The sequence below is a fragment of the Artemia sp. Qi Xiang Cuo genome, chromosome 1 (assembly GCF_049724085.1).
Source record: "Artemia sp. Qi Xiang Cuo chromosome 1, ASM4972408v1, whole genome shotgun sequence".
Lineage (NCBI taxonomy): Eukaryota > Metazoa > Arthropoda > Branchiopoda > Anostraca > Artemiidae > Artemia > Artemia sp. Qi Xiang Cuo.
The window spans coordinates 54,406,799-54,478,887 of NC_142794.1; the positions used below are offsets into that span (position 1 = coordinate 54,406,799).

The window sequence follows — 72,089 nt, forward strand, 5'->3', positions numbered from 1 at the left end:
CATATCTCAGCCTGGATGGCAGAGTACTCATTCAAAAAGCATTCTATAGGTATGGGAATCGATAATCCTCCTCTCTATTTTTTCCAAAAGGAAGAATGCGAAACTCAAATATTTAGCGTTGGTAGATATTAAATTATCTTGTTTCAATCATTTGGAATATCCTATATGGGTTATTGTGCAGTAAAAAAAAAAAAAAAAAAAAAAAAAAAAAAAAAAAAAAAAAATGTAGACTAAAATTGAAACTTGAAACCCCACAAAATTATGGACTGTAAAATTATTTTTTATTCGTTTCTACTTAAACCAAACGTTTTACTAATTAACGCAAAAAAGGTGCGATTCCGCACCCAGTGTAATACACAATACAGAAGCGTAAAATTACGTTCCTAAAATCGACGTTCTTAAATTTGGAATAATCACTGTTTGTGATAAGAGTTTTTTTCGTATTGATTACAATCCCTTTTAAACTCATAGAAGCCCCCTTCCCGTAAAACAACAAACCAATAGTTTCAATCCTGCAGTGCTACCTCTCACAGAGTCTATTAAAGAAAAATACGCCTTGATTTCTACTTCTGAAGGGAAAGCGGACTTAATTTTACAAAGATGTCTCAGATATACATTTGCGGTAAGAGGTTCACCCCTGGTTTTCCCTTATGCCAAGATTGAGCCTCTAGGTGAACAAAATCCATAAATTTCTATTCTGCAAACTACTGCTACACCCATGATACTAAATACCTTGTAAGCTTATTTGGAAAAATAACAGGAACAGCACTGGTTTTAACAAACTCCAACAAACCTAGCCCTTTGCGTGAAATTGCTAGGGCTTCTCAGATTGTCAATGGTGATTCTTTCCTATAGTCTAACTACTATTAAATTTCTTCAGACTATACCGTCTAGTCATAAAAAAAGAAAAAAACCCAGAAAGACTTGTATGATAATAAGTACTATTTCAGGAATCTAGTAAACTATTCAAAAACTCGTTTATACACGGTGCAACTCTATCTGGGTGTTCTAGATGAACCCAGTGTCCCCCATCTACTTCTAGATAATTAAAACTTTTGCAATATTTAGGGTAAAGGTCTCTAAATTCACGGTAAACTTCGTCTGGTTCATAACTTGGCGCATTTTTTGACTTAATTAGCAACAACTCACATCTTATATTCCTCAGTAGTTTCTTTTGTTCTACTATAGAAAACCTTTGGATACTTGCAGTATTTTGCCGCAAGTCTCTAGTAAAATAGTAGCCTTTTCCATTTGGCGCTTTAGCTGCGCCTCTTTTCAATAAAACTCTAGCACCCTCAGATGATAAATTACCCAAGGTTCCTTCAACGTATCGTTTAACCAAAGTTTCCATAGGTACAGCTTGAGGTTCAGAATTGAGCATTTTATGCTCGGCTAATAAATTTTCTTCAATTGCTTCTCCAATGTCTTGTGTGTGCCACGCAAGGGGCACTGTTACTGGCTTTACCATATCTAAGCTGACTAGCTTTTCAACTTTCGCAGGAAATACAGAAGCGTAAACAAGACCAAAACCACCGCCCATACTGTGTCCTATCATCGAGAATTTGTCTAAATTAAAATATTGAGCTACTCGGTGGTACTGAACTACTAAATCCCAAACGTTATACAACATTCCTGGTGGATAAGGCGTCGAAAATCCATGCCCTGCAACATCAAGAGCGATGTACCGGAATTTCTTGTTGAGAAGTGGAATTAGTCGATCGAAAGTTCCAGCATTGTCTTGCCATCCATGGTAGCACAGGATGGGATTTCCCAACGGATTGCCCCATTCTTTAGCTATAACAAAAAGATATAAGTAAATAAATATGATAACTGACATGCTGTTTTTCAAATAATCATTATTAGTATATTGTTAATAATCCGAAAACCATACGAGGCAAAACGATGAAGCTATAAAAAAGAGGAAATAAAAGCAGACTAATTCTTAAAAACAGAAAATAAACACATTTTACTATATATTGAGAACACTTGACTCTTAAACTACGATTCAGAGTAGCTCCCTTTCAAATTAAGACAGTTAACATGGTGCACCAGCTTACCGATAACCTCTAAATAAAGCTTTGTCGCCTCAAACTTCGACCATTTCTCTTAGCGTGAGGCTGAGGGCAGCACATACGCAGGCAGAAGGGTAAATTTGGACCAATACACCCTCCCATATTCCGAGATTATTAAGACTCATCCTGTAATTTCTTATATTTTCCCATATCATTTACCGATTGTTTGCATTTTCCAAATTTCTTTCTAATTCTTTCAAAAGTCATGTGCCCCCATTTTATCTAAGCATTCCCCCACTAAGTACATATTTACCTGCGATAGCTAAGAGCCCTCTTTGTTCGCATAGAAAAAAAAACAACGGAAAAAAACGTTCTAAAAAACTAGCCCCAGAAAAACTTGTTCCTGGAAAGCTTGCTCATGGAAAACGCGGCCCAGGAAAACTCATTCCCAATGAGAACTGACATATGGACAACTAACTACAAGAAAACCTACTAATAGAAAATCTGACCCCATGGAAAAATAACCCTTGGAAAACTTAAATAAAAAAAGTTCTATTTGGATATATATACTCTAATTGAAGAAGATGCCTTTTTGCCAAAGCAAAATTATTTTCCTTTACCAATCAATTATTTTTCAGGTAACTTCACTATAGGCAAATTATGACTCCCTCGAATCAATTTTCCACAGATTCCCCCCCCTCTCGCTCTCAGGGGAAACTTTTTGCACATGGCCTACGGTATAAAATTGTATGCTACTTATAAGCAGCATCACCTCTATGAACTGTTATAAGATAGCAGAAATCAAAGCCTTAATGAATTTATTAGAGTTTATACTACAAGCGTGGATTTCCCCCAAACTAAATAACTAATTCCATAATACACACAAAACGAGGTCAATCCCCTTCAGCCTTTCAGAATCAACGCATTAGCTTTGACTTAGTAAAGAGCGAAATAAATTCCATGTATTAATTGTCCTGTCAATTTGATACGGGAGACGTTGTCATAGGAGGTTGCGAGGGGCCCATTCAAAAGATTTTTAAGCACATCTGCCCACAGAGGAGGAGATTAGGCAGATTCTCTCTTATTTTTCAAGAGGCAAACTCCGGTGACAATTTTTAATGGCTAATATTCAAGGACGAGGTTTAACCGGATCAATTGAGTGTGCCTTTTCTTGGGGCAAGAATGCTCGGTGCAATTTTCTGCAAATCCTGGGAACATTATTTTTGATGGCACTTTTGCAGGACGTTATTTCTAGAGGCAAGTTTTCTTTGAAGTATTATTTTTTCTCTGGGAGCAAGCATTCCAGGGGCATGTTTTCGCGGTTTTAGTTTTCGCTGGGAAAACTTTTTCCTGGACTGATTTTCCAAGAACAAGATTTCCTCAGGGAAGAGAATTTTCCCTATGCGAGTTCTCCAGAATTAAGTTTGGTGTCGCCATTACCTCACACACTGGTAGATATATTAATCAAAGCTTTTCCCGTTTGGTGATAAACAAGACGATATTACCAAACCACAAAATTCTGCAAAACTTGTTTATATAATATCAACATTAATTTTGTAAACATAAATCAACTCATTTCTATTTTGTGGCCGTGAAGGACCATAATTTGACTATCCGATATATCGATATTTTTACTTTTGATATATAGAAATCGATATTTTAGATCAGGTTTTTGCTCAGACTAACTCTTGGTTTTGCCAATTTTCAATTATAAAAGTTGTTATTTAAGAGTTTTTTGCATATTTTTTTTAAAACTTTGAATAATATAGGTTAAAAAAATAAATGAAAATTTGATTACATAAATGAATATCAAGAAAACCCAAATTTGAGAGTACTCGGATTTAGGAAAAAGAAAAATAAACTACTGGCTAGTTTTGGCAATTCAAAAAGCAACATTTCCATGTTTTCTTTGGGGTTGGGATGCATTTTTCTGTGATTGACTGACCAATCTTGGATAAAACTCTCATAAGGGATACAAGTGGCGGGTACAGACATTAATTCCGTGGCAACCTCTTGTCGGTATTTCTGACATCCCATATCACGAGACTTGGGTGGATCAGTTTTTCTTGGAAATATAGACTCTCTATTGAAAGTCTGTAGAACCGTAATAGATTCATCTGCTGGCGAAACATGTTTGGCATTGAATACTGAAACTTCGTTATGTGAACCCCACAAACTGTCTTGATTATGTTGTGGCTGGATCCCAGTGACTGTCACGGTACTTGTATCTATTAATACAGATTGAGCAGCTAGCACGGCCATGTTCATCTCTCAAGATAGAGAAGATCGTCAGGGGATACACACATTTTTTTTTCAAACGCAGTTCATGGTATGTGGCAATCGTGACGGGTGTGATCCGACCAAGATCTACAAACCTATAGGGCTTAGCCAGCAATGATATTAGTTTGAGTTTGAAAACGTAGAAAACGTAGTTTGAGTTTGAGAGCAGGCTATCCTAACTTATAAATACAGATGTGCATGCTGTGCATCAGTATGTGTGAGTCAATGGATTAAATACGTTATTCTTCTTCTTCTCGGCCATTTTCGAAAAAAAAATTGAATACTACTGCTACTACACACAAACTACTGGCTAGTTTTGGCAATTCAAAAAGCAAAATTTCCATGTTTTCTCTTGAGTTTGGATCCATTTTTCTGTGATTGACTGACCAATCTTGGATAAAACTCTCATAAGGGATACAGGTGGCGGGTACAGACATTAATTCCGTGGCAACCTCACCAGCCTGCAGCACCAAGCCGCGTGAGGCCAACATTTCTAGGCACGCTCCTCCTCCATCTCAATATGTTCAAAGCCTCTCACTTTACACCCTCCCAAGAAGTACCCATTTTCACAAATCTTTCCCTACGGAATCCTTCATCACATTCAGGGACAACTTTTTTCGACACTGGTATAAGGGCCATAAGGACAGGGACGACTTTTACCTTGGCAATCTCCAAGCCTTCATCCACAGGACGTGTCCTAGCCATCTCAACCTTTCCCTTATTATAGCCCTAGAGAGCGGGATCGAACCACATTTTCCATACAGCTTACTGTTTGAAATAGGGTCAGACTATCGGGTGCACAAAGCAATCAGTTAGCAATTTCTCTGGGAAACATCGAGAAAATCCTTCGTCTTTTGGAGTGCCCACACTTCAGAAACATACTAGACCACCGTCGTCAATGTAGCTTCTAATATTCTGATCCTGGTTTACATACTTCTATTTTGTTCTTCAATTTTTTTTTTTTAACTGTGAAGAAATACCCTGGGCTTTGGCTATTCTACTTTTAACATCTTCACTGCCCCCATCGTCTTCACTAATAATTAATTTGAAAAACGTTTCCACAAAATGAGTTTTTCAAAGAAAAGTAAAGGGCTCAACTAAACCAAAAATGAGCAGAAATAAAGTTGAATAATCTTCCAAGCATAAAACCACCACAAATCACCATTAATAAATGAATGGAAGCCAAAACAAACAGAAATTACAATAAATAAGCGAGTCAAACTCAAAACGAGCAAAAATTAACATGATTAGGGTTGACAACCCCCATACGTTATCAAGACCAGAATATAATTTGAATTTTAATGAAAACAAAATACCAAAAAAAATGTTTTTAAATTTTGGCTTTAACGAATAAAAAAAATATTAGGACTTTAAGGAATAAATATCAGTATATGTATATACAACTGACAATTCAGTCATTTGTTTTTCTTTCTGTAATAAAACCTTTTATTAAAGAGCCAAAGGATTTTAGCCCTTTTATTAAAGAGTTTTATTCAGTTATTAACTGAAAATGTAGAACCCTTTTATTAAAGAGTTTTATTCAATTATGAATCAGATATCAGCTGAGTAACATCTTTTGGCTAGTGCTGTTTACCTAAGTTGATGTGAAATAAAATGAATTGAAAAAGCAAAGTGGGCGGAGTTTTGTTATTTGAATGCGAAAAAGTTCTTATCAGACGATATCTCGAAAAATCTTGAAATCGTAACGGAGTTGCAAAATACGCTGAAATCAATCGATACAAGATTGGCTAATCTGGAGAATCGAGTGATTTCTATAGAAAATGCTCAAGCTATATTACAGTATTACAGTCTAATGTTGCTCAAGTTGAAAAAAGTTGCAATGCAGTAAATGCAGAAGTAATTTCACTAAAAACGCAAATGCATATATAGTACCCAGTGAGGCAAAACTTCACTGTGAAATGCCTTCGTCGTTGTCGGCAAGAATGATGTCGGTGGAATATTTATCTACAGATAATAACATTATTGTTTGGAATACGGTTTGTGATGATGTAGGCCATGCTAAAAGTTTATTTCAAGAAATACTTGTCAATGGTTTAGAGTTAAAAAAGGTTAAGAAAAATACAGTTGTTATGATTTACAGTTGTTAAGGATAAAAAAGAGCAAAAGTTTTTGAATGTGAATGTTAAATCAAGTAAAGCGAAAATTATGATCTTATGCAAAAAGAAAAAACAAACTTAAGAATAAGACTTAGATAATTTCTAAAACCACATTGACCTGCCATAATATAATGACGAAACGATAAAAATTTTCTTCATCTTTTTATTTTTTTTTATTTTTTTTTTATATTGACTCTCTGCGTTTACTTTTGGTTTTTTCTTCGTCTTTTTTTGGCATTTTCCTTAAATATAATTTTTTTTTGCGCGCTGAAGAAAAGCTGCGGTTGTCTTCTCGAAATATTCGCTTTATGTGTTTTTTTCAGTATTTTCGTATGGCCTTAAAAAAAGCCCATTTTTGATCATTTCTTCTTTACAGAATAAGGCTTTCGGTTCAAATAGAGGTGTGAAAAATGTTTACGTCAGTGATGATGCTCCATTCTCAGTTCGTGAAGCGAGGAAGAGACTTTACGGATGAAATCTAAGTTAAGTAGTATGACTGTCCTGGTTGGGTGTCTAATACTGTTCCTCCATTCATTCAGATAGAGAGAGAGGGTGTTATAAAAGTGGAGTATAAGTAGGCCTACAATGAACCAATACCGGAACTAGTTGACTGTCGATTCTAGTGTTTTACTTGTTTTTTTTTTTGTTTTTTTTTTAAATTAAGAGGCATTTTTCTGCTACTATCAAATGAATTTTGTTATTGTGGTAAGCGACACAAGTAGGCTACAAGTATGAACCTAATGGAGAAAAGTAATTATATTTTTCTTCGATTGCATTGTTTGTTCTTTTTTATTTTTATGTGATTTCCCCCCTTTTCTATTCTATTTTTTTGTCATTTTTATCTTTTTATTGTTAGTTTTGCTTATGGGAAATTTTATTTTTAACTTATTTTCTCTTTTTTTCAGTTTTTTCTCTTCTGTTATTGATTACGACCTGCAGCTGAAGACCACTTCTAATTGTTGTAAGTAGTTTCTGTGGTTGTTGATATGTGATATATTGTAAGTATTTTCTATTTCTTCGGGCGTCCTTACTTCTGAATGAAAGTCACAGAGCGTCAGTAAACTAAAACAAAAATAAATAGAAAGAAAAATTGTAATCTTTATAATCAGTTTTGAATTATTACTTCAGAATATCTTTAAACGACCAATAATTATGGCGTGAATTCAATTCATCCATCCTGTTTATTCTGCACAGAATCATAACTGTTATAGGATTTGTATTCTCCTGGGAGGTTATCAACAGTCTTAGCGTTAATTTTACTTACTTTCCATCGTAGTTTTGATTTGCAAGGCAATTTACAAATACTTCTTCAATTAAATTACCATTGGAAATATACGTCAGGCAGTTCGATTTCATTGAAGTCATGTTTTGGAAGATTTTCATTGACGCTCTACAAGTTTAATTCTAAACGACTGACTGAAAAAAATCATTTGAACTTTCGCCTAAGTTATATTGATTTATGCAAATTTATTTTTAATGGCAATTTCACGTGATGTCAAGAATGAACTCTTTCCCGATCTTACAGGACCGTACGTTCACTAGCGTTGAATAATGCAAAAGCGCACGAGTTAAAGTTTCGGATTCGTTTGCACAATTTACTAGCAGGCAGATGACTTCGTAAAAAAAGGGCAAACCAATTCATTGGTAAACTGTGCAGGTGGCAATACATTTCGATCATCCAAGCAGCGACCGTCCAAATACAGGGCTCCACAGTGACCACAAATAATGCTGAAGGGTCCCAATGATCTATAATTGAGACTTGAATAATTTACGGCATCTTTGTAGGTTAGAACTAGATTCTGTGCCATAGCTCGTGTCCGTCAAATATTTGAATGGTGTTGTTCCTCTAATCGCAAATTTCGATGTGCATCATTTTTGGCTGCGGTTCGTTTTGATGCTCGTTTTCACATGTCAAAAGAGCTAGTGCCTTTTTCAATAATTGAGAGTGATTTGATGGCAACTAGCGCCCATTTCACGTCAACTAATTTCCAAAACACATACAATAAACATTTTTTGATATTTAGATCTCTCAATGTAGTTGAAACTTCTAGACATCGGGTAAACTGGAATGGTAACCTCATCGAAGACCTCAGTAAAATGGTTTTAAGTTATGCCTTTGGGTCATAGAAAGTTTATTTAGAAAATTGTTGTATAAATCATTGGCAGCAAGATCGCACTGCCTAAGTAAAGAACGGGGACACTCGAGAACGAGACAAGAAACGGGGACTAAGTAAAGAGGAGGACACTCCCTCACAACCCTCAGGGCAAGGGTTTTAAGTTATATCCCTGGGAGCATATAAGAACGATGTTGGCACAATGTATTATTTATATATTATTTCCTTTGGAGCAGGGCACTTTGTATCGAAAAAGTTGTCGTTGTAACTTCGAAAAGTAGTTAATCAATTGGGAATTTAAGTGGCTTCTGCTTTTGACAATAGTCGAAAGTGATTGGACGGCAACTAATACCCCATTCACACCCACCAATTTCCAAAACGCATTCAATCAAAGTTTTGAGATAGCCATTTTGTTCAGCGTAATTGATTTCCAAATAGAAATTATGTTTTTGAGGACAGTCTGCCCTTAGGGAAAGGGTTGTAAGTTCTGCCCTGGATGCATACAAGGTTTTTTTTATAGAAGGCGTTGTCGCAGAAACTTTAAAAAAAGCTCCTTCGATTGGAAATTCAAAGGGCTAGTGCCCTTTTTAATAGTCGAAAGTGATTAGAGGGCAACTATCCCGCCTCTCACGCCCACCTTTTCCCCAAACACATCTAATCAAAACTTTGAGATAGCCATTTTATTCAAGGTATTTTTAAGTTCTGTGAATTAGGTCTTTGAGGATGACAGCCCCCCCCCCCCCACAGCCCTCAGGGCAAGGGTTGTAATTCATGCCCTGGGGGCATATAAGGTTTTTATAGAACGCGTTGTCATAGAAACTTCAAAAAGGGCTTATTCGATTGGAAATTGAAATGGCTACTGCCCTTTTTGATAGTCGAAAGTGATTAGAAAGTAACTAACACCCCTTCCAAGCCCACCATTCCCCCAAACACATCCAATAAAGATTTTAATATAGCCATTTTGTTCCACTTCAAAAAGGGCTCATTCGATTGGAAATTGAAATGGCTAGTGCCCTTTTTGATAGTCGAAAGTAATTGGAAAGTAACTAACACCCCTTCCAAGCCCATCTTTTCTCCAAACACATCCAATCAAGATTTTAGATAGTTATTTTATTCAACGTATTTAAAATTTAATCGTATTGTAAAATTTGCACTTTAATGAAAAAATACAAATGAATGTGCATTGTCAGTTTAATATACATATACTGATATTTAGTAATCAAAATGTTAATATTATTTGATTTATGGTATTCACGTGATGGTAAGACAGTAAACCTTATCGATTTTGCTACTATAAACCGAAAACTGGCATGATTAACACAAGATATTTGGTTATGTAGAGTGGTCTTTATTGATGATAAGAATAAGGATCACTATCTGACTGTGTCAAGGGTTAATCTAAAGCTAAAACTCCTGAAGGGTAACTGACTCCTCAAACATTATGATATTGGTAGACTCCAGGATAATAATTTGAGAGAAAGTTTCCAGGAACAGTTGAATACTAAACTTAAGAGTTTAAAAGTTGATAATGTGGAAGATGGTTGGAACAATTTTATAAAAATAATTTGTGAAGTTGCTGAAGGTGTATTAGAGAAGAAAGCTAGAACTGCAGCTAAGAATATTAGTGAAAAAGCTTTATGTTTAATAGAAAAGAGAAAGGACTTGTACAAGAGTTATCTGAATGATAGATCGTATGAAAACAAAAGAAATGTAAAGAAAGTAGAAAAAGCATTAAAATACGAAATAAAGAGGTGTGAAGTAGAGCCCATGGATACAATTATCAAAGATCTAGAAGATGCAGCTAGACAGCATAAAAGTAAAATGCTGTACTGGCATGTTAATAAATTGAGAGGGAATAGTCAATCCGGACTTGGCCCAGTTAAAGATAGGAATGGGGTCGCAATTAGAGACAAGGAAAAAACTAAAGCGAGATGGGCCGAACATTTTGAGAACTTGCTTAATCGAGATAGAGTTGCAGGAAAAAATATAGAGGAAAATGAAAAAGTTTGTGATACTTTGGATGTGAAGGAAGATTTGTTTTGAGAGGAGGAATTAGCAACGGTATTAAAAGGATGAAAGAATAATAAGGCTCCAGGTGCTGATAGGGCGGTAAATGAGCTTCTTAAATATGGTGGCTCTGAGGTTAGAAATAAGTTATTGAAGATTATGAATATGATTTTTGAAAAAGGGGAAGTATCTAACGATTTTAGGAAAACCTTAATTAAGCCACTTTATAAGAAAGGTGATAAAAGTGAGTGTGGTAATTATCGAGGCATTAGTCTGGTCTCTCTAGGTAGCAAATTACTTAGTAATATGATACTTTTTAAACTGAGAGATGCCGTAGACAAAGTTTTAAGAGAAGAACAGTGCGATTTTAGAAAAGGTAGAGGATGTGTCGACCAAATTTTCACTCTTAGGCTAATAATTGAGAAGTGCCTGAGTTTTCAAACACCTTTGGTCTTCAGTTTTATAGATTATGAGCAAGCGTTCGATTCTGTTGATAGAAGAGCTTTAGTAAAGGTTTTTATCCTTATATGGCATACCAGACAAATACATTAAAGTGATTAGTGCTATGTACGAGAATAACACTGCTGCGGTTAAGGTAGGAAATGAGGTTAGCAGCTGGTTTTGTATTAAGTCAGGAGTTAAGCAGGGTTGTGTTCTATCCCCCATTATATGGATTATCTTGATGGACTCTGTTTTAAGGAGCACAGGAAAGGCAATGGGAGACCACGGAATCAAATGGGGAGGAAAAAGTCTCCAGGACTTGGATTATGCTGATGATTTAAGCATCCTAGATGAAAGTGTGAGCAAAATGAATGAAGTTTTTGAGGTTTTGCGAGTTCAGGGTGCTAGAATTGGTTTGAAAATTAATGTTAGGAAGACTAAGTCACTAAGGCTAGGAATAAGTGAAGATGATAAGGTGACGTTGGGTAATGACAAGATTGATCAGGTTGGCAGCTTCACTTACCTTGGTAGTATTATTAGTAAAGATGGTGGGAGCAGTGAAGATGTTAAAAATAGAATAGCCAAGGCTCAGGGTGTTTTTTCACATTTTAAAAAAGTCTGGAAGAATAGGAAGACAAGTCTGCAAACCAAGATTAGAATATTAGAAGCTACAGTGATGACAGTGGTCAAATACGGCTCTGAAGCATGGACGATCCGAAAAGCGGATGAAGATTTTATGAAGATATTTTCCAGAGAAATTGCTTAAAGATTGGTCTGGTTACCCGGCTGACTGACCGTATTTAAAATAATGGGCTATACGAATAATGTGGTTCAATACCACTCTCTAGGGCTATAATGAAAGAAAGGTTGAGGTGGTTAGGGCACGTTGTGCGGATGAAGGATGACAGATTGCCGAAGATTGTTCTTTTCGGCCAACCGTCTAGGGCTAAACGGACAGCAGGTCGTCCTCGTCTATGGTGGGAGGGCGTCATAAAGAAAGATTTAAAGGAAATGGAGACTTCGTGGGAGGGTGTAAAAAGAGAGGCTTTGAATAGATTGGGATGGAGGAGGAGCGTGCGTAGCTGTGTTGGCCTCAGGCAGCTTGGTGCTGCGGTGAGTTGTTAGTAGTAGTAGTAGTATTAAAGTTATAAAAGTAAAAACATTTATATTTTTTCAGTAAAGTGCAAATTTTGTTCTGGCCTTGGGAAGGCGTAGGGGTTTTGCGCCCAACTTATGTTAATTTCTGCTTGTTTTGAGTTCGACTCGGTTAATTATTGTAATTTCTGTTCGTTCTTGGTTTCATTTATTTATCGATGCTGATTTGTCATAGTTTCATGCTTGGTAGATTATTTGATTTTATTTTTGCTCATTTTTTGTTTAATGGAGTTCTTTACTTTTCTTTAAAAGACTTATTTTGTGGAAAAAGTTTTTTAAATTAATACATATACGCGAGCAATAATTGTGTATATATGTATATAGGAAGCTGTCAAATTAAGAGTTTAAAATTTGAAACATGCCTAGAGGACGAACAAAAAAAAACGAAAATTCACAATTCTTGAAAATGACGCGTCCTTGAAATAACAGCAATCTGGACAATCACATTTTCAGAATTCAATGAGACAGAATTTCAGGACAATCAATGTCGACATGAAAGTCAATTTACAAAACCGAATTGAAGAAATATTTGTCCAACAGCCAGGACCCTGCAACGCGAGAAGACTGATCCTGAGAGCTAAAGTAAAAGCCATGGAAAAATTTATGAGGTAATGATTATACTTAATGATTCTTAACCCGAAGAACAATTTAAAGATATGTGACTACGAACATCACAGCGACTGGCAAACGAAAATGAAGCATAACAAAATCTGTGTTTAGAAGACCTGCGACAAAGAGGATCATAAAGAATCACAATGCAAGTGAGGCACAACAGAATCTGCGGTTAGAGGACAAGTGACAGCGAAGATCACATTCACACAGTCCTGTCACGTACCAGCACCTGGGACCAAGCGAAGCTCGGTCTCCTTGTGCTCATCTTGAGTATAAAGATACAGTTTTCGTCAAAAATTGAATATAAACGAACATCACAGCGACCGGGAATCGGAAATGAAGCATAACGAAATCTGTGGTTAGAAGACCTGCGACAAAGAGGATCACAAAGAATCACAATGCAAATGATGCACAGCCAAATCTGCGGTTGGAGGACAAGTGACAGCGAAGATCACATACACACAGTCCTGTCACGTACCAGCACCAGGGACCAAGCGAAGCTCGGTCTCCTTGGGCTCATCTTGAGCTTAAGGATACAGTGTTCATCAACAATTGAATATTATTCTAATTGTGTTCAACCTTAGCTGACGTCATTTATGGTTGTAATCTACCGTACATTGCGCATAATCTATCCCTTATCCAAAATTACGTGTTTTATATCATCTTGTATATAAAAATGCATTTTTTTAAATTTTATTTTAATATTATCTTTTGTTAATTACAAAAGGTACTAGATGTTGCAATTTCCTTCAAATGAGTCTTTAAACAGTTTTCAATGATGCTTCAGTGCCCCACTAGCGACAAGGAAAAAACTTTAAAAAGAAACAAGGAAAACAAGGATGCATCAGTGCTAGCCCCTTCAGTGTTTTTCCTTTTTATAAAGGACAGGGACGCTGGAAGTGTCCTGACTGTGTAGAGTTAATCCACTTACCAGTGTTGCTGCGAAACAAGTTAAGGCAGCAACTTCTATAGAAGTGAAACCACAGCACAAATCTATTTGTTCTACCAGAATCTTGAAAATAAAGATTTTCCCAAGACCAGCTCAACCAGTCACAAATAAACGAAGACGTTGTAATTGATCTTTCACTTGGTCTTGAATACCTTTTGTGACCAAAGTGTGTAACTCTCATTTTTGCGTCTCAGTCATATTCTCCATTTCTAGTTTGACAATTTTCTCACGTTTGTCAAAGAATTTGAATGCACAAGCTTGTTGATTTAATCAATAGGGATAACGTTTTGGCTTACATTTGACCTGTTATCCGCCATAATCAGCACTCTTCTCATGTCCTTCCAATTTACGTTATTACAGCACAGTATTCAAAACCATGTTGGCGGTCTAACGCATCAAGTAAATGCAATTAGTTTATAATGTGCCTCCATCTAATATGCTACTCATCCTCTTAAATTTACCAAGATGCGATGAAACTGATCAATAGCTCCATCTTGTCCACACGCTTTTTTACAACATACAAGCATTGTGGAGTGTATAAGATGCAATTCAAACAAACAGAGTGCATTAAATAGGAAATCACTGGTCTGAAAATGTACGCTGTTCCAAGAATTCTGGATTAAAAGTAATCGAACGGTGAAATTTTTACTTTCCGCGGCTCAACAAGTCTGTTTATTCCAAACGAAAATAGATGAAGCCATACGAATTATTATTAACTTTACTCATGCCGGATGTTACAATGTTTTTTTCCAGTTTCATTGATGACAATTTCAAACTCTTACATTTTATAGGTACAAAATTTCCACCTTGGATACCTTCTTTAAGTATCTTCTTTTCGAGCCGCGTTAACTTATGAGCTTCCTCCGAACAACGTTTGTTGTGTGTTGGTGTCTTAGGCATGATACTCCTCTTTGCAAGAATTCTTAAAAATGCGCATTAAAAGCCTTATTGCGGTTGCTTCAAGAAAAACAAAGGTTCGTAGATTCATATTTATGTTTTGCCCTTTTTGACTGTTTGCTTTTTTTACCTATGGTGATCGTATCATGGAAGTCTCAACAGTATATATTTATCCAAATTTTTCTATTTTTCTATGACAAATCCCTTTGATTATAACTAAGGGGGTAAGGCCTCCAACGGCTTTTCCACCTTGGGAGAAGTACGCCAGTACAAAGTAACAGGAACAGGCGAGTAGACAGCACCAATATAAACCCCACAAATCGGCCTTTTTGCTAGCACATGAGCATTTTTGGTTTGAGCAGAGTTAACTGTAAAACCATTGATGCTAGAACAATGAAAAAAAATATATGCAGAATAAGTATGAACTATGAGATTGGACACAGGCTATAAAATCCAAAATATGTTTTAAAAAAAATATTAAATGTTTAACATCATGATGACAAGCATGTGAATACTGAGGCCTTAATGCCAGAGCCAGTTCATGACGACTGAAGGCCTGAACAGAAGGGGGAAAATAAATTCAGCGTTTTTGAGGGCGTACTTGCGACGGTTGAAGGCATGAGCAAGCGGATATCAGAGGCTGACTGCCACATCAATTATTTTTACAGATACTAATACTACTACCAACAAGTCAATGCAGCACCAAAGGCCGGAACATGGCCCACCCACCCCTTGTCTACCCTGCTTTTATCGAAGCTTTTCTCTTCAGCCCCTCCCATGAAGTTTCAGCTTCCTATGAATCATTCCTTACGACCTCTTTCCGCCCCAGTTTGAGACAACCTGCTTTCCACCTGGTTCCTAATGAATGGGCAAAAAGCACAATCTTTGATATTCTATGATCATTCATTAGTTAAACCTGACTTAGCATCTTAGCAGTTTTTTTCATTATAGCCGTAGAAAGCAGATCCAAATCTTCCATAAGACTTATGTTTTATATGCAGTCTGTCAAACACGTGCTTTAAACTGTCCTTAAACAATTCCTTTGGAAAACATTTAACATGTCTTCCTCAGTCTTTTGATACCCCTACGATTCAGAGCCATTCTTGTCAGTTCCATGGCTTTCAACTTTCTAGTCTTAGTCTGTAAACCTATCTTACAATGCTTCTAAACTTTTCTACAGGAAAAAAAGATACCTGGTGCCTCTTTTTTTTAAAATCTTCACTGCACTTTTCCGACCTTAACTGGATCTGCCATCTTTATTTTTTTAAAACGACCAGATAAGTGAAACTATCCTCTTGATTTTCTTGGTAATTAGCATCACATCTTCGCCCTAATTTACTTCTAGTTTAAGCAACTTAGCTTGACTAACATTAACTTTCAAACGGGAAGGCGTAATAACATCTAACCGTCAGGAGCACTAAAGTCATTTCGTATACAAAATCCGTCATAACATCGACAAAAAAAACCGTCAGAACCACGAACCGTCATAACATCTAAATTTTTAAAACTTTAGTTTTTTGGGGTTTAGGGGGGAAAAGGTACCTAGGTTGGGTTAGGCTACGTATTTAATATATGCTATGATTTACCCCCACCCCCTGACGTGCAAATATATAGCCAAAATTTGTTTCTAGACTATTATATGCTTATTTACTATTATACAGACTTGTAATTCTTTTTAGATGTTATGATGGTTAGTGGTTCTGATGAATTTTCCTTTTAGATGTTATGACGATTAGTACTTGTGACAGTTAGTCGAAATGGCAGAACTCCCTTTCAAACTTAATGAACCTTCAACATATTAAGAAAGATTTCATTCATTTAACTAGCATTTTATCAATGACACTCGAATAGTCTGCATAATATAAGTCTAGGAGAGTCTTGCCCTCCTATTTGGTACCATATTTTCCCGAAGTCTTCACTTTGTTACTGAGGGCAAAGCGTACCAAATAATCTCTGAAAAGGATGACTGGACTCAATCCGGCTTAACATCGAATTCCTTACTGAATAAACTATTAACCTCACTAACTACCTTAACCACAGCAATACTATTCTCATACATAGCCTAGCACAAATATATTGTATGTACTTATCTGGTAAACTGTACAAAGGCATACCATTTGACGGATAACCACCGCAAAAAGTATGTGAGAACATCACAAACCACTGCTGGTTTCCCTACGCCCTGAAGGCTAGATGTTGTATCGCCACCAGACATTGCAAACGAGTAGACTTTCTGCTACTTCGGTTCCTAGTTTGTTCTTGATCCTTTTTATGTCATTCACCTGTCGGTCATTTTCATGCATGTCTGTCTGCATAAAGATATCACATGCGTCAAGCTTGGCATGGTACAGCTGAAGGACTAATAAGTTGGTATGATTCCCAATCAAAGTGGTTGACAAAGTTTCAGTACAATTGACTGCGGTTTATACAGCTAAGACATCGGCATCATCTTGAGCATGTAGAACTTGACATCCTGACTTCACCAGCGTCTGAGTTAGTAGGTCGGTGAAGCGTTGTTTAATTTTAGGACTTCTCAAATATTCCTCCTTATTTTTGACGATCTTCATGTTAGGAGAGAATTCAATCGTTGGAAACGAAAAACATGTGGTTCTCTTCAGCCATATGCATTTTTTCGTCGTTGGTGTATCAGTGTAAGAGTAAAAAATACCACTACCTGGCTGAAATATCTTTTGACACAGTCTACATAAGATTCTGCCACTTTAGAGTATGCGGATCCTCTAGTCCACGATATTTTGTGGACTAGCCAGCCACCGTCAATCACTGGGAGGTTGGCAATGTCACTGGACCAGCAATATCCTAAATTTTCATCAGTGCATTTGTTAAAGATGGTTTTTCGGCTGTCCTCATCCCATCGAACGAACTAAAAAACAATGGTGAAAAAGTAAAGAGCTCAAACGACAGAACCTCGTTCAAGTCAGAGCCACTGGTGCTATCCACTGCGGCTAGACGTTAGAAGATTAGACCTGGTTCGACAAGTTCTCTTGCGCTATATATCACCACAGATGACTTCTCAGCTATAATTACAGCTTTCTCCTTTCTCTTAAAAACATATTTGTCAATTTGTTTTCATTTCATTTCCTTCTAAATCTTTTCTCGCAAAGATTTGGCTTCGTCTAAGTTTACAAATGATGAAGCGTGGACATCAGTAACCACGTTCAAAAGCTGTGAATCCTCCCTGAAGGGTTCTAGGGGCTCAATGCGTAAAATTATCTTTTCTATGTCCAACAGATCTCTAGCTTTCCATGAAGATATCGCTTCTGTGTGATTTTCATAGTAAAATCTGCGAGGCCAGTCAGGTTCTGAATGCGGTCGTTAAAAAGAACCAAAGTAGGCATAGCAGATGTTCAAATTGTCTCCTGCAATTCAGTCATTCTTCTACTCTCATCAGACAACCACTCGTTTCATAATTATCATTAATGTTTGTTTGATCACAAAATCAGGAGAAAGTGTAACCCAGCAGTTATCAGTTCTCCAGATGTAAATGTATTCTTGCAACATTCTACACTGCTCTGGGTTGTCTTTCCTCAACTGAAGACTGACTGCAAGAATAGCAAAGTAGACTTCTTGTAAATATTGTGGCCGAAAGCACGGGCAGTTCTGGACTCGAATAATCGTTCTTTTACACTATGAAATATTTCATGGATAATCTCTGCTGCCCCCCAAACCTGCGCTTCGTCAATGATATCTTCTTCAAGGAGCAACTCGTACATCTGTTTTGCCTTTTCAAGGGATTCTGGTAGCATATCATTGCCATAAAAAACTCTGCTTATCAGTTCTGATGGTAAAAAGTTCACATAAAGGGCTATCTCCGACAGACCATGGCCTCAAACAGCACGAGAGACAGCTTTGCCTTGAAACGTACTTCGCCCGGTGTTAGGCACACATACTTGACTTACGATTTCCAAAAGTCTTGAGTCATCCATAAGGAAGCCAATAGTTCCTAGGAAGCTAATGTGGGTGTAAAATCCACTTAGGACAACAATATCATTTCTTAAAGCACCTGCGGCAGGCTCTGCATCAACGATACATTTTGCCTTCCATTAAGCGGTTGGTCAAAGGTAATGACTAGAGTTTTTCCAACTCGACTAGCGCGCTGGTTAGCATGCATAAGTGTAAAATAAACACAGGAGATATCGCTTGGTTTGTGGTTAATCATTGGAAAAAAACGAATATTTGACTTTCCCAGATGAGGTAGCTTTTGATGTAATGACCACATAAAGGTCGACCAGCTCATGTATAAGCTTTTGAAAATGCCAGAGGTGCACCAGAGCGTTTCAACCTTCCATTCACTGTCACGAATGCCACTAATGTTTGTCAGAAAAACAAAAGTCCTTGGTTGCGAAGAGGCGGGTTTTTGGTACTGACTTTATGCCGATTGACTTCAACTCATCTTCACTTCTTTCTTTTGTCGGTACTGAAAGCTCCGTTGCCAGCAACTCAGGTGTAGACAATTCAATAAGTCCCATTCCATGAAAAGTATTCAGGCCATCGATAGTAGCAATATCATGATTGACGTTATGTCCTATATACTGATAAAAATGTGCTTTCTCTTCGGACTCTTCCAACAGCGTTGGATACTGACTTTATGCCGATTGACTTCAACTCATCTTCACTTCTTTCTTTTGTCGGTACTGAAAGCTCCGTTGCCAGCAACTCAGGTGTAGACAATTCAATAAGTCCCATTCCATGAAAAGTATTCAGGCCATCGATAGTAGCAATATCATGATTGACGTTATGTCCTATATACTGATAAAAATGTGCTTTCTCTTCGGACTCTTCCAACAGCGTTGGATTACCTGCAACACATCTTTCAATTTTTTTTTTTTTACAGCAGAAGCCGAGATTGAGCAGTGTGTTAATTAAAAATCGGGATGAAAAATGGCGATGCAGCTGCGAAGCCAGTCCTATTTGTACAGGAGACATTAAACCCTGTGGTATACATGCCTGCATTACAGCCTTTCCAATAGACGATATTAGAATGGGCACACGAAGTTCAAACACTTCTCTACTGACGATAATTCGTTAAGGAATTCGTAGGAATCGTTTCTTGTCATAACGAATTTGATTTCACTTCTTATTATCTTTCCAACAACTTTGATGAGCTAATCCGTTTCTCTGTTTTAACTATCTGCTTTCACCTCTTGGTGAAATTCTTGTAATATCCTTTCAACCGTATCTCTAAATGTTACGGCCGTCACTTTCCTGTTTGAATCAGAAACAACTACTTGTACAACGTGCTCATCAGGGTTGCCTCAGTCAGTACGATTTTACTAGATCTAGTAAAAAAAAAAAAAATCTAGTAAATTTAGAGGATCTAGTAAATTTTCCGAAATTTAGTAAAAACTAGTAAAAAGTCATGATTAAACCCTGTGAAAATGTTCAAACATCATATCAAAGGGCCAGAAAGGTAAACAAAACTTTTTTTTTATTTTCCTTGAATTCAGGGAAAAAAATTGTCGAAAACATGACAATTTACAATTTTCGCTTGTCTGTTTTACAATTTACAATTTTGCTTGTCTGTATCAGAGACAGAAAAGCAGTCATCTATTTTCATAAACAGACAATTCACTTCCGGTGTCTAAAGGTCGACAAAATCAGCTTTCTGTGTATCAAATCTTACCAACTAAAAATGAAGCTATAATGACACTTGGATTTGTGATGATTGGGAATCTAACCACCCAAGGTGATTAGGTAAATCTCCTCAGTTTAAAAATTTTTATTAAGGAAAAAGGAGCCTTCTGAGAGAAATTAAAAGTAAGTAGAAATGTAACATTATACGTAACATTACATTAACATTATATATATATATATATATGTAATATATATATATATATATATATATATATATATATATATATATATATATATATATATATATATATATATATATATATATATATATATATATATATATATATATATATATATATATATATATATATATATATATATATATATATATATATATATATATATATATATATATATATACATATATATATATATATATATATATATATATATATATATATATATATATATATATATATATATATATATATATATATATATATATGAACTTGTAGGTTTCCAGAATTTTCAATCATACTATGAAAACGAAAGAAAAGAGGAAAAGAGAAAAAAAAAAGAAGAACAAAGATTGTGAAAATCGTATTGATTATCCTCCTATAATAAAAATCGATGGTTGATGGTGCGTGTGCGGCGTAGCCGCACGCGCAAAATTTTTTTTAGCATTTAGTAAAAACAGATGCGATCGAGTAAATTTTTCCTCTCCGATTTAGTAAATTCTTCCAGGTCGGGGTGGCAACCTTGGTGCTCATTGACTAGCAGGCAGTGTTTCCACTTCTCCCGATTTTTCAGGAGATCTACCGAATTTTTAATCAATCTCCCGACAAAAAAAGAAGATACCGAATCTCCCGAAAACTTAATTCCCGGAACATTTTACTTTTTGGTCATTCTTTTCTTCTTTTTTTTACATGTCCGTTGTCTTTTAGGGTCTTTTAGGGACTATTTCTAACGTCCCAGGTAATTGGGGTACTGCGACTTGAATTTATTGGCATAGGTATGAAAATTGTTCATAATGCAGTCCACTGTGATTGCATTAGTTTTCTGTTTTTGATCATTTAAACATCATCAATGTTTCAAATTAACTAATTTTTTTCAATTCATAAAATTACCAAAGGTATTGGCTTGCACCAAGAAAATGGGAGCCACCACTATGTGGGTCCAGCTGATTCATTAGGTTCAAAAGGATCAAGAATTACTACAAATTTAAAGAAATATGACAAAAATTAGAATTTGTCAGCAGTTGCTTTGTAGAACCGAAGAGGTTTGCTTCAAATGATCCAACACAAGAAACAGGAATGAAATTTGCTGCATTTTTAAAACAATTTATGATTTTTGCTGGTTGACAAGTTAGTCATATTCCTGAAAAATTATGCTACATGAGAATTTTACTGATAAAGAAAGACTAGGTATGCAGAAAGTGACAAATATTGTCCGCCAAAGCCTGTCAGTGTATTATAAAACATAAAATTGCGAAGAAAGGATAAAAACGAGTACAAAAGTCGAAAAGTGCGATTGACAAAGAATGGCGGGAACATTCTGATAGTGCCAATGATGATAAAACAGTGACTCTGACAGCCGTGGATTACTGGAAATCGGCTTTGAGTGCGAGGGACCACCGTGGAAACCAAACTTAGCAAAGTTTGTGCAGTTTCTGTTTTCCTTGCCATTTTCGAACGTAGCTTCAGAAAGACTGTTCAGCTTACTCAAGAAGTAAAGACAGGCAGAAGGAATCATTTGATAACAGTAACTTTGGTGTCCACAATTCAGACGAAACTTGAAATGAAACGAGATGGAGTTACAGCAGACACACTGACGGTTGACCAGCCCCTCAGAAAGAGACTAAAAGGAGTAGTAGCGTATCCCAGCACAGCTGAGTTACCAGCACGGCTAAAAAGCCATGCGATAGACACAGATTATGAACGTAATGTGGTGTATGTATCTGAAGGTTTTGAAATGTCTTATACTTTTTTTCAGTTATATCAATACTAATGAGCTACGACTTCGCGTTTTCTTTTTATCATTTGTGAATACCTCTTGGGATGGTGGTAAAAAAAAATTATCCACTTAACTCAGACTCAATGGTCAAAGACCTAGTTTCCGTAATTCGTCAGTATTTTCTGTCCCAGTCCTTAACTTAGTGGGCTGTCGTGTGGAATCTGAAAGGGCCAGAAAAAGTAAGGGTCGATGAAGAAAAATGTCTTAATTTAGCAGCTTTAGAGTCTGAATGAAATATAACTGCACTTAGTTTCAAAATTAAATAGATTTCAAGCTTCTAGCTGCTTCCTTTTGTCATGTTTGACAACGTTGATTGCCGAATTTTCTTTCCGGAATTGCAGCTGGCTCCAGTAAAACTGCACTCCAAATTTAGAATGTGGTACTTTATACTCAAGTCGCTTGAACACCTCCAAAAACTCAATACAAAATACAAAAACTGGAAATTCTACCAAATCCTGAGATCCTTCTCCCGAATCCTGAGAGCCATCTCCCGATTTTCTCCCGAAAATTGTCAAGATTTTACAGATTGTTTCAAAAGATAAGTGGAAACACTGCTAGCAGGTCCTTGGCTTGACAAGAGCTGCAGACCGAACTGTCACAGTCGGTTTCAGAGAGAATACAAACCCTCTTTGTTAAAATGATCGTCAGAAGTACAGGCTGTTGGTATAAAACTGAAGTGCTTCTTTGAGAGCAGCTTTCTTTGCACAATTGCATGGTCTTCCCTTCCATTTATTTGGTGGAGGCAAGTTCTATGGTAGATGGCTCCAGTGATTAGATCAGCTAAACAATAGCACTATGGAATGGACACTGCAAACTGGAGGGAGAGGGGATTCTTGAATGCTAGTTTGAAATTAAACTGTTTGAGACTCATATTCTAAGGGGCCATTCCTAGGTTGACAGGAAATGGTGAAAAAATGATTAAATAACTAGCACACATGGGTCAATTTTTACAACTGTTTCAGATAAGATGAGGTACTTAACTACGTAAAATCAAGTTTTTAACTCTACTTTTGGATTCGCCACTATTTGTTTCATAGGAAAGGATAAAAAAAATATGACAACTTCTTAATTTTGAGGTTTAATCCCCCCTCCCCATCCTTTTGGGGTGGAAATGGGCACAGGAGTACGGAAAACGGATACCTGAATTCAGATTTGGAGTCACCATGCTTGATTTGATAGGGAATGATTATTTAAACTCCAAAATATTTATAAACACAAAAATCGATTTCTCCCCTCATTTCCTCCTTCGAGGGGAAATTTTGGACACTTGTTGTGCAAGGGGGTTTTGGTGGATTTTGTTTTAGTAATTCAGCTGATTTTTCTAAGCATTTTGATGTAAAAAAAAATCCGTTGCAATTTCCCCAAGGTTTCACCGTTTTTCTGCATCTTTCCTCCACTATATACTTCTTGTCTGTCATTTGGTATCTACAGTAAAAGACATCTAGCGGCAAATTCCTTTCTTAGCAAGTGATGTTATCTGAACATGGATAAATTCACAGAAAATTCACAATACAGAAAAAGTAAAAAAAAAAAAATGTTAACTTACCAGCTATATATCCCCAAGGCATAGGTATCCGAATTTCTTTTGGAGCATCTGAAAATAGACGTAGCAACACATTGGTTCTTCTAGAATATTTTATCTGTGGTCTTATGACATACATTCCAGATTACAATGGAATTTTTGACTGGGGGTGTTTCTGCTTGTGGAGCCTGCTTATTCACAAATCCTCTAGAAGTAGTGAAGATCCGAATGCAATTACAGGGTGAACTTGCAAGCCAAGGTGTATATCAGATTCACTATAAAAACCCTTTTCATGCCATTTTCCAAATTGCTAAGGTAAATTCTTTTCTCATTTTCATCGAATGGCAAAATGTTCGAATACCCAGCACATAGCCTACTATTCCTGCTATCTTAGAAAGTGATTGATTTAGGATAAAACTTTCAGGAAGGAATCAAATGCCTTAAAATACACACTGGAAGGTATTGCCAAGTCATTATCTCTAGCCTACCCTTTCCTTATTTCTAGGGCTCAGAAGATAGGCTAGCATGCATGATAGGTCTATAGCCTACCTGTCTAAATTGGGATAAAAAATGTTTTACATTAGTTTAGGTTTTCAACATCTTTTTATTTGCTTTTTTTGTTTTTGCAGTTCATAGGCTTTTATTGACTTCCAAATAAAGTAAACATAGGCTACCACTTGATGTCAGAAACAAAATGAATTTCACCCCACCCTTATACATAGCAATTCAGGGTATATAGGCTATTTGCACATTAGGGGGTAGGGTAAAGTTTAAAGCCTACCTCTCATTTACATCAGAAATAAAATTTACCCTCACCTCCTCCAATGTGCCAATATGTATAATGCAAAGAATATAAAAGGTCATCAAAAGTAAGCACCCTTTGGAGATAAGAGTAGATGAAAAAGGTTCTTCAAAATGGCTTCCCATGGGATATCATAGGCCCTGGATTCATTAGCCTACTGAAATGTATGTTCACCTAACTCCAGTACTTTTCAAGATATCAAGAAGCTCCTAATATAGAATTGGTAAATTTCTGCTTTAGTTACTTTTGGCTATCTGTGAATGGGGGTGGGCTAGGAAAATGTAACTTCCAGGGATGGATTTACATGCTATGGTATGCCATGTGAAGGTACTTTGAAGTACCTACCTCCACTCCTTCCTCTCCTCTATATAATTGTTAATTACTGCACATTACTAGTTGTTTTAGCTCACATTTCATCCTATATTGCTATCATAATTATCAATCACTGCTTACCTTATACAACTTCAGCTTTTAACCTTGTTCATTAAACAATATTCCAAAATCCTATTTTCATTGTAAGCCATTTAATTTTCAACCCATGCTGACTTTGGTCATGGTATAATGAAACCAGAATTGTTGTGATGTCACAACTTTGCTTAGTAACCCCTTACCTTTAAGGGTAGCATCCAGGTGACAAACAACTCTATAGACATTTAACCTTTATTAATTAGGGAAAGAATTTGACAAGAGATAGACAAGTAAAAATAACCAAATCGTTTTTAAAGGACAAATTATGTCATGGGAAAAGGTTTTTGAAATCCCCCTTCTCCCCAAACTCAAAATTTTCCAAAATTCTACTTTAGAAGCTTTTTAAATATTTGTAAAGCGCTAAGACATAGAGTGCTACAAACATAAGATTCGACTTTAGAGGACAATTTATGTCATGGGAAGATGTTTCCCCCTTCCCCCCAAAATCAAAATTTTCCAAAATTTTACTTTAGAAGCTTTTTTAAATATTTCTAAAGCGTTAAGACATAGAGCACTACAAAAATCAGAATCAGCTTTAGAGGACAAATTATGTTATGGGAAGATGTTTTTGAAATCCCCCTTCCCCCCAAACTCAAAATTTTCCAAAATTCTACTTTAGAAGCTTTTAAATATTTCTAAAGCACTAATAGATAGAGCGCTACAAATATCAGAATTGACTTCAGAGGACAAATTATATTATGGAAAGATGTTTTTGAAATCCCTCTCCCCCCAAACTCAAAATTTCCCAAAATTCTACTTTAGAACCTTTTTAAATATTTGTAAAGTACTAAGACATAGATTGCTAACAAATATCAGAATTAACTTTAGAGGACAATTTATGTCATGGGAAGATGTTTTGGAAATCCCCCTTCCCCCCAAACTCAAAATTTTACTTTAGAAGCTTTTTAAAATATTTCTAAAGCGCTAAGACATAGAGTGCTACAAACATCTCAATCAACTTTAGAGGACAGATTATGTTACGGGTATATGTTCTTGAAATCCCCCGCCCCCCCAAAGTCAAAATTTTCTAAAATTTTACTTTAGAAGGTTTTTATATATTTCTAAAGCACTAATAGATCGTGCTAAAAACATTAGAATCGACTTCAGAGGACACGTTATATCACGGGAAGAGGTTTTTAAAATCCCCCTCCCCCCAAACTCAAAATTTTCCAAAATTCTACTTTAGAAGCTTTTTAAATATTTCTAAAGAACTAATAGATAGAGCGCTACAAATATCAGAATCGACTTTAGAGGACAAACTATAGCTCGTGAAGATGTTTTTTAAATTCCTCTTCCCCCCAAACTCAAAACTTTCTAAAATTTTACTTTAGAAGCTTTTAAATATTTCTAAAGCACTAATGGATAGAGTGCAACAAACATCAAAATCGACTTTAGAAGACACATTATATCACGGGAAGAGGTTTTTAAAACCCCCCTTCCCCCAAAACTCAAAATTTTCTAAAATTCTACTTTAGAAGCTTTTTAAATATTTCTAAAGCACTAATAGATAGAGCACTATAAATATCAGAATCGACTTTAGAGGACAATTTATTTGATGGGAAGATGTTTTTGAAATCCCCCTTTCCCCTAAACTCAAAATTTTTCCAAAATTCTACTTTAGAAGCTTTTTAAACATTTCTAAAGCACTAATAGATAGAGCAAAGATATTTTTCATGTCATGGGAAGATGTTTTTGAAATACTCATTACCCATTGAAATTTTGACAAAACAACATTTTACCTTAATTTTCAGTTATCAGTTTCTTTTTCTCTGGCTTTAGTTCTGAAAATGCAATTTCAGTTGTTTGAGCAGAATTTTATGCCATATCAATGTTTTATTTCCAAAATTTAGGAAATTTATTTGCATATATTTAAAACCTTATAAGTTGGGATTGAGCAAAGTTTTGAAGCTGAAAACACTTTTCTTGTACTTCATTTAAACAGAAGATCTATTTTGTAAGGTTCCATTGCTATAACTCACATTTTTAAAGATCATTCAGTTTTTGAAATCCCCCTTACCATTCATCCCATTCCCCCTTCATACTCTAAAATCTGGTTGATAATTTGAAATTTGAAAAGCCTTATTTTCCATAGGGGTATAGGGGGGGATTTTCCAGCGGGTATTTGCCAAGAACCACAAATTTGATGGTATGAGTTTTATTAAAATCTTTGACTTTTAGGGCTTGTTTCACCCTTTTACAAAACTTAGACAAATTTTTTAGACAGGCAATTTATCAACCATATTTTAGAGTATTATTCCAGTGCAACACGTTGCAACAAAATGGTCAGCTTAGATTAGTATAAGCAGGGGCACCTCAAGCAGGTTGCTCACCACTGCCCTCCCCCTCCCCCTGCTATCAAATCCTCTTGCAGCTAAACATTCCACCCATAAAATAAAAATTTTATATAAGTTACAGCAGTTTTTACACATTTCAACTTGTGGATGTTAAAAATAAAAGGACAATTTTTCAACATTATAGGATTAAGCAATTTTAATATGTTTTATGAGGTTACTCAAAATGTTAAGGGGTTTCCAAAAAAAAAATCAAAATGAATATAGATTATTCAGTACTTGTGCATTATAAATAACCCATCGCTATAGACTGTTCAAGGAAACCAGACAAATGGGTATTTGTTAGACAAATGGATCGCAAAGCATGATTTCTTATTGCGTTTACAATATTTAAACTGTTATAATATAATATTATAACATAATATAATTTGTCCTCTGAAGTTGATTCTGATATTTGTAGCGCTCTATCTATTAGTGCTTTAGAAATATTTAGAAAGCTTGTTAAGTAGAATTTTGGAAAATTTTGATTTTGGGGGAAGGGGAATTTCAAAAACATCTTCCCATGACATAATTTGTCCTCTAAAGTTGATTCTGATATTTGTAGCGCTCTATCTATTAGTACTTTAGAAATATTTAAAAAGCTTCTAAGTAGAATTTTGGAAAATTTTCTGTTTGGGGGGAAGGGTGATTTTAAAAATCTCTTTCTATGATATAATTTTTCCTCTGAAGTTGATTCTGATGTTTGTAGTGCCCTATGTCTTAGTGCTTTAGAAATATTTCTAAAGTCTTCTTAATCAAATCTTTTTAAAATTCTGAGTTTGGGGGGAAGGGGGATTTCAAAAATATCTGTTCATGACATAAATTGTCCTCTAAAGTTGATTCTTATGTTTGTAGCTCTCTATGTCTTAGCGCTTTACAAATATTTAAAAAGCTTCTAAAGTAGAATTTTGGAAAATTTTGAGTTTGGGGGGAAGGGGGATTTCTAAAGTTGATTCTGATATTTGTAGTGCTCTATCTATTAGTGCTTTAGAAATATTTAAAAAGCTTCTAAAGTAGAATTTTGGAAAATTTTGAGTTTGGGGGGAAGGGGGATTTCAAAAACCTCTTCCCATGACATAATTTGTCCTTTAAAAACGATTCGGTTATTTTTACTGGTCTATCTCTTGTCAAATTCTTTCCCTAATTAATAAAGGTTAAATGTCTATAGAGTTGTTTGGCACCTGGATGCTACCCTTAAGGGTAAGGGGTTACTAAGCAAAGTTGTGACATCACAACAAACCCAGTTTCATTATACCATGACCAAAGTCAGCATGGGTTGAAAATTAAATGGCTTACAATGAAAATAGGAGTTTGGAATATATTTTAATGAACAAGGTTAAAAGCTGAAGTTGTGTAAGCAGTAATTTATAATTATGATAGTAATATAGGATGAAATGTGAGCTAAAACAACTAGTAATTTACAATTATATAGAGGGGGGAGGAATGGAGGTAGGTACTTCAAAGTACCTTCCCAGGACATACCTTAGCATGTAGATCCGTCCCTGAAAGTTTCATTTTCCTAACCCAACCCCTTTCCAAGATAGCCAAAAGTAACTAAAGTAGAATTTTACCATAGAATTTTCCCCTTGGCAAAGTTCTAGTTGAGAGTCATCTTATAATCTTGGAAAGTAGCTTTCAGGAATGAATCTAGGGCCTAAAATTCCCAGCTCCTGGGAAGATGTTATTAAGCTGACATCTTTACCCTTTTGTTATACTAGGCTGGAATTTAAGAGGCTACATAGATGACAAGTTTGGGCAAAATTTTATATAACCTACTTTTTGCTATTTTGGAAAGGCATTAGGCTAGGAAAATGTAACTCAAAAGAATCACGGCCAAAAACATACTCTAGGAAGATATTGTCAAGCTACTATGTTAACCCTCTTCTAACTTCTAAGTCTTAAAAATTTTCTGTTTCTTTTTACCTGATTATAGTTTTGAAAATGCAATTCATGTTATTTGAGTTGAATTTTAAGCCATATCAACGGGTTTTTTTTAAATATAGGAATGTATTTGCAGACCTTTGAAACCTCTAAATTGGGATTAACAAAGTTGTGAAGCTGAAAATTCGTTTTTTTTTGCTTTATTTAAGCAGAAGATCTATTTTGCAAGGTTTAACTTTTGCAACACAAAGATTTTTAAAGGTTATCAAAGGTCAGTGCCCTCTAGAGAGAGAAGGAGTAGAGGTAGGTACTTCAAAATATCTTCCCTGGGCATACTTTAGTCTGTAGATCCATCCTGGAAGTTTCATTTTCCTAACCTAACCGCTTTCCAAGATAGCAAAAAGTAGCCTGTCTAGAATTTTACTTAAGTTTATACCCCCTGATTAGCAATACCCCTGAAATTAGAGAGCACCTAACCTTGGGTAAATATTTGGTTAAAAATCTATATTTTATTAGCATGAATAAAAGGTTATTAATATTGAATGTGATGTAGATTTTAAGAATTACTTTATGGTTGGGACTTGGCTTGGTAACACTATAAAGTTATGGTTCTTCTGTAGGAGCAACATTAAAACTTAAAACAAACAGAAATCATTATGTATAGGAGAGGGGTTTCCCCCTAGTCAATACCTTGATCTTTATGCTACAATTCAAATTTTGTTCCAATTCTTTAAGAGTGACCCTTGAATCACAATTGCTGTTTAATTAGAATAGATAGCTCTTTTCAAAGAGCTATCTAAAAGTACTAAAAAAAGAGCTATCTAAAAGTACTAAGTACTAAAAAAAATTGTTAGCATAAAGACTGAGGTATTGACTAGGGGGCAAACCCCCTTGTATATTTGATAACTTCTGTTCTTTTTAAGTTTTAATGTTGCTCCTTTCTGTTTTGTTGAAAAAACTTGTTTTTTATTTAATTTCTGATTGTTTTTTAGGTAATGCTTGGAAATCTGGTGCCCCCTTCATAGAAATGCCCCTTCCCCATGGAAAGATCCTCCAACACAATCCCCTCCCCTGACCCTCCCACTAGAAAAAATCCCTCCTGAAAATGTCTGTATACTTCCCAATAACCAATGCTATATGTAAACAATGGGCAAAGATCATAACTTGCAACCCTTCCCATGGGGGCTATGGAGGATTAAGTCATCTTCAAAGACATAGTTATTAGATTTTCAACTAAGCTAAACAAAATGGCTATCTCAAAATTTGATCTGGTGACTTTGAGAAAAAAATGAGTGTGGGAGGGGGCCTAGTTGCCCTCCAATTCTTTTGGTCACTTAAAAAGGGCACTATAACTTTTAATTTCTGCTCAAATGAGCCCTCTTGCGATGTTCTAGGACCATTGGTTCAATACAATCACTCCTTGAAAAACAAACAAACAAATAAACATGGATCTGTGATCTTTCTCCTGGCAAAAAATACAAAATTCAACATTTTTGTAGATAGGACCTTGGAACCTCTACAGTAGGGTTTTCTGATATGCTGAATCTAATGGTGTAATGCTCATTAAGATTTTATCACTTTTAGGGGGTGTTCCCCCTTTTTTTTGAAAATAATGAAAATTTTTCAGGCTAGTAACTTGTGATGGGTCCAACTAAAATTGATGAGACTTATATATCGGAAATCAGCATAAAATCCAATTCTTTTGATGTATATATTGCTATTGAAATTCTGTTTTTTTAGAGTTTTGGTTATTATTGCACTGTATTGCTCCTAACTTACAGTTCATTACCATGAATGATACCATTATGAAATAAAAGTAGTACAATTAGATTCCATGTTTTATTCACCTTTTCAACATAATAATTGTTACCCTGAAAATATATCCCCCCTCATCCTGTTGGACCCATATATAACCCTATTAAAATATTTCTCCATGGTTTTTATGTATTGTATAACAGGTAATTCCAGTTTAGCTGAGTGATTTATTGAATATTGGATAAGAATATACTACTTTAATTGATTTAAATGTGGATGCCAATGGAAGGCAAAATGATAATCTGATTAATAGAAATATGCTGCATATTATAAAATAAGAATTTCATTATTTTAATTATCTTATTAAGATATTTCCTTCAGAAGAGCCATAAATCTACAATGTTACCCTGGGCTAGTTAGCCTTGACTAGTGAAAATTGAGGAAAACCTTTTTTTAACATTTAAACTTGGAGAAGTTAGTCTTACATTCTAACCTATTTAAATACAATTATTCCACTTTGCAATACTTGCCATATATTTGATTTTATTTTTTATAGAGCCTGACTATGATTTAGATACTTTGTGTTAACTGAGATGGCATGTCCAAAGTTAATCTGCATTCCAAGTTTAGGCTGAAGTTGAAAGTATACACCTGAGATAAGGCCCCACTCTCTACTACAAGTGTATTTTTTAATTGCTGGTATTATATATGGTTAAAACATCAAGTTAATCCCATTCTTATTGAGAAAATTTAGACAAAGGCAATGGTAAAACCACAATGGTATCACTTTCTAGGTAGTATTACAGGGATTTTACCATGATTTAACTATTAGAGTTATGATCAGCAGTACAACTAGTGGCTGCCTTACCTTACCTAAATTTTGACTATAAATTTTATATTCCAATTTTGGGTTTTCAGGCTGCTTCTGTTGGTTTTTGTTTTGAAAATGTAATTTCTATTATTGCAGCAGGATCTTAAGCCACTAAAATTTTATTATAGCCTTTGGCTGCATCTGGGCCAATTAGGAGGTGTTATGGCTACAATTGCTACAGCATTGAGGGGAGAATCTAGTGATATATTTCTGAGTTTTCCTTTTTGATCATCTGGGCCAATTAGGAGGTGTTTAGCTATAATTGTTACAGCATTGAGGGAAGAATCTAGTGGTATATATCTGTGTTTTTCCTTTTGATCTTTTTCCTATGCTATGCCTTTACTGTGTTTTTGCTTCCTTTTTTCAAATTGGCATCATTTAGTGTTATGAATCAACAACTCATGAGAAGTAAACAGAGACAAAATAATCAGTCAATGTCTTTATTATCAAAAAGAAAACACAAGGGCTCAAAAATTAAACAAAAGAAAGTGAACAAAAAGAAAGAATACATACATAGAGACATGGGCGTAGGGAAGGGGGCAGGGGAGGGCAGCTGCCCCCCTCCCCCCTAGAACTTCAAATTTAGGCTAAACATTAAGGAGAACTTTTCGTATTTTGGAATTTTTGTTGGATGTTACCTGGTAGATGGTTAAAAAAGCTGGAAACAAACAGAAATTTCCAAATATCGGTTGCGATATCAACATTTACGTTTTGATCTTCAATATTGGTTTTCGGTCCGATATATAGATAGGAGACTGGCCCACGATCGGCTGATTTTGATTTGTTTAATTCTCTATGAGTTGATTCAAGTGATAAGAAGTTGCTGAGCATGCCAAAGCAAAAGTAACTCATTCAAAACCATCCTTGAAAAAGACAATTAGAAATACTCCGCCATTTTTCCACCTGGATGCCTCTCTATCCAAGTGGGCAAGAGTGCCAAACCTGGGCCACCCCAGCACTGGTTTTGCAGTCTTTGGCTTATGTTTGGCCACCAGACAAAAGAAAAAGAAAAGTGACCAGGGGAACATTAAAGCTTGTTTTTTGGCTATAAAATTAAGAAAGAATATGGTCAGCATAAAATATTGCAAAATGAATTTCAGTAAGTTTAAAAAAAAACTAAAGAGCATTAATTTATAATCATACATTGACTGATCAGCAGCAAAAGTAAGATGCTCCGTTAATCTTGGTTTTCTACCTGTCAGTAGTGGCAGTTTTATTTCAACCTCTGTTTTTAAGACAATATCCATCTTGCCAGTTAGCGCAAAGTCTCTTGCTCCAGTCTCTTTTCAAAAGTGGACCTTAAGTTCTTCAGTTGCTACTTTTTCAAATATCTTGTGGTCTGAACATGTGTTTATATAGGCCTCCCTCCAAGTGGTTAAAGAAAGCGCCTACACTGTGACGGTTGAAAGCAGTTGTCCGTCATAGGCTTGTACTTTCTGGCGTTTTTACTGATAGAGTTTTAAGGCAATCCATAAAACCACGGTCCCAATCTTTACCTGTAATTCCTCCACTGCCCTTGCAGTTCTGTTATCTGGTACTTTTATACTCTTAATAATGGCATAATTGTATGTAAATTTACACGCTTCTATGGGAATACAGTCAAAAGCATATCAGCTATCATTTTCAAGTAAGTTTTTAGTCCTTTTTCTTGTTCCTCTGTAAATATTTATCATGTGTTGTAACAGGGTGTAAAGAAAATCAGTTCCAGACTTTTTACAGGGATATTCAGCTTCTCAACTTTTTTTTATGTAGTTTGCAGCGTTCCTCTAGGGACAGCCATGGCACTTCTAGAGAATCCAACTGACTTCTCATAGAATAAGACAGAAAAAATTGCTGTTTTATTTTCTTCTGGATCACAGCCACCTTTCTTTCTTTTCTCTTCTGTTTTAATTTTAACCATTTTATCTTGAATGAAATTTAATAGGAAAAAATAGAACTTCAGTTCACCTACTGTTCTGACAGGATTAAACAATGCCAGAATTATTACAGTTTGGGGTTTTAAGCTTGCCTTCAGCCTTTAAATATGCTGTTTACACAGCCTTTACAAGCGCAGTCCACTTTTGGACACATTGGTACGGCATGCAGAATTTACCCCAGGTATTGTGGCCGAAAATGGGAGTTTGCTATCCCACAGGATGAAAAAATACTAACAGCAAACTGGTGAAGATGGCATGTCTTGGAAGCTGCCAAAAACAGGCGAATAATAAAAGAATACAATGTGAGTTTCCAACACAAGTTTTCTAGTATTCGTAATTAGGCGTAGGCTTTCAGACAAAATTGAACAAAATTCCAGAGTGAATCACCTTAAAACGTGATCCAATCTGATATTTTTGGTAAAAGTATTAATTAAGGTCAGACATTTTAGAACATACACTGCCATCTGTCACAGCTTTTATAATCCACCAGAAGCCCCATAGGTTCTTGTATTGAAACTAAGCCACCCCACACCGTTATTTTCTCCAAGCGTATCCAATCAGAATTTTGATGTAGCCAGTTTACTTAAAATAGTCCAAAGGTCACATACCATGCCTCTGGGATTGACAACCCCCCTTCCAGCCCTCGGAGCAAGGACTCTATGCAATGCAAGTTGTACATTGATAAAATACAAGGTTTTTATGGGAAGAATGGTCAAACAAACTTTGGGGGGAGGGCTCATTCAATTGGAAATCGAAAGTTCCAGTTCCCTCTTGAAGATCTAGCCTGCTTTTCAACCATTGAGTTGTTACTGACTGCATTGTTTTTAAAAAGTTTCTTGCTCCAGTTCAATTGTTCTTATGTTTCAGCAGTTGCTTTTTAAAGAATTGTGAGAAAATGTCCGATTTTAGCATAAAGAGTGAGGTTTTGAGAAGAGGGTAACTCTCCTTACGTATGAAATAATTTCTGTTTGTTTTAAGTTTTAATGTTAATCCTTACTTTCAGTTGAAAACAGTCGTTTTTTAATTTATTTTCTGATTGTTTTTAAATCATGCCCTGAGTTAACCAAGCATCAAGACCTCCACAATAGTGTTCTCTGATGTTGAAATACATTATATACCTGTGTTTAAATATATTTAAACATTTTATATAGGAAAAGAGAAAAATTAACATTTAAATCGGTGAAAACAAAGCTACTTGTCACCCCCATCCACCAAGAATTTCCTCGTAAGGCCTATGGTCCCCTGTCTTACTTTTCCCCTTTTGTGCCGTTAGGTATGTCAAAACAATATTTATACCACATAAGAAGAAGATCAGCGAGAGTGATACTTTCACCCCCCCACCCCCTAGTACCAATAATATAAGTGTAGACCAAAAGAATTCTCAATAATCAAGAGGAGTTAGATATCAGTTCCTACCTTCACCCACCCCCCGTTTCCCCATTAGAAATAATTCTGTATTTGTCTGTCTGTCTTGTCTCTCTGTCAGATATTGGTATGCTTAGTATTTTATGTATATATGATTGAAAAATAAATAAACCTGAAGGCTAAATGAGAGTTGGGATGTTTTGGTATTAAAATGCACCCTTTGAGGCATCTCCCTCCCTTTCTAACTAAAAAACAATCATAGAACCTTATTATAGAGATTTAAAGCCCTTAGGCTGTATGCAAATTTTTGGATTTTTAAAACAACAGAGAATTTATCTAAGACAGTGGAATTTGTTTAGACCTTAAAAGTATTTCGGCTAGTTAAGGAGGGAGGGGGATGCCTCAAAGGGTGCATTTTAATGCCAAATTAAAAGTATATTTTAGAAAATCAGACAATTTGAGCATTAAAATGTGCTCTTTTAGGTATGTATTTTGTACTTTCTTTTTGGCTTCTCAGTTATGCATGTGGGGGAATTTTCCCCGGGGGGGGGAGTCTGTTTTGTTTCTTGATTAGAGTATGTTTCTCCAGTTCCAGAAGCTCTGAGGATAGTTGGAGTAGTAGGAAGGGAACCTTAACTTTTGATGGCATCAAGCTCTGCTTTATAAGCATCCACATTGATGTCTTTCCAATGACATTCAAAGTCTCATTTTGTTTCTTTTTGTTATTTACAAAACAGTTAGTAACAAAATAGTCGGATACTGATAAACGATCGAACACTGAAATGTGAAAGTCAACATAGATTGAACCATTATTAGTGGCACCACTCGAACACAGAATGACATCAATTGAATTAATAGCTCACGAGCTGTGGATATATAAATACGAATGGTCATTCGGGACGAGAGTGAGATTGGACAAGACAGATAAAAGTATTTGAGCTCTTAACTGATCTGGCAGTGAGAGATCACAGTTGACATCCCCAGCAAGGATAACATGATGAGGTGCTGCAGAGATTTAGCAAGCTTTGTTATAGCTCAAAGACTTTTCTTTGGAAGTAATATCTCTTTAACCAGTTGGTAAGTAGCAGCAATATATCTCCAGAGTTGAAACTTTTATAGCAAGGAAACACTTGTTCTCAACAAACATGAATGCCAAGAGGTGGGAATTGATTAGTATTGTAAGCCTGCTTGAAGGTCTGCCTCTTCCTGAATGCTTGGCTGGCAATGTGAAAACTCGGGTTTTGCTGTTGAACTTTAATAGGGAAGAGGACTCAGCTGACAGGAAATTTTCTTGTATGCACAATTTGTCTTTCCAAGACATAAATCTTTCTATTAGTGTGAGTTTATTGGTTACGCCACCATTGAGATTCCACAAAGTTACTTTTAGCTGTGATGCAGTCATGATTTCATCCTTAGCTTTCTGGCTACAGGACATTTAATACTGTAGCACAGGTGGTCTGACTGCTTAAAGCGAGTACACATCACCGCAGTATTGCAGGGTTTATCTTTTGTTTTCTCATGGTCACCAGCATAACGAGCACAGCAAATAATATTATTACGATTCTTAGCAGCTTGTCCCTAATTTTGGCATATGCATCAGTAAGTATTGATATGCATCTATACGGAGGTATTCGTAGCCTAGGATTTTAGGATTATTCATTGTCACTTGTAAATCGTCCTTGCTTCGAAAACAAGCTTGTGTGAGCAGGTTTGTCGGATTATCTTAACTTTTGTGCATTTCTGAATCATTGAACACAAATCATTTGGTGAGACCTAATTAGGAATTTGTCTAATAATACCACAATGCACGGGGGTCTTCAGCTTAGCGCTGTTGTCTGTTACGCAATTTAGTGCATCATTAAGAGACTTAGCTGCATCTTTGTCAGCAAGCACTGCATTCCACTCTTTGCTAATGGCTTCAGATTCACGATATGGGAGAAGCAATCGCCGGCAAGGCGCTCAAGATACTCTTTACAATTATGAGGCTTATTAAGTCCTTTTGGAGGGTGTTTAACAATCACTGATTAGAAGGGTTGAGCTACATCATGAGCGTTAGTTACACTAGCCTTATTGTGAGCTGATTTGAAGAGGATGGGATCGACTATAAGATCATACTTGGTAGAATGAAGCTCAATAACATGGCGAGTCAGTGTGGCTCTGACCTCCCCTGAGAGTATGGATACATTGTCCTGATCATATATGACAAACTTCGGGAGTACTATTTTCTTTTCATCTCAGGCATGGATGGATCTTTTAAGATCAGCGATTAATACCTGGGGCTTCAAACGATCTGAAGGATGTGTATACATATTGGCTAACTGCCATAATTCTTTCTTCGTCTTAATCAGCGTATTAGCTATGAAATACTGAGCTGCCATCCCAAATATTTCATCATACTTGTTGGGCAGATGTGATGTTTTCTAAATTTTGGGAACGCTAAAAAGGAAAAGAAAATATCTGATAATTTTGTAGTGGCAACACTGATCCCAATATAATGTATTTGTAATAAAATTATCCTAATTCCCGAGGGAATTTATACTTTCGAATGCCACAAAAAAAAGAAGGTTAAGTCCTAGATGATGTTACAGATATTTTGTAACATCAAACCCCAGGATGTTTTGGGTGCCTAGGTGAGAAAATAAAAACTTGATTTAGTAAAGTTTTGACATAAAGCTTGTAGCTATAATAGCTCACTGTTTAAATTAAATTAATAAGGACAATAAGACAAATGAAAGAAGATATAATACTGACATGCCAACCACTAAAATCTTACCCTCTCAATATCTTGTTCTAAGTCAGTAAATGCAGCAACTTTACTCACTCAATATCTAAATTAGTTTGACAGATAAAAATCCGACAAACAAAATGATGCATTTTTTAAAATTAAATGATAATTCGGATGGGATATCATCTCCTATTTTAGTATTGCTCAGTAGTTACAATGGTTTAGCCAGCTGAAAACTGGGTTATTTCATGAAAGTTTCAGCATTGTGTAGCAACTATATATTGGTAACAACTCATTTGGTCGAGACTGGTTGAGAATCAGGTTAGTGTAATATCAGAGGTTAGTTTGATTGTGAATTTTAAGTGCAAAAAAACAAATGGTACTTTCCCATTATATGGACCTCTAGGGTTAACTGCTGTAGAGAAGGCAATGATAAAACCCGTTTTTGACATGTTAACCGCTGTAGACTAGGCAATGATAGCGTGGTTTGCATTGCGTATACGATATTAAACTGTTTTTTGGTTGTTTTTTTTTTTGGGAGGGGGGAGGTACCTAGGTTAGGTTATATATTTAATAAATGCTCTGCTTTACCCCCCCCCCTAATGTGCAAATATATAGCCCAAATTTGTTTCTAAAATATTATATATTCATCCTATTTTATTGCATTAGCATTAACCAAATTTGACTTTTCAGAGAGGCCCATATAATGGGAAAGTACCGAATACATTAATTACAGAAAATAAATTTGTCAATTTTGTACATGAATTAAGTACAAATGAATTGATGCATCTATGTTGAAGAAAAGACCTTCCCCCTCTCCAAATGCAACAATTGACTTTATGATTTTGCATACATAATGTTTCCTTTTGGACCAGAGTAAAAACAGGCAAAAAATGCGAAAGTTGGTTGTGCTGCTGGAATAACATTAAGAGCCAATTTGCTGAGATCCATGACAAATTGAAGAAGCATTTTTACTTGGAATTCTTTATTCTGGAGCTGACTTATCAGATGACTGCATTATTATAATTTAATGAACTCTTTGGTGTCCTTTGAATCACAGCAGTGAATAACAATAGCCTGGATAATGCATTCCACAACAACTCTTCTTTACTTGAGCCTGCACATCAAAGTCTATTGGGAAGGTTTTGGATGACTTGAAATTCCTCTGTGTTAACAAACTCTTCAGCAGGGACACGCTCAATTATTCAATAATTATATGATGGCAATTAATTCTGAGTTTTTCAATAAAATTATAATCAAAATTTGATTGATTTTCTAAGATCTAGAATAATCACAATGAAATTGTAATTGTTTGTTTCTTGCAATTAACCTATCAAATACACAGATGAAGACAAATAACCGAAAGATGTGATGGAAGGATATTCTCGTTGGTTTAGGTCAAGCTTCCAATCCTGTTTCTTTGCAACCTCAATTAAGTGTAAAAGTATGTACATACTTCAGTGTTTCAAAACTTCCTAGGAGTAGTGTATAATGCAGGTTTTAAGGATAAAAAGTTAATTAACCTTGTTAGTTCTGAATCAGAAAAAAGAGATAATATAAAAATTAGTTTTTTAACTTTGACCAGTGATACAGTAAATAACTAAATGACAGTTCGTTCGAATCCTTATAACCCTTTTGCTATTTCAGAAAATGTATTTAGCTTAACAAATTGCTTTAACTCAATAATGTGTTGCATACTATTTCACTGAGCGTGTGTATCGGTGTTGAGTGTATTTCAATTTAGTATGACCTCTTCAAAAGCCGAGTAAGTTGTGGTATGTCACAATATTGGATATATATTATATATATATATATATATATATATATATATATATATATATATATATATATATATATATATATATATATATATATATATATATATATATATATATATATATATATATATATATATATATATATATATATATATATATATATATATATATATATATATATATATATATATATATATATATATATATATATATATATATATATATATATATATATATATATATATATATATATATATATATATATATATATATATATATATATATATATATATATATATATATATATATATATATATATATATATATATATATATATATATATATATATATATATATATATATATATATATATATGTATGTATATATATGTATGTATATATATATATATATGGAAATTAGTTGCCAGTTCTGGATGTCCTCTTGTCTTCAGGGTTCAGGTGACTTTTCAACTCTCTAGATTCCTGGCTTTCAATCCAAAGCAGAAAAGGGTAAGAGACACACTTATACCACCAGCTGTCCCAAGGATTAAAAATATATGCTAATCCATAGAAAAATCTCTTCAACTGATACCATGTCCATCTGCCTCAATTATTCGTTCAGTTGACAGATGACAGCCTACATGGGAGTGACAGCCTTATTACCGCTCTAGAGCATGGTATGTGAATTCTTCTGGCTTGTAAAGTATTCCGTGGAAGTCAAACAGCTGATTGCATATATGGAGCATATGGAATACTGGTGAACGAGCATAGGATTGGGCAGAAGGCAAAGTATGTTATCTCTGACATTGCTGCCAATATGCTAGCGTTTCCAAATATAACACCTGCTGTATTATTTGTTACTTATCTGTTTAATGTTAGAACATTTGAATCTATGTCTGTCACCAAAATGATTGACAGAAGAACGATTTACTAAACAATGCTAGTTAAATCATATTATTTAATTATTGTTTATAATTATTGCCTTACTACTTGAATGAAGACGAACTTTTAGCCCACTGTCCCATGCTTGTACTCTAATTATGAATATTGAAAACAATTGATGGGTGGTTCAACAATGTGTCACCCCTGTTTTTAAGCTGGCAGCAGTGGGATCGTGTGATAAGAATCTACACAGGTCTCAACTGGCATGCTAGTCAGCATCCCTTTCTAGATGTATTAAATGCCACATTTAAACTATCTGTCCACATTTTTTTCCTGACCTCTTCATTGTGCAAGTATGATCGTTAATTAAAGGTTCAGCGGTCGCTCATTCTATCTCAATTGAAAGATTCAATCTGCTTTTCATGAGCCAAAAGGAATTGGAGGAAAACAAGTCGCTTTCCTCAGCCCTTTTCTGCCCCATGCACTCCTGCACAGTTTATATAATTATCCAGTATGATCTTTCCCTATCTCACCCATTATAAAAACCTGGACCAAGGTGCGAGTGCTCCAGAGAACGTTTTTGCAGATAGAAACATAGGCGGCATCAGATCTTTTCACGGGTAGACAAGTCGGACTGTGATCTAATTGGAAACAAGTTGAAACCCGCTATTACGAACAATGCACTTTGTTGGAAACAATCGGAAACAGACTAACCCGCTAATGCAGAAAGAAGTGGGAGGAACTTTTTGTTCGCACCGAGAACGAAGACCAGAAATGATCTGCGATAAGCTTACTGGATAATTATATGAACTGTGCACTCCTGTAACAATCCTATGGTGTCATATCAAAATTTGAGATGCCTATTTCAGTCAGAAGGATCTACATTCCAATATGTATATTGGGGGGGGGGGGGTATAAGCCTCGTAAGACTAAGGGCAATGAATGTGGAAAAAATCTCATAGGCATGATTGGAGATACAGACTAGAAAGATACTGACTGGGTGTTGAAACAATCCAAGTCCATGCTGCGGAGTTTAAGTGACAAAAACTGGAGAAAGATTTTAAATGAGGAGAGGTACCGTACTTGAACTGCCAAAAGTTAAAGGTATAAGCTGCTTTTGAGTAACCACTAGTTTTAGAAGAGGGGCTTTCAGAGGAAATCCCTCGCAAAATAAAGAGAGCTATAGTTTTCGTCTGTTGATTTGCCATTATTCTCAGAAAATACTTATTAAAAATACAATTGCAGATCCATTATAATGAGAATATTCTTGTTAATCATCTCTTGACCCACAAAAATAGGTCATTTTATTCTCACTTTGGACTTGCGTTGTCTCTGTGAATGGCAATGATTCCTGGTAGCTGAAGACCATTCATTGGTGATAAAAATAATGAGGACCACATACAAATGCATTTCTTTAAAATAGTCAATTATCTTTAAAAACGAAAAAAAAAATATTTTATCACTTGTAACCAGCCTAGTGACGGTACCGCTCGCCATTTTTTTAATTTATAGCCAAGTGGCTGGTTTGCGTTTTGCTTATTTCTGTTTCGTCTGAATAGTAATGATCAGGCAGGTCACATTATACTGACCTAGCTGTTTAGCTCACCAGTCAAAGTGCTGTGACAGCGAAACCTTTGAAAATGTTGATGCTCTTTTAGATTGCTAAATTAACCATACTGAAACACATCAGCCAACTGTTAAATCAAATGATACCTGTTCTTTGTAACTTTTTTCTACTGTTTGTTTAAGGTTGAGGGTATCTTGGCGCTACAAAAAGGTCTAATCCCCGCACTGTGGTATCAGTTATGCATGAATGGCTCAAGACTTGGAACGTTCCATTTCTTTGAAGACAAAGGCTTTGTAAGAAGACCAGATGGAACAGCGAGTCCAGCAAAAATTATTTTGGCTGGATTAGTGGCAGGATGTGTTGGTGCCCTCTTTGGTAGTCCATTGTATTTGGTATGATTTTCGGATGTTAAAAAAAAAAATCGTGTAACGCGTTTGCTTTTTATGAATAAATTATTTTCTTTAAAATGAAAATCAGTGTTTTGTTTTTTTAAACTGCTGATAATGACTTTGGTAAACGTCCTTTTCTAATTTTTGTCCATTCATTTTGCTTTAAACTATTTTTTTCGGTTATCCTTTTTAATTAACTTGTATCGCCGCTTTTTTTTTAACGTTTAAACATGAAAAATGTCAATGAATACTAAATTCTTTGAAACGTGCTATTAGCCATGAATTTGTTACACGATATATAAAAAAAACATTGTATAGATTTGTTTTCTGATAATATAAAAAATCTGAACAAACAGTGCCTTACATGCTGATTTTACTGCTTCACCTAGAAAGAAACCTGAAAGGAAACCTTTGCTGGTGGTAAAGAAGAAATAGCCCAGGGAAACCCCAAAAACATGTTCTCCCTGTTTTCTTTTGTAAATTAATGTGTCTATGCTAAAATCCTTCACTCCTATACATGGCTATGGATGTGTCTCTGAAGACTTATTAGTGAGTTTGCTCTACAAACTAGAAGATGATAAAAACAATAAATATATGCTGCTTTAAGCAGCTTCATGTTCTAAATATTCTTTAAAATCTTCTGGAACACCCGCGAGAAACTTTGAAGACTCGTGGCGCAAAATATTGTATTTCTGGTGTTCAGGGTTCCTTGGTGAAAAAAAAAATCATCTAACATCCTTCCCCTTTAATTTTTTTGCCGAATTTATATACAAGACATATGGTGCTGTTTTATTCGTAAGAGTGCCTTAGTTTAGGGGAAGGGGAGTCTATTTCGTCTAAAGTGCAAAAACAGGCTATGTGCATGCAAATCTAGAAAGAATACGATCTGAAAGGGGAAAAGGCCTCCCTGGGGTATGTACCTTGCAACTATGCTAATTTGTTTGTATTTGCTGTTCCCCAGAGTAACTGTTTTTACTGTAAGTGTGTTTATTCAGTACCGTAGCGCGATTTGTGCAAAGGAGCACCTAGTTATAAAATTATTCTTCCTAGAATAAGATCACATTTAGTAAGTGCACTCAGTTCAGATACATAAAATATGGAGGGGAACTTCAGATCAGTCATAAAAGAGACTTAAATGACCGTTAAAAGTGAGAGAACAGTAAGGAGGTTTCCGTATTAACATAGCCATTTAAGATTATCAATACCATAGTGGATAAAAGATATCCTGTGTTTCTCTCTTGGAGTAACCGATATTCCATTCTGCGATTTTGTTTTTCTTTGATTGTTTTTGATGTGATTAAGGCTGTCACTTCTGGCACTAGTCATCTTTTGGTTATAATTAGACAGGCAAAAGATAAGCTGGTGTTGCTGGATGTTCACAAAAAAAACTCAAGACTTCTTTGAGTTGGGCGTAAGCTTCTTCCCAAAATCCCTTACAGCGTCCATCTCAGGTCAGCTTCTATTAAAGTAACTCATTTTGAAAATGTTGATTATCTCCAAGGGAATCCAAGGGCTTCATAATAATTACCTATCTTTAATGGGAAATCTCAGTTTGGCTCTATTGCTTCTTATTAAAGAGCAATTCTCACATTCAGAATTCCTTCTCGCTAGCCAGATTTCTCCCTGGCTAAAACAAGTGAAAAAAAAAACTTGTTAGGATGTCATAAGGAAACAACTTTTACAGGGCGCTTCCAACCACCTATTGAACTCTTATTATTAGTCATCCGCTTTACGCTAAAGTTTGAATTTTATTCCAATTCTTTAAGAACGACTTATGAAACACAAGTTTCATTTAATTAGAATAATAAAAAGGTTTTTTAGAAGTACTAAAAAACTTAAGCGTGAAGAGCGAAGTGTTGAGGAGGGGGCAACCCCCCTCGTATACGTAATAATTTCTGTTTGTTTAAGTTTTAATGTTTCTTCTTACTTACAGTTGAAAAAACTTGTTTTATTTATTTTATCATCTTAAAGACCAGTGCTAGTCTTCTTTGTACAAACAGTTGTTAGTTAATAACAATAGAAAACCTCAAAACATTGTACAGTTTTTTTACGCTCTTGTGAAATTCGTTTTGGGCAACATACTGCCTTTAGAATTACCGCCGGTAACATTGATTGTTGTACAAATATTGGAAAATTCAAATTTCGTCGATGACTGTGAAGGTGAATGAAATATCACCTAGATATTACAATCAAACGCGGAAGAAACTGTAAACGTTGGAACGGTAGCTATTAATTATATGGTTGACAAGTCCGCAAATTATTTCGTTTTCGAAAGAAGTTACGTAGATCTCACACTTGATCAATAACAAGATGATATGTAGTTTGAATGAAAACATGTAGATTCTTGTTTAATCTTCTTGATGCTCTTGACTGTCGCAAAACATTCAACCATACCTGAAAGACTGCTTTAAAAAGGCCTATTTGCTGTTCTTTCATCGCTTTTTGATGATGATAATCTCACGAGGAGTCAAACAAGCCAGACTAAAGCCTCAATTCAAGCTTGTAAAGAAATAGATTACATGTACTCAAATAGAAAAAAATAATAGGGTTTACTTTCAGAACTTGAATGATGAAGCTCTTTCCCCAAAACCGTAGTGGGAAATTGGAAACAGATTTTCAGTGAAATTCGATGATTATATAGCGTTTATCCAAACGAAGCACTTACATCGTACATTAATTTTTCATGTGAGGGAAGAACTGCAACTATGGACTAAACACAAAGTAGGCAGGTTAAATTTTACAAATGAGACGTACTTTCCAAACATCCTCAATATGCATGGATCATGTCCAGTTTCGGAGTGAAAACAGCAGTCTTGGCGCTCTTCAGAACGGATTCGGATGCATAGAAACATGAGATTTTAATCTAGGAAGTCGGTTCTGCGTTGGTCTTTAGCTGTTAAATCCTGCACAAGGGATCTTCTGCCAGAATGTCACGAAACCAAAAGATACTGATGCTGCCAATGATACCAATAATTTTTTTTTATGCTTGACAATGTGAAAATAGTTTAGCTATAAACCTTATGAATTTTATATGTTTGGAGTCAGAATGAAAAACTAATTCTGTTGGTGTAGAAGTAAAAGTTATTTAGCTCATATTGCAAAATTTATTAAGATGGACTTTGCTGTAGTATTAGAGGCTTACTATATGCTTTTTGTCTTAAAGCCTTTCGATTTTTTTTTCTTTTTTTTGCTCCAGCCAAATCTTAACCCCGTCTATTCAACATTAGAAAAACTTTTTTCTGTTCAATTTAAGGTTCCCAGAGAAGGCAGCTAATGCTAATAAAGAAGCGTTTTATATACGGTAATATTGCAATTACGGGGTTTATGCAGGTCAATAATCCTTTTCTTGTTCTATCGGGGATTAAAATTTTTAGCTTTTTGGCCCTTCCTCCGTACTTTAAAAGCAGATTTATTTTGCCTTGCTGTAGCGGTGTCGATTTTGGGTATGTTATTGAGCTAATTTTTCCATCTAACGGTAAAAAAAAATTAATTTTGTTATAACTTATTATAGAATCAATTACATTTTGGTTGTATTATCCCCATTTATATGGAATATTTTGATGGATTCTATCCTAAGGAGTACAGCTAAGGCAATGGGAGAATTCGGAATCAATTGAAGAAGTAAAACTCTCCTAGACTTAGATTATGCTGATTTTTTCAGCATCCTAGATGAAAATGATACCAAAACGAATGAATTTTTAGAGGCCCTTCCTCCGTACTTTAAATGCATATTTATTTTGCCTTGCTGTAGCGGTGTCGATTTTGGGTATGTTGTTGAGCTAATTTTTCCATCTAACGGTAAAAAAAATTAATTTTGTTATAACTTATTATAGAATCAATTACATTTTGGTTGTATTATCCCCATTTATATGGAATATTTTGATGGATTCTATCCTAAGGAGCACAGCTAAGGCAATGGGAGAATTCGGAATCAATTGAAGAAGTAAAACTCTCCTAGACTTAGATTATGCTGATTTTTTAAGCATCCTAGATGAAAATGATATCAAAACGAATGAAGTTTTAGAGGTTTTGCATTTTCAGGGTGCTAGAATTTATTTGAAAATTCATGATCAGGCTAAGATCAGGTATAAGTGAAGGAGAAGAGGTGATGTTGGGTAACGAGAAGATCGATCAAGTGGACAGTTTCACTTTCCTAGGTAGTATTATTTGTAAATATGGTTGGTGCAGGTTTTTTTTTCACAGTTGCAAAAAGTTTGGAAGAATAGGAAGATAAGTCTACGCACCAAGATGAGAATGTTAGAAGCTACAGTGATGACTCTGGTCAAGTATAGTTTTGAAAGGTGGGTGCTTCGAAACGGAGGAGGATTTGTTAGAAATTTTCCAGAGAAATTACCTACGGATTGTTTTGGGTCCCGACTTACTGACCTTATCTTAAACAGTAAGCTATGCGAAAAATGTGGGTCATTCCCGCTTTCAGGGCTATAATGAAAGAAAGGTTTGAGATGGCTAGGACACTTTCAGCACATGAAGGCCGAATGGCCGAAGATCGTCCTTGTCGGTCACCCGTCTAGGGCCAACGAAAAGCAGGTCGCCCCCGAATAGGGTGGGACGATGTCGTAAGGAAAGACTTAAGGAAAATGGGAACTTCTTGGGATGTTGTAAAGGAGAAGCGGGTGGAGGAGAAGCGTGCATAACTCTGTTGGCCTCCTTGATTTTACCTTTACAAAGAAAAGACAGCTTTTAATTCTTGAAACTTGATATCTCCACCCAAAAATATGTAGCTGGTAACCAATAGTATAGCAAGTAGAATTTACAGGGGATTATCAGAATTCTTTTGTTTAATTAATTGAGGTATAAAGCTCCTTAAAGTGCATTATGAGAAAAACATTTCTTCAATGTTCATGGGGGATCCTTTGGATCAACCTGAACAAAAGTGTGGGGGAAAGGTTCCCCTCACTTCTCAAATGCAGGGTTGTACGTAAAATTTCGTATCATGTCCGAAGGTAGTAGCAGGATTCCTAAGTTTAAAAATCAAATCATTTTAAGAAAAACAGTACGATAAAAATCATTCCAGAATACTGGTAAACATCAAATAAAATGACGAATAATTCTATTTTTTAAAAGGGCCTTTCATCTTCTTTAGTTACTATTTATATCTCTGTAAAAGTGAAAAATAACGCATGAAACTCGACTATATTCTATATACCTATATACTATATATCTATTTACTATATACCTAGGTGAAGACTCAACTTCAGTCTCATTCAAATGCGTCCATTGCTGTAGGCTATCAGCACGATCATAATGGGATGCGAGACGCTGTGAGCTCTATTTATAAACAGCATGGAATCAAAGGGCTGTGGAGAGGCTCATTATCGTCTCTGCCAAGAGTATCAGTAGGATCAGCAAGCCAGCTCCTAACGTTCACTAAGTCTAGAGAGTACATTCATGAGCTCAAAGTAAGTTGAATCTCAATCATTTTACAAACCGTTTTGACATTAATACGGCTTGTTAGGGTTTAGATTGTTAAAAGTACAAGTATAACAGCTATAATGCCTAGAAATCAAATCATTCATGATAATGAACTATAAGTAAAAGGACCGTGTCAATTGAAAACTGGCACATTAAAAAAGGAACCTTAGTAACAATATGTGCAATAAAAGACTGCTATTAATATTGATTCTAAACGTTAAGTTTTTAGTGAAAAAAATATCGGATCAAAATTTGTGAATAAAGGAGAATGTGTATGACTTCATAAATAGGGAACATTCTAAAACAGGTTGGGTCTTGATGGGAATGACTCCATCTAACTTGACAGAAGCAACAGCAGGCCTTTGGGATTTTTGCACATTAGCATTTATTGTGAAATTTCATGAACATCAATTGGCTGATTGGGTGCATTATTGATTAGCCAGGTTGAAAGTATTTTACAACAACTGAATAAGAGATACTGTGTGGATATCATATAGGTCGGTAAAGTTATATGGGCTTGTATACTGTCTTCTGATATAAGATTCGAACAAATTAAAACGATTGTTTTATTCAAAAATCTTACACAAAATCTATGTTAATACAGTCAAATTAATCAAAATAAGAACACGTTAAAAGTTGCATTCACTGGTGGACTATCACTACAATGATTGAACATCAGTATAGTGATTTTGTCACCCTGCTTCAATGCTCAATTATGCATTGTAAATAATTTTCCGATTCTGGCACATTATCAAAAATAATTTCAGACTTTTTGCTTCAAGAACCAAAAGAGGTGTAACATTAATAGTCTTATAAAGTTGGGGGAGGTGGGTGTTCAGGAACCAGTGTCCTGCAATGATGTAGATGAAAATTTGTGCGAGATCAGTTTTTTAACAAGTTGTAAAATACCCACAACTCTACTAAAATTTATCTTTAAATAATTTGTTTAAAATGGGACATTTAGATATTTTTCGGCCCTCTTAAGGGGACTTCATACAACTATGTGGTTAAAATTATAAGCTTAGCGCAATATTTTAGTATTAATTTGATGGAAATCAAGCATCGTTCAGAAAATATTTACTTACTTGGTTTGAGACTGTCGCCTGGTAGTGAATATATCTTCCTAAAGGATTCATGAAGAACCATAAGTCGAAAGAGGTGTATTACGTCTATAATTACAAAGCATGGGGGATAGGGATGGGGAAGGCTTTTGGGCTCTATTACTATTCGCTTGAAATTGTCACTGAACAATCACGAGTCGAAATCAGTGCAACCTTCCTATATTTATAAAGTTAGGGGTAGGGGTGGTTGCACGGCCCTGCCCTAAGTTGCCCCAACTACACAGACCAAAGAATCGTTCGATTTAAACACAGGATCAACACCTTTGGGGGATTGTTAGCTTGGTGTATTTGGGGGGTGTTCATACTATAATTTGACGCCACTTCCAAAATGATCCTTGAACAGTTACGACTCGAAAGAGGTGTGATGTTTCTGTATTTGTGAATGTGAGGACTGGATTCTGGTCCCAGGATATACTTTAATTACAAAGAAAATATGTACACGGTCATGATTTTAGCAAGGTATAACACGCCCTCCACTCTACAAACTTTGTCTTTCAAGTGTTCATTTTAGAAGGGATTGTTTACGTAATTTAGAGGCCTTGTCCATGAGATTATAGGCAATTATGTTGCTGTAAATGCAATTTCGGTTAAATATTTGTAATAAGTGACTTTAAAAACTTATACGTGCCAACTTAGATGGAAATCAAACACCAGATGGAATATAATATGCAATATGGGACAGTCATCTGATCGTTTGGTGCCATTTTTAAAATGGCACCAACACACGTTTCGCTACACGTGTATATTGACATTGGAAAAAAAACAATATATGGGTGGCACATTGCTCTTTATAACGATTAATTATCTTTTTATTAGATGTTCAAGTTCTTAACAATTAATTTCTTACTGACTTTGTCCTGAAATATTGATTTTAAGCACTATTTTACTTTTTCCAGCGAAAAATTATGGTCCTTGAAAATTTTCCCGATCTTCAGAAATTTTTCTGGGAAGTTTTCTGGTTGCCATAGAAGTTGTATTTTGTTAGTTTTCATGGTTCTATTTTTAAGAGAAATTCTCCCAATTCCTCAACAATAACTTGTGTGGACAGTTTCTTTTTTCTCCTCAATCTTGGGTTTCGTTGTGCAATTAGATGTAAGTCAATCAAAATCCAAAGCGTCGTTTTCAAGATTATTTTGGATTCGGGGCTAAGAAAAAATGAGAAAAGGAAAATACGGTGACTTCATGGGTTATAGTCCAGGACTTTTAGGGTTTGACCCGGACAAAATTGCAATATAAACGAAAATGGTACCAAAATGATCAGAAAAAAATTCTGTACAACATACTAAAAGTCCCCATAAATCCGAGTGGGGCGAGTACCCGAAAAACAGGGGAAATGCGGGGGAAATTGGGAAAAATGCCGAACATGCCCAGAAAATAGTTCAAAGTGAGTTTTCTGGGGCTTTCCCATACTCTGATCATGAAACTGACATCTAAAATTCAGTATAGAATAAAAGTACTACGGAAAACGGGGGGAACAGGGGGAAGAGGGGAAAAATTTAAAAATACAGGGTAGGGGTAGAAACCGCTTTGAAATATGTTTTCTGGGGTCTTTCTATCTGCTGATCCCGAAACTACATCTAAAATGAAAGAACGAACATGCCCCCCGCCATAATGAGAGACACGGGGGATCGAGGGTAAGAAATGGGACAATTCAATTCAGGGGTATAAATCAGTTTGAACTGTATTTTCCTGGGTTTTTATATCTGATAATCCCAACATTGACAGCTAAAATAAAAGAAAAAAAACAAGAACCATGAAAAACAAACAGAACTGGAGAAAATAACAGACAGGGGGAAGGGAAGCCTGACTCCTGAGCCAGCTGCTACTGGCTTATAAGTGGGCCTATGGACAAAATAACTCGCTTAAGTTTCAAACTTTTATTTTCTTGAATCACAGACATTTCTTACAACCATTTGAATTACTAAACATAAAGAAAACAACCGCTTGGCAGTGATCACAGTATAAAACTTCAGCTACTATAGGTAAAATTTGTACTTTCGAAGGCAATATCGTTGAATAAAAAACTAAAAAAAGAACTTCAGTAACTATAGGTAAAATCTGCACTTTTTAAGGCAGTAGAGTTGACTTGAAAAACACAGCATTGATGTCACTAGTCGATCTCCTCATCTTCGACAATCTCGTTGTCCCTGTTCAAAAAGTTGATACCCTGACATTCTCTGCACGCGAACGTACACGCTAATCCATTTTTCTTGCAGCTGCATCGTGAGTTCTCGCAGCCTGTCTTACAGTTGCATCTCACGACACTCAAAAGAGTCTGAGGTGCGGGCAACAAATCGGTATTCACAGGTGAGTATTTATGGTCTCTGAGGAGCCAACCCCAGTCAGCCGGGTCGAGGTCAGCTGGCTCCCCTTTCCAACGGGATACCTGGAGGCGCACTCACTGAGAGTGGAATGAAGCTGCAGCTTCGGTTGGCGGAAGCCTTTCAGGCTTAACAAACGCCGTAGTATTTGACGGAGAAACTTTTTCCAAGAAAATTCAATGTCGCAGCTTAGTGAGATCTTCGTTTGGTCGTGCTTTATACAAGCTGAGGAGAAGATATTCACCCGCTTTCACAATTTCATCTCTAGACGATGATTCATTCAGAAACACTTCGCATTTTTTTCTGAACACTTCGCTCTTCTTCAAAAGAGGTCGCACAGCTTGCTTTCCAAGTCCGAAAACTCGTGAGGTCGTGTCACATCCCAAGAGTGTGTGCCCTACCAGAAGTAGCCTGGATACTTCTCCCATTTTTTTTTTAACTTCGTTGAGGCACCAGAACCGTGTTATCGCTTCTTTTGCGTTCGTTGACGATTCGAAGTAAAGTGTTTTTGCACTAGGCGGGAAGTGATACAAGAGTAAAATCAGAAGGTCAGTGTCATTGCCAAGAACTATTGTTTCAGAGTTTTCTGCTTTCGTTACGGCAGTCTTCACGATTAGATAGTCAGCATCGTCCTTCGCATGGACGACTTCAAATCCTTTGGCTCTAAGTTTTTCCCCGATATAGCCTAGCTTATAATTCGCTGTTTGTTCTGAGAGTTGCTCAAAAACTCTTCCTTCTTTTTCTGGAGCTTCATCCCTAAACTGAAATCGATCACTTGATGCTGGCTTCCCTTACACCGTCGGTTGTGGGTAGCATCTTTCGTGGTTGGACCAGTGCTGTATCCATCGAAGACAACAGTAGGGGAGGTACAGCGTCGAGTAACGAAACTAACATAGCTGTCATAGATTGAATCATAAGTATCACCAATCTTCCAAGGTACTTGCTGAAGCAGCCCACCTCCGTCAACTATAGTGACACGATTTGACATTGGCAGGTGGTGAATCGAGTCCGTTTTCGCTTCTTACCATATTGCTTTCGCTAGTGCAGGTTTGTCTGGTTGACGCATTATGCCAGAATTCTCAAACAAAGCGGGCGGATAACTGCACAGTTCGTAACGTAGAGTTTCTGCCATGTCGTTTTCAGATGTATGGGCAGCAGTCGAAAGACGTTGAAAAAGCAGCGCAGGGTCGATATGCAAAATAGCACCATCTACCCTAATATTCCCATCGGATGCCAGTGTAACGACTTTGTCTTTCTTCCTGAATGAAAAACTTTCGAGGGATTGGCCATCCATGCGCTGGAGGATTAGCTCACCTACAGCTTTAGCATCCTCTGCATTGACGCCTTTTTGGGCAATCAACCCGGAACCTATACTTCTAAGCTCTGTGGAACTAGTGAAAGGACAGTTTTCTAGAAGGAATTCAAGAAACGTCAGTAGATCCTTAGTATCTCTCCTTATTCGTGCTGCGGTTGCAGTAACGTGCTGTTCACTAGAACTGTACTCTAGGCCCGTCAGTTTCTGCATTAGATCATTCACTGAAGCGAGTACTGGCATAGACATTGTCCATATGTTTCTCTGTAGCTCAGTCATCCCTTTTCCTCTTGTCAGCCCTCCATCTGTTTTTAGGCTCTTCATCAGCACTGTCTCGATGATGAGGTCTGGAGCCAATCCAGCGCAATAACGATCACTTCGTCGGGCAATAAACTTGCCGCTTGCAAACTGTCCGAAGAGCTGTGGATTCGATGTTTCAAGTTCCTGCATCATCTGAAGAAAAAGACGAACTGACTTGGCATAAAGATTATGCCCCGCAGCTGTAAGGTATGGGAGAATATGAGAAAGAGAGGATAAGTAGAGATTCCAGTCTCCTGTCCTTCCTGCTTTCAAAAATTTCCGAAAGATCGAAACCGTTTCAGAATACTGCATGAATAGTTTCGCAGTTCTGCTGGATTTCAGAGACGATTTTAAGGCTTCGAGGCGTAGCGAAATCGCCTGAAGCCGCTTCTTCCAGAGAAATATTTCCATCCACCAACTCGTCATACACGCTGGAGACTCGTACAAAATCTTCGCGGTCGGAAGGTCTCTCGCGATATGGACTCAAGTATGCCCTACACAAAAGAGAAATATTCAGTGATACGTCGACTAGCTTTTGCGCTCCTACTGCTCTTGCAACCGCTTTGCCGCTGAAAATGTGTTTCACTGTATTCTCCGTGTTTCACTGTATTCCGAACCTATGGGGTAGCAGAACTTCTATAGATCTCCTGTATTAACATTTGTAAGCATTTTCACATGCTTTCTACCCCTACCCTGTATCTATCCCTTTGTCCCCTCCCTCCCCCCCCATTCCCCCGTTTTATTTTAATCAATTTTTTTATATCATTTTAGTTCTCAATTTCGTAATCACCAGATAGGAATAACCCAGAAAATATCTTTCAAATCGCATTCTACCCCTACCCTGTATTGTTCTCTTTTATCCCCTCTTTCCCCTGTTCCCCCGTTTTCCGTAGTACTCTTTTTCTACACTGAATTTTAGATGTCAATTTCGTAATCAGCGTATGTGAAAACCTCAGAAAACTCACTTTAAACTATTTTCTGGGCATGTTCGGCATTTTTCCCATTTTCCCCCGCATTTCCCCCTTTTCCCCTGTTTTTCGGGTACTCGCCCCACTCGGATTTATAGGGACTTTTAGTATGTTGTACAGAATTTTTTTCTGATCCTTTTGGTACCATTTTCGTTTATATTGCAATTTTGTCCGGGTTCGACACTTTTTTGAGCTAAAAGTCCTGGACTATTATCAAAACAGTGTTGATTAAGGATATATTTACACCCTTTGGGGAAATGGGATTCGGTCTGTATGCTATGATTAAGTAATTTGTATTACTTCATTCAAAACTGAGTGGACTACATTTTCTTTTTCAGATTTTCCCGCACGATTCCTGGCTCAATATTTTAGCGTCTAGTTTTCTAAGTGGAATTGCTGTTGTATTATTAATGACTCCTTTTGATGTCATCTCTACTAGGATATATAATCAAGGTAAACTCAAATTGTTTTCTTTATAATGGGAAGGAGGAGGGGCTCAATATTAAAGCATACTAATTCTATTTTTATCACAAATTATTCTTTGGATGCATAATATGCTACATTTTTATACGAATAACCAGTTTTATGCCAAGGCTTAGGATCCTTTGTCCGAGAGGACGAGGGTTCGAATCCTAGTATACTCAATTATTTGGTTTGGGACTGGGGTCAGTGGCGTGACTCTGGAAGCTCAGCCAGAGTCGACTCAGCTTTAAATGGGTACCTGGAGAAATCTGGGGAAGGTAAACAGGAAGGGTGTGCGAAAGTACAGGATTGTTGGCCCCCAACCCCACATTGCACTTCCTGCCTGAAGGGCCAAGAAACGGAGTTCAGCACCGTCGGTAGGGACAGTAAAGTCCAATGCCGTATTCTTTACCTTAGCCAAAAGTAATCTTAAATGGCTCTAAGAAATTCAAATGGATAGTGAAAGTTCTCCTCTTGGTCTTCGATCCTTTTTTGGGCTTAATTCACTTTAATAATGTATCCCTAATATAAACGCATAGAATAAGGGCCAGGGATGATGTGGAGGGGTCTCCTCCAATTTGACTAAATTCTCGGTTTATGTTGGCAATAATGATCATAGACTTGGTAAAATGTTATCCCCTTTCACACACACACATTTTGACTATTAACATCTCTGCCTCCGCATATAACTTAGACGGTAAATGAATTCTTAAAACATACGGGAATTTTGTTTCCAATACGTAAGTCTGTTATTAACTTAAGGAGGAATTCTAACTTGATAGACTTCTAGTTGTTTTCTTAATCACTTTCATTCTTTGTAAGCCTACATAAGGAAAATTTGGCGAAACTACTCGATTTACGCTTAAAGGTTTTTCAGCTTTAATAACGAGAAAAAGTAAAGAAAGAAGAAGACAAGAAGGGAGTCGAAGCTTGTATTAAGGGATAAAGATAGCTATGCAATGGAGAGGTGGCCCTTGCAACTGCCGTTAAGAACATTCTTCATAAATGGGAAAGAAGTGGAAGCATCTACATTTAATTTTATCCCCTTTTTATAAAAGTAAAAGAAGCCTATTCTAAGCTACGATATTTCAAATTTTCGAAGCTCCTGTGAACTAATACCAGGGGGCTGATCTCCGCCCTTATGGTCGAACCTCTATCTTTCAAACATTTAGCATTTTCATGTTTTAAGTGTAGACCCAAAATTAATGTTTTCATTCTTCACTCTTTTTAATATGTATTGTCCTTTCCATTTCGAATAAAACAAACTTGCTCTTTTGATTGAAGTTTCACGCGGATTTCTTTTATATTCACGCAAAGAAAGATTTTGCTGTTACTGAATATTTTTTGCCTATTCTTACTCTAGTTCTCATTTCAGTGACGAATGGTCAGTCATAAAACCTGAAAGGCTGATCTGTATTCTTTGTTCGCTAATTTCTCAATGAATGTTCGTTAATTTATCAATAATTTCTCAATACTGGTCTCTCACGTTGATATGAAATTTAGCTCTATGTGATGTTTGTTATAGTGAATGAAATAAGCAAAAATAATGAAGATTTCGTATGAAAATCAGGGGGAAACCTAAAACTTAAACCGAATAATAGCCAATAAGAGATGAGGTCACACCTAAAACATCCCGAAATTGACTATAAATCAAGATATGAAACCTAAAACAAAAATAAAACACTACATATATGGGTAATGCTATACCCTCTCAACTTCTAAAAGGGATGGGCTGTCGTTTGGTATCTGGGGGGTCTAAACATCATAATTAGGGCCGTCCAATCATGCAGGTTGAAAATCCTGCTTAAATTATTTCAATAAGGTCTACTATGACCAGTATGTTTTTATTTTGGACGTCTATGTTGCAGAGTTCATCCCACATTGGTGATCATTAATTTCAAAAATTTTCAACACCAATCCCTTGAAAATCAAGAAAAAAAAAGCAAAAAGAAAAGGCTGGGAATCCTGAGGGTCGTGGGCCAAAGTCCTCATTTTGGGTAGTTTAATCACAAATATTGAAAATCTTTGCGTAGTTGATTTCAAGAAATTGTAGCAATATACCTTTCTGTTAAAAAATATCTCCAAAGCCTCTTTTTATATAGGCCAATACGGAAAGCGGCAGATAACCATTTGATCAGTTTTGTCTCTGAAAAAAGGACACGAACTTCTAATTTACGATCGAATAAGCCCTTTCCCGAGCTTTTACGAGTGTCTGTTTCATGCGATTAGTCCAAGGAAAGAAAATATAATAACAAATACTTTATGGTAGACATTCTTTATTATTTCAATTCTAGTTCATTGCCTGTAATAAAATTAATTAAAAAAGAAAACCAAGCTTTTCTTATGGAAGAAAAGAGCTAAGTTAAAAAAGAATATTTTTATTAAAATGCTCTTTCAAAGAGAAATAAAAGCTGTTTAAACAAGGTGAAACCTATATGTATATCTTTGTGCAAAAATGTGGCGGTGGGAAAGGAGGCTGGGGATGTTGAAAGGGCAACTGGGCCTTTTTGGTTCTTCAATCAAATAGACTTGACATTCTTGTGTGATCCCAGTTAAAACTAGATGCCATATTCCTACCTTAGTGCTAAAAAGTTAACATTTGGAGAAGGCAGCAATACTAGAGTTGTAATGGGTATACTTTGGTCCTTGAATCAAAAGATTGGAAAACCTTGCATGAATCAGGTTTAAACAAGATTTGACATGTCTATCTTTCTGTTAAAATGGTCGTGGTGGGACTGGTGGATATTGGAAAGGGTACTGGCCCAGTTGGGATTTACAATCATATAGATTGAAAACCTTTTTGTATGATTCCTGTTCAAAGAAAGTGCAATGTGTCTTTCTGATGCCCATCAAGACAATTAGCAACTTGGACTTTTGTCCAAGTTGTAAATGAAGTCAGTTCAAGCTGAATATCTAGTTTAAACGAAGTGACACGTGCATATCGGTTTACCAAATATCTGGTGGTTGAGGAGAGGGGTGGCATAGGCCCAATATGTGCCCATAATCACTCACATTTAAATCCTTTCTATCATTTCGGTTTAAATAAAGTGCACCGTGCCCATATTTTCTAATAACATTTTACTGTTAAAAACGGGTCAATTACATTATTTGGGGACTTCTACAGGGATTATCCTACAGCAGCCTGTTGGGTAATACAAGCTGAGTAGGCTTTTGAAGTAGATTGTCAGGTTTTAGCTATTGACATGATCATTATTAAAATGGATTTGGACAAATATTCAGAGTATGTTAAAGCGATTAGTATATAATTTCTAATGGGGAATCGTCTAAACAAGCAGTTAGGTCGAATTATGTAGACAATACCTTTTTTTTTTTTTTTTCAGAGGGACTGATTTGCCCTACACAGTCCCCTCTTATGAATGTGTGAGTAGGATGATAAGCCTTTATTTAAAGTAAGGCATGGCCTTTGTTTAATTTATTCCGCATGTTGTACCGCTTCCTAATTTATAAAAAAAAAACAGAAATATTTATGTATTCAATTCATTTGCACTACACCTCAGTTTCTGTCTCTTTCCTTTGTAAACTGGAGTAAAAGCAATTTATTGGTAAACTCTAATGTGGCAATTTACATGCGTTGTTTTCTTCGTAAAGCAAAGCAGCATAGATTGATACAATTCATGTCCTATGTAACGAGTACATATGTTAAGCAATATTATGTTACACAACATCAAGGTTCCATAGCAAGGTTGCTAAAGGGGAAGCTTCTAGTTAGGTACTATGGTGAGTGCACGTCATCGTGTGTGACTCGGGCTACTTTTCATTAAAACCAGTTTGTAGCTGCAGCAGTATTATCGGATGTTTCTGTATTTAGCTCGTCCTTTGGGGACTACAATAAAAGTTCTGACTCTTCAAGTCGTGGAGCCTTTCTAGGGATCGTTACGTTATATATTTTTTTTTTTTTTAAATATGTCTTATCTTGTTCTTTTACAGGAATAGATGCAAAAGGAAGAGGCTTGCTTTATAGCGGTGTCGTTGATTGTTGTATCAAAGTTTTGAGAACAGAAGGACCTCTCGGCTTGTACAAGGGTTTGTTAGCGAGTTACTTCCGGATAGGCCCACATTCAGTTTTAAACCTATTGTTCTGGACTCAATTAAGGAAGCTACAAAAGTCAGCTGAAATATCAGCCAACAAGGCCATCAGTTGATTTCTTTGAAACTATTTATAGTATATTTTCTTAAAAATAAATTCCATTTTATTTCTAGTTATATATTATAGTTGTTCCTTAAAAAGGTATTTGCAGTAAAGCTATTTGAGAGTTCAGTTTTTAAACATTTTATTTTTTTATATGTGACCGCCCAACTTAAACAAAAATATGCGGTTAAATTACTAATTTACCCATATCTTACACGGTTAGAACGTTACCAGCAAGCCTCAGTCACCCAAAATCAAAGCAAAGTTTTCAGTTAAATTCAGTATAAATTGTTAACAACCCTATTATATTGACTGGAGAGGCCTGAAATCCTTTGGACATCTATTTCCAAATGTCCCGTGTGTAGCATACTATTTTTCTGCGGGAATTGATTATTATTATATTATAGACGACTGAGCTGTCGTGTTCACTACTCGAGTCATTTTTGAGTCGCAGTTATACTAAAAAGGCGACAATTATGGCTCAAAAATGACCTGATTCATAATATTGACATCCCTGGTAGCAAGACAACCTCAATTTTAATTCAACGTCGGAATTTTATTCTTTGCTCCAAGGTTCAATATGATTTTATGAGTTTATGAAAGGCAATGCAAGCAAGGATTAGAGGGAAATGAATTTTAATCTAGAGAAGAAAAACTTTTCTAATATACTATAAAATAGCTTTAATAATTGTAGAGAAAAGAATCACAATTTTAAAAGTGGGCTAAGGATTTGTTTTCAACGCAAAGGAATAATATAAAACTATGCGACGAAAAGTCTTGTCCCTTTTTCCACAAGCTACTAAGGATTTTCATACTCTCTTCAAGTTGTTTCGTTCGTTCCAGAACTCGGCTTTCATCCGAGCAATCAGCCAGGAATTTCATCAATTGATGAAACGCTAAGAAAAAAAATATGGGATCTCTTCTTTTCATGATGAACAGGGAATCAATTTCACTAGTTTTTCCATTGGATTATTCTTTTATGCTCTAACAAGGAACTCGCATTACTACTCATTGCATAATTTTCTACTGGTCTTACACAATTATAGGGACAGCAAAGTAAAAAAAATTCCCCATAAAGAAGAAAAGGATATAGTTATGCACTAGAACTAATTAAAGACTTTTTTCCACCCTCCAATTGTTAGCTAACAAAAAGTGTTTGCTTGCAATTCACGGAAACGTAGTTATTGGGTAAGAAATTCAAAAACTACAAGTTGGGAAATAAACTAGAAAATTTCAGGGATTATTGGTGGAGCCAGAAGTACTTCAAGACAGAAAAAAACATATGCTAAAATTATGCTAAATGTAAGAAATATTAGCAGTCCTGAACTTTTTTATCAATGTTTAAAGCATAGAAACTAGTCGTCCAGCTTTGCTGTGTTGTATAGCTTTGAACATTGCACTTAAAAAAATACTCAAGACAATTTTTTCAACATTGCGTTTGGAAAAATACTCAAGACATTTTTTTTCAAAAACGGGTCCATGTTAGAGAAATTCTCTGACAGTTTTGGAGAACAGTTTTTTTTGATGGCGAGAAAACAACAGTTATTTTTTTTTTTTTTTACACGAGTTCTGAGGACAGGGGTATGTAGCCCTATAAGCACGCCCCTGATCACAACCGTAGACTAATAAATTAAAAGACAGTGATCACAAGGATTAAATTCGATAACAGCGCCATTTCAGTAATGTCGTATCTAAAGGTCTCTGGATAATCCTCTCGTACTAAGTCTACTGAACCTTAAAAATTGTTCCCTGTGTTTTTATTTCTGTCGTTTCAACAAAGGACAAGGCTTATTTGAATCATTTTTACTCGAAAATATACAATAAAAAAGGCCAAAAGATGAATATTCAACAGCGTTCGAATACTTTGTACAAGTCAGGTAGGTTTGCTATCTGTAGAAGAGAATTATCTTGTAGTAATGTTTCTGGTGGATTCAAAAGGTGATTTTTAAAGGCAGGAAAGACAACGTGTTCGGTGATCCATTTCCAACCACCTCGCTTCATTTCAGATCCCTAAAAAAACACGTATAAGGATCAAGTTAAAATGGGCTTGAGCGCATTTTTTAAATTTACATGTAGAGCAAAGAAAAACCAATAAGTTCTTTCTACAAATCGAAGTTAAGAAACAATCAGATTGTTAAAAATTATCTTAATCGATTAGAATAAGGTTTCTAATGTGACATCTTTTTTTGAAAGAATATTCACCAGTAATATGAGTGCTAAAATTTACTTTTGTGGAAGGTACTTCAACAATGCCAGAGAGACCCTTCGAACATTGACAGATTTTTAACAGTGGTGCTAAAGGCGGAGTATAATTTTAATACTGAAATGTCAAATCTTCAAAATAAAACGAGATGTTTTAGTTTTTTCAGGAGCAATCTTAACCTCTGAACAACTTTCTTCATCAAACATATTCTATATTCTGTTCCAGCTCTTGAATATTAAGAATTAAGATCTAGAGCACACATCACTATCCTACAACCTTTTGCAAAATCGTATTTTGTCGACTGGCAGGAATATTGACTACAAATGCTGCTGGGGAAAAGGCAGAGCTTTTGTTTTGGAAGGCTAGTATCGTACCCTTTTGGAACCGAAATGTCCCCAAAGGGGGGAGACCAATGGTTCCCATACTTATTGTTAATTTATCCGAACATGGTAGCTAGAATTGCCAACTAGTATATAAGGAACGGAAAGGCGGATAACTTTTAGTTTTAGTCAGAAATTGAGAGGCAGGGAGGAAGAGGGGTGACTGGTTCATAGTATAGCAATGGTTAGCTAAGAAATAAATGCTGATTTTTGACAAGAAAAATAAGTAAAAACAGTCAAGATAGATAAAATACACCTGTTTTTGAACCAATAGGAGAGTTCTGGACATCCACCATATGGCTAATATGGGTGTAAAGTTCATTTGTTATGCAAATGAATGTTATATTTAGATTGAGGATGTAGTTCTGGGTATATATTTGCAGATTAGGGGGCTGGGGGTATATACTCTGCAAATATACAGGTTCTTAGAAATTCATGCATTTCTTAGAAAAACTGGAAAATCAAGGAAAGAAGTGAAGATAAAGGTTCTCCCCCTGCAAAATGTGTTAACTATGATTATTTTGCTTATTATGGAGTAAGAACTGTTTTCTTGACATGTTTCCTTGTGTCCAGCTGGGCTCCTAGGGTTCCAGCTGGGCGCCATCTGGTGGTATCAGAGAGTTTTAATTCATGAAACCTCTTGCTACGACTACCACTACATAGTTTTTCTCTCTCAAGCTTCCCAAAAAGCTTGAGCATCATTTGCACTTACTGAAAACAAGGTATATAATGGTTTCCTTCTTATTCTTTTTTTTTTTTGCAACAATAAAAAAGGAGAAACACAGATACTGCTCAAACATTCGGATTTTTTTTCGATAAGAGCATGTTTTCAATAATCAAGCTATTTTTTATTAGTTTAATATATAATAATTTTTCAGAAGAGCTTCCTTCCTTTTAAATTTATTCCTTTCAAATGCATAAAAATCATTAACTGAACAGAACGTTCAATTTAACCAATCGACTTAGTTTTCTGTAAAACGCAAATGACACCTCAGCATTTCAGGGAACTCGAAGAGGTGGCTACACGACATCAAGGCTGTGCTAAATTTCTCTCTTGTTAACAATAATTTCTACTCGTTGAAAGTTTTAACGTTGAGCATAATTCGAAGCCATGAACTCAACCTGCTTGAGTAAGTCAACGTACGTTGGACAACTCCAGTTGTCAAGCGTTTGCAGAGTTTCTTTTTTTAGACTGACTATTCGAGCTTTTACAGTTCGAGGCTTCTTCAAATTTATTATACAAAATGACCAACCTTTATTCGTGGTAATGAACTGTAAGTAAGGAGCGACACGGCTCAATAGAAAACGAAACTCTGAGAAACAGTGTTTGATAACAATAGATACGTCAAAAGAACTGAATTTTTACGCTGATTAAAAATATGTAAAGTTCATATTTAATATTACGTATTTAATGTTACATTCAAGTTTAATGTTACCCATCAAAAGTTACGAGCCAGAGAAAATTGGCCCAATTTTTGAAGAAGGTAGAAACACCCGCAAAATATCAAACAATCTTAATGAAAACATATCAGATTCAGCATATCAGAGAACCCTATTGTAGAGGTTTCAAGCTCCATAATACAAAAATGTGGAATTTTTATTTTATGCCAAAAGAAAGATCACGGGAGCGTGTTTAGTTTTTTTTTTTTCTCAGATATGATCGTACCGAACCAGTGGTCTTAGAAGATCGGGAGAGGGCTCATTTGATCGGAAATCAAAAGTTCTAGTACTCTTTTTATTTAACAAAAGGATTGGAGGGCAGCTAACCCCCTCCCATGCCCCTTTTCTCCCCGAAGTTATCCGAGTCGTCCCAAATTTTAAGATAGCCACTTTATTCAACATACTTGAAAGGTCCAAAAACTATAACTTTGGGGATAACATGACCCTCCACAGTCCCTAGAGGAACGGCTGTAAGTTACGAAATGTATCCATTGTTTATGGGTAGTATTTGTCATTGAGAGGTGTACAGACATTTTTTATCGGGAGATTTACTATAGCGTAAACCTACCTTTAGGAGAGAATTTTCCGGGGTTGGTCATTTCCAGGGAAAATTTTACACTGGGGGGATTTACAAGAATTCTTTTACAAAATTCTTCTTTTTTTTTCGACTAAATTTAACATGTAGAGATGTCCCTGGGGAAATCTTCAGCGGAGTCGAGATTTTCTGGAGCGGTTTTCCATGGGGGGGGGGAGGGGGAGACTTTTGCGGAAGATTTTTCCGCGATTTTCCATGTTGGATTTTTCCGCGGGAGCAACTTTCCACTGGGTTAGGGGAATTTTCGGGGAAAACACTCCATGGAAGGGGATATCTGACATGATTTGAAAAATGATCAGAAATTGAAGTCCTTTTCAAATGAAAGCAAGTTAAGGAGAATTTTTCAGGGGAAAGGGGTGTAAGTTAGGAAATTTATACATTGTTTACATATAGTATTTGTTAACGGGCCCGGAAGAAATTTTCTTGGGAAATTTCCAGCAAAGATGGAATTGTCCGGGGCGGGGGGTATTTTACGTGAGAGGAACTTTACTTAGAGGAATTTTCTGTGTAGGGAGAAAACTTTCCACAGAGGGAAGCTGGATTTCTCAGCATTATTTGAAAAACGATCAGAAATTAAATAAAAAAGAAGTTTTTGCGACTGGAAGTAAGGAGCAACATTAAAACTTAAACGAGCAGAAATTATTCCCTATATGAGGGGGGTTAGCCCCTCCTCTTCACGCATAACTTTGACTTTAATATAAGAAAAAAAAACGATCAAAAATGGGGTTTTTTAAGGCGAAACGACATACCTAGCTAAATAAACAAAGCGAATATTTCAACAGGACAAACGCCTCTTTTTTTCCGCGCGAAACGAAACGAAATAATTTAATCAAGAAAAGTGCCGAAGAAAAAAAAAACAACGAAAACAAACGTGGAAAGTCAATGTGAAAAGAAACCGAAAAACCAATGAAAAAAAACAACAAATTAAAAGATGAATAAAATTCAATACAAGACAAAAATTACAAGAATTAGAGCCAAATACCTAACAACCATAAAAGCGAGTCATTCGCCAATATCCGCGATTTCACAAAATTCAAAACATTATGAACTACCATCGACGGATACTCGCGAACAACGTTTTTCGCTAGTATCCGGCGATAGCAGTTCATAATTTTTTGAATTTTGTGCAAATCGCGGATATTAGCGAATGACTCGCTTTTATGGTTGTTAGGTGTTCGGTTCTAATTTTTGTAATTTTTGGCTTCTATTGAATTTTATTCATCTCTTAATTTTTTAGTTTTTTCATTTGTTTCTTTTCACATTGACTTTCCGCGTTTGTTTTTGTTGGGTTTTTCCTTTGGCACTTTCCATGAATATATTATTTCGTTTCGTGCTGAAGAAGAGAGGCGTTTGTCCTCTCGAAATATTCACTTTGTTTGTTTATCCAGGATTCTCGTTTGGCCTTAAAAACCCCATTTTTGAGCGTTTTCTTTTTTTATATTATGGCAGGCTAATTTCGTTTAAGAAATTATCTAAGTTTGACTTTTTGTCTCAGTTCTTGAAGAACGACTACTGAAACACGCTCCTTCTAGTCGAAAAAACATGTTTTTTTTATTATTATTTAATAATACACAAAAAAGGAGAAACATACGGAGGAATAGAGACAGGAGTGCTTATAGGTTTTTAAACATTATTCATCCAGGTTCGATAGTTACTTTGTTGATTTTACCTTTTTTTTTATTGAAGGTAGAACTGAGGAATAATAATTTCCTAGGTACTCAGATAGATAAACATTTTGTTTGTTTTTTTCTTCAATTTTTTTTTTCAAAAGCTCCTCCTCACTCTTACAATTATTACTCCCTATTTCAATAGAATAACTAAAATAAGGGTCGAAAAAATAATAGAAAAAAAGGAAAAATATAAAAACAAAGGAAAAATAAAATACCGATTCCGTATTTATGTGATCAACAGCGGACGCACCGTAGAATTTTGCTGTCTCTCTGCAAATAGTTTCAAAACATTCCTTTTCAGACTCCCACTGCACTTCTGAGGCAAGTCTTAAAACATACATTGGGAGCCCTTCAACAGGCGGAGTGTAGTCATCTATAAAAGAAAAGAAAGAAAAAAGAAGCAACTAACATATAAAGAGATAAGATAAGGTTTAGGAAAACTTTAATCAAACCTCTTTGTAATAAAGGTGATAAGAATGAGTGGGAATTACAGAGGCGTTAGCTTGGTTTCTATAGGAAACAAATTACTTAGCCTGATGATACTTTATTAGACTAAGAAAGCTCCTACTGTGGAGGTTTTCAAAAAAAAAATTTGCAAAAAAAAAAAAAATCCAGACGAAAGATCCCTATGCGTGTTTATTTGTTTGTTCGTTTTTTTTTTACCCCGGGTGTGATCGTATTAAGCCAATGGTCCTAGAAGATCGGGATCGGGCTTGTTCGAACGAAAATTAAAAGTTCTAGTGTCCTTTTAACCTGACCAAAAAGATCGTGCCACGGGAAAGTGGCATTTTCTGCCATTTTGTTACACCAAACCACGATTTTGCCCCATAGAGGACCAAATTGCTGTCGAATAAAAATTCGGTACTTCTATGTTAAACGCACTCTTTTATATATGTCAAACTGGAGACGCGACAGAAACCACGTTTTGTATGGGTTAATTCAAGACACCGCTATACAATAATGAATGCTTAGCGTTTTCAATCCGTTGACGATATTTAAACTGTTGTTTTTTGGGGTTTAGGGGGAGAAAAAGGTACCTAGGTCAGGTTAGGTTACGTATTTAATATATGCTATGCTTTACCCCCCACCCCCCTAACGTGTAAATATAGAGCCCAAATTTGTTTCTAAACTATTATATATTCATCATATTTTATTTCATTAGCATTAACCAAACTAGCAGAAAAAGAGTGCGTTTAACATAGAAGAGTCAACAATTTTGAGATAGCCAATCAATTTGAAAGTATGCTTAACTAGATATAGAGCTTCCCAGTTGCGGAACAAGCAATGCCGCACGATTGCACACTCGTTCCTGAAAAGTCCCGAAGTACATTTAAGAGTAGATTTACATCAGCTCGGACATTTATTAAAATAATGCTATATTAACTAAGTTAATTCGGCTGATTTTTCATGAAATTTATGTTTATTGCTGTATAATTGTGCATCAGCTATTATGAAGGTTGGGTCATTCTGTAGGCCGAAGGGTGAGAAGTACCAGATGCTTAAAAGAGCACATTTCAATGCTCAAAATTGTGTAACTCCCCATTAGTCTTAAAACAAATATATGAAAAGTTACGGAGGGAGTGGTGGGAATTAATCTGTCACGTCTCTTTATTGTGATTAAGCCTGAATAAGGGTGATGTGGGGTCATACCTCCCTTCTTACGGAAGAAAAATGTTTCTGACATTCATTTTAAAGCTTAAATTAACAAAACTGGTTGGCTTCATATTTCACTAAGTCATATACAGTGATTTTCAAGTGCGCATCAGCTATTATGAAGGAGGGACGGTGAGTCATTTTTTAGACAGAGGGGGGGGGGCAGATGTCTCAAAGAGTTCATTTTACTGCCCTAATATTTTAACTCTTGAGCCTTCACGTAAATATAGAATGATTTTGGAGGAAGGGAGGGGCAGCTAGAAATTGATATCTAATCCCTCTTGATTCCCAAGAATATTCTTGGCCTGTGTCTTTTTTATTGGTGCTGGGGGGAGGAGGGTAACAGCGCTCCTTCTATTGCAGCAATCTTTTTCTAAGTATTATAAAATACGACATTTCACATGCCTACCGGCAGAGAGGGTGAGGCGTCGTGAGCCTTCTGGGAAAATGTCTTGGGGGGAGTGCTACCAAGAGCTTTGTTTTCTTAAAAACTTTACAAAAATTACTACAGTTAACACTACAGGCCAAAGATAAAACAAACATAAATTGCCATGAATAAATAATGAAACCTAAAACAAAGAGAAGTTAAACTCTTAAACTCTTTATGAGGAAACAGAAATTAAAATTAATCAATAAATATAAATTAGAAAGAACAGAGGCTATGACTAAAGGCTAAAGTGTCGTTTGCATAAAAAAAAAAAAAAATTGATTAATGTTTTTATTTTCCACAGCATCAAAAGGAAAAAGAAAACATATTAGTCTATCGTACAAAAAAATAATCTTAGAATAAATATATAAATACTTTCCATTTAGTTATTTCCCACACCCCCCTTATAGCCCTCGGGGCAAGGGTAGTAAGTTATGCAATACACCCATTGTTAACATATAGTGTTCGTTATTGTGAAAGATGGGCATGTTTGACTCTTGGTGTCCAAAAAGGCTAAAGAAATTAAGATCAAGCTTTTAGGAAATGTTGAGGGGAGTGTTGAACTAAATCATAACACACTATGTGCATAAAGGTTGTCAAAAGAACGTATTTCAAGAATGGTTAAGGGTATTAAGTCAGAACTTTCAGGGAATGATGAGAAGGATGATCAATTGACCAAAGGGCAACATGTGACTGACTGAAATGATTTAATTGGAAAATGATGCATAGAGCCAACTTCCCTCTTTCTCTTTGAAGAATCCAGAAATAAAAGTAGATTTAATCAATTATTTTGCAGACTGCTTCAGGCCATTGCAATCAAGAGCCTGAAAGAACAAAGCCAGAACAGAGCTATGTACACTCTATGACTCCAAACGATGTACCAAATTAAATCCCGTCAGAACTTTGATACGACAAGAAGAGCAATTAGGCGACTCAAGTTCTGGATTTTACTATTATTATTATATTGAATTTTTCACGATATATATATATGATATACAAAATATACATGTATTGTGTATGTGATATCCAAGGCCATGTCCGGGGGGTTACTGGGTTTGAACCCCCATCCCCCGGATATTTTTGTCCGACTCGTAAAAATGTGACAAAAATACATATAAACAAATTTGTTATGCGTTTTTTTAATAAATTTGGCAACCACTCCCCCGGACAAAAATCCTGAATACGTTCTTGGTTATATCATATGATATATATACATGTGTATTCAGTCTATTTGCATAATATACACACAATCTGCATGTACAATTCAGTCTTTTTTTATATTTTACTTTTTGTTTATATTTTAATAACTTTATGTTTATATGTGTTTTATATACTATATTTGCTTTTTTTAATGATAAAAACGCAACTTTTGGCCAATTCATAGCATTTTTTCTGTCATTTATTACAAACAATACCCTACATTAACTGCAAAAAAGAAGACAAGTTACTTCGAAAAAAAAAATCTAGGCCGATTAATAACAATACAAATGCAAGCATAAGAGAGGGTTTAAATCAAAATACTAGACAAATGGAAGCGCTATTCCCCTAAGTAGCCCCAGCTTAGACATACTTCTTTGTCAAAAAGAGAGTTATTAAAATGAAATAATTTCTACATTCTTACCAAGCAATATAGGAATTGTCACCAAATCAGCCGTTTCTGTTATTTCAATGGAAAAATAATCTGCGAGCATCGGTGCCCTTGATTTCAAGGAATCAGCAATAAACCCGGCTAGTTCTTCCTTCGGGCCATCTTCCTCCGTCCATCCAGAATCCTCTTGAGTTAATGCTATTAATGCCAATTCATGAATTGGAAGCGGATCCTAATTAATTAAATAAAAAAGAAGATTTTTGAACGAAAACAAACAGCTGCATTAAGAATTAAAGTCATCCAAAACTAGCCTTTAAATGAAAAGGGGCTTCCCTGTTTATACTTAAGTTGCCTTCAATATTTTTAGATTAGCGCAAACATAGCCACAGGGTGATTTTAAGAGAATCCTATTTTTAAAGGCAAATATGGAAATATAAACTCTTCCATTTCACAGACATTTAAAAAAACAATCTTCATGACCTGCCCTTTGTGGTCGAACATTCGTTCTTGAAGAACTTGGGAGAGTAATCAAACCTTAGCATGTAAACTAAGTACTTTACTAAAAATGACAGTTTTTTATCCTATACATTTTATAAACAGGCATTTGTAAGAACGAAGACAGTGACAAAACAAAGGTCTTTTAGAAAAATATAAAAATAAACATCACTGCGTTATCACCCAAACCCCTTATTTTTTCTTTTTTTGCTTCTGCGTTTATATTTTTTCTTTCTGTTTTGAATTTAATTTCAGGTGCGTATCTTTTTATTTTTCATTGGTATAAGGATGAGGATGGAACGATTTTTTTTTCGGGAAAGATTCATCTTCAAGGGGAAAAGAATGAATATATGCAAAATCACCCTTTATGTCAGCTAATGTCGTGCCGGCTAGTTGTTGTTCAAAAGCATAAGGTATAGTATTCCCGTGGAAGTGTGTTATTTCCCATTTTTTTCATGATTATTATCCGGCGACATGTAAAGATTTTACAAACAGGATACACGGGGTCACATTCTAATTTGCTTTAATGGTTGACGATAGACCAAAGACATTGATAATGGAAAAAAAAAAAATCATAACATAATCAGCAACAAAACGGGAGATTACTTTTCTATGCCGATAAGAATGTGGCAAATAACGATCAGAATTACGATCCCGAAATTAATCGTTACGAAAAAGATTATTATCACTTTCACGAAAAGAAAGGGTAAGGCAAAAAATGTAGCATCACCACAAAAATTTGAGTAAAGAGTCGCAAGACGATGCCTATCATAACGACTATTCTTTGTGACAATCTCAACATAACAAGTTTTAAATTTGTCTTTAATACCAAATACACCCAGCAATCAACAAAACATACTGCAAGAAATATCGCAATAACTTATTGAAAAACATAATCATTGTGCTGTATTGAACGCGATTTGAACATCAAAATGACCTTCTTGCACAACCCATAGCCATAAAACTTTGAAACTAACCCAAAATATTGTAGCTTATGCTGATAGATATATATACCAAGAATTTTCTATCGGTTAAAGAACAAATTAGAGCTTATTGACCTCTAAAGCAAAATAAGTAAATAATTAATCACAACATGCTTTTGAACGCAATCAGATAATTGCGATTTCTTATTTAAAATATACCAGTTTTTGTATAGCTTGATATTTATAAATAAAATATTGTATCCAACAACACAGAATGAATATTAATTGTTGATGATATTGCGCCAGACAAGGCTTTCTTTAAATGACTCAAGGTAACAAAGAAAGAAAATTACTCACCGAGAATCGAAACTTGGGAAAGTTTCCAAAGTTTTCTAGTAGCGTCTGATAAAACAGTTCTTCCCTAAAGAAAAAGAATTATCCATTAGCCTTAAAAGCAATAACATTCAATAAGTCATCATTTTGGCAATCACCAGCCACACTGTCGGTTGGATGCCTGATTACTGTCTAGTAAATATATAATTTTGGTTTAGTGATTAATGCAGCTTAAACACGTCAAAGGCAAAATGAAGTTATGTGGATTGTTTTTAAGAATAAGTCTATTGCACTGACTGGCAGAGGCGTCTTAGGAAGGGATGCCCTAGTCTCAATGTCTTCAACCAATTACTTACTTAGACTTACACTTAGTTCCTCCCACGCCGTCTGGCGCATAAGGCGACAATGGTGCCTCTCCACGACCTCTGAAGAGCTTGAGACCACAGATCTTCCACATATGTTCTCGCCAGAGTAGCCTCTTCCTCTAGGGATGGGCCAAGCGTCGTCCTCCAATGCCGGGGGGGGGCCAACACCAAACATCATGGGGGAGCCTGCCATCCCCCATACGGACCATATGACCCCAATATCGCCGTCTACTACTTAGAATTTTTTTAACTATTAACGATTGTTCTGTCCTTTCACGTATGGCGGCGTTCGTAATTCTTTCGGACCAGTGGATCCCCAGGATAAGCCGAAGACAGTTATTTTCGAAAGATTGTATTCGTTTCTCAAGCTGTTTCGTCAGTGCCCATGTCTCACATCCATAAGTCAGTACAGAGAAGACATTGCTAATTAGGAGTCGGAGTTTGAGCTTCAGAGAGTACGCTGCATTTTTCCAAACTATTCTTAATTCGGTAAAAGCATTGCCTGCACAAGCAATGCGTGTAGTAATTTCACGCTTGAGACTTCCGTCAGATTTGATTGAGGCTTCCCAGATAGGCTCAACCCATCAGATTTGATGAGGCTCAACCAATTGGTATTAAATTGAAATTTTTTAATTTCTGCCGAAAAGCTATGATTTCAATAAAGCTTTTCCAGCATCTGAAAATTCAGAACGTGCACTGGTTTTCTTCAGTTTAAACAAGTTCTTTATTTATTCAGAAGTATTTATTCAGGGGAATTTAATTAGTATAAAACGTTGGAATTTAGGCAATGAACACCAGACATTTGCTATGAAGAGGACTTCTACTAATTTTCCAAAACTGCTGCCGGAATGTATCTTTCCTCTTACCAACAACTCAAGCCTTAGAGCATTAATTAAGTAGTACAGATAATTGCGGAAATTTTTTCACGTTATAAAATGATACTATTTGTTCAGCCACTATTTATTTCAGTTAAGTTCATATTTATTTAATATGGCGTATGCAGCAGGTAAAACATGAATGGTTTCAATCATCACTAAACATTTGATGACGGGGCGTTAATTTTTCAAGAGACAGCACTAGAATACACAGAAACCAGATATTTTGGCCACAAATGCACCATTAACCGTTTTCAGCCTTTTCCTTTTTACGAAAAAGAGTTATCTGATCTCCTGATATATTGGGAGTACACAGCTAGCGTTATTGGTAAGAATTATCGTCGAATATGCCTTAAAAATGTAATAATGACCATATAATTACCTCAACTTGATGGTATTGCAAATAAAAAGTTTAGTCTGATGCTGGATAAGTGAGAACTGGCTGTTGACAACGCCCACAAACGTGTGATTTTTTATCAAGTCTCGTAAGCCATCTGATGATCGAGCATCAACTTCCTTTTTCAAGCTCTGTACACTGCTCAATACTATATTCCTCCTGTAAATGATTATGGATTTTATTTCTACAGTAAAACAGCAAAAATTATTCTAGTCTAGACGTTATCAAAGTACTTTTAA

General features: G+C 35.8%; 3 protein-coding genes across 4 annotated transcripts in view; 1 reads left to right on the plus strand and 2 right to left on the minus strand.

The window, feature by feature from the left end:
* Positions 1–236: 236 nt before the first annotated feature.
* On the minus strand, positions 237–23,875 carry LOC148956486 (putative serine hydrolase). Its single transcript, XM_089108329.1, has 2 exons — positions 23,736–23,875; positions 237–1,794 (listed from the first exon to the last, which is right to left on the minus strand). The coding sequence occupies exons 1-2, from the start codon at positions 23,848–23,850 to the stop codon at positions 947–949; spliced, it is 963 nt and encodes a 320-aa protein (XP_088964455.1). The 5' UTR covers positions 23,851–23,875; the 3' UTR covers positions 237–946.
* Positions 23,738–58,562, plus strand: LOC148956487 (solute carrier family 25 member 35-like). Its single transcript, XM_089108340.1, has 5 exons — positions 23,738–24,026; positions 42,233–42,442; positions 47,641–47,859; positions 54,233–54,347; positions 58,305–58,562. Exons 1-5 carry the CDS (start codon positions 23,862–23,864, stop codon positions 58,517–58,519), a joined length of 924 nt encoding a protein of 307 aa, XP_088964466.1. The 5' UTR covers positions 23,738–23,861; the 3' UTR covers positions 58,520–58,562.
* Positions 58,563–60,295: 1,733 nt separating this feature from the next.
* Positions 60,296–72,089, minus strand: part of Mlh1 (DNA mismatch repair ATPase Mlh1) — a 72,048-nt gene continuing 60,254 nt past the window's right edge. For both annotated transcript variants that reach the window (XM_089095592.1, XM_089095581.1), the window contains exons 8-12: positions 71,836–72,009; positions 70,238–70,301; positions 68,496–68,694; positions 65,010–65,167; positions 60,296–60,516 (exon numbers count right to left, since the gene is read on the minus strand). In XM_089095592.1, coding sequence (XP_088951718.1) covers positions 60,352–60,516; positions 65,010–65,167; positions 68,496–68,694; positions 70,238–70,301; positions 71,836–72,009 — 760 coding nt within the window. In that variant the 3' untranslated portion in view covers positions 60,296–60,351. The remainder of the gene's footprint in view (positions 60,517–65,009; positions 65,168–68,495; positions 68,695–70,237; positions 70,302–71,835; positions 72,010–72,089) is intronic.

Bases quoted from the DNA above. Each gene is read 5' to 3' on its own strand.
- LOC148956486 (XM_089108329.1), bottom strand. From the start codon at position 23,850: ATGTATGTCATAAGACCACAGATAAAATATTCTAGAAGAACCAATGTG. The intron at 1,795-23,735 runs GTAAGTTAACAT...TTTTTGTTATAG, and splicing joins GCCTTGGGGATATATAGCTG to CTAAAGAATGGGGCAATCCG.
- LOC148956487 (XM_089108340.1), top strand. From the start codon at position 23,862: ATGGAATTTTTGACTGGGGGTGTTTCTGCTTGTGGAGCCTGCTTATTC. The intron at 42,443-47,640 runs GTATGATTTTCG...CTATATACCTAG, and splicing joins TTGGTAGTCCATTGTATTTG to GTGAAGACTCAACTTCAGTC. The intron at 54,348-58,304 runs GTAAACTCAAAT...GTTCTTTTACAG, and splicing joins TACTAGGATATATAATCAAG to GAATAGATGCAAAAGGAAGA.